Source organism: Amblyomma maculatum, chromosome 1 (genome assembly GCF_055883805.1).
Source record: "Amblyomma maculatum isolate TAMU_Amacu chromosome 1, ASM5588380v1, whole genome shotgun sequence".
NCBI classification, from domain to species: domain Eukaryota; kingdom Metazoa; phylum Arthropoda; class Arachnida; order Ixodida; family Ixodidae; genus Amblyomma; species Amblyomma maculatum.
In genome coordinates this window covers 53951696-54023784 of record NC_139344.1, presented here as the reverse complement: position 1 = coordinate 54023784, position 72089 = coordinate 53951696, and the positions used below count along the sequence as shown (strand labels likewise).

The 72089-nt window shown below is 42.2% G+C and overlaps 2 protein-coding genes and 1 long non-coding RNA gene across 3 annotated transcripts; 2 read left to right on the top strand and 1 right to left on the bottom strand.

Annotated features, from left to right (window-relative positions):
• Window positions 1-15614: 15614 nt before the first annotated feature.
• Window positions 15615-25840, top strand: LOC146202395 (uncharacterized). The gene is made up of 7 exons (XM_084601180.1): window positions 15615-16249; window positions 16779-16949; window positions 22650-22739; window positions 22845-23000; window positions 24546-24611; window positions 25528-25730; window positions 25820-25840. Exons 1-7 carry the CDS (start codon window positions 15985-15987, stop codon window positions 25838-25840), a joined length of 972 nt encoding a protein of 323 aa, XP_084457306.1. The 5' UTR covers window positions 15615-15984.
• A 13912-nt stretch (window positions 25841-39752) lies between these two features.
• Window positions 39753-48038, bottom strand: LOC146202394 (uncharacterized). Its single transcript, XR_014702120.1, has 3 exons — window positions 47875-48038; window positions 39958-40032; window positions 39753-39799 (listed from the first exon to the last, which is right to left on the bottom strand). It is a non-coding gene; the product is annotated as an uncharacterized LOC146202394 (long non-coding RNA).
• Window positions 48039-61599: 13561 nt separating this feature from the next.
• LOC146202393 (uncharacterized) lies at window positions 61600-67741 on the top strand. The gene is made up of 4 exons (XM_084584562.1): window positions 61600-62830; window positions 63203-63460; window positions 64933-65193; window positions 66428-67741. Exons 1-4 carry the CDS (start codon window positions 61615-61617, stop codon window positions 67225-67227), a joined length of 2535 nt encoding a protein of 844 aa, XP_084440688.1. The 5' UTR covers window positions 61600-61614; the 3' UTR covers window positions 67228-67741.
• The last annotated feature ends 4348 nt before the right edge of the window (window positions 67742-72089 follow it).

The window sequence follows — 72089 nt, the reverse complement described above, 5'->3', positions numbered from 1 at the left end:
TGGCTATAGAATTAAAAATGCTGAGGGTAATGTTAAGAGATAGGAAGCATGCAGAGTAGGTCAGAGAAAGAACTCAAGTTACTGACATTTTAGTGAAAATCATAAAGAAACGGGCAAGGGCAGGGCATGTAGTGTGAAGAGAGGATAACAGAATGTTGCCCAGGGTAAACAATTTAATTCTAAGGGAAGGAAAGTGTAGCAGGGGGCGGCAGAAATTTGGTTGGGTAGATGAGGTTAAGAAGTTCACAAGGGTCAAGTGGATGCAGCTAGCACCAGACTGGGTTAATTGGGGGAATATAGGTGAGGCCTTCACCCTGCAGTGGGTGCCTTCTGACTGATGATGATGAAATTTCTTCCACAATCCTTTGGCTCTCTTTCCGTGTCTTCTTTTGCTAGAATGGTGTTGGTGGAAGGCCCTGAAGCAGCAGAGCACTCCGACTTATCCATACTTTGGAGGGGAGCTTCGGCTTCTCAACTGTGGGACTACTCTTGACTTGTCGCTGTTATAGCAACATCATTTCCTGGGAGGCTTAGTGGAATTAGACGAGACGTATTTTGCGTTGACACACTTTCTCAGGGCATTTGCACTCTTCTTTAGTTCATTGCTGTGTTCATGTTTTAGTTTTCTGTACTGTGCCCATGACAGGTTTTTTGAAAGGGCAGCATATCTCCTAAAAGAGTGATAATTAACAAAATTAGTCATGAAACTATGTTGTAGCTCAGCTCAAAATATTTTCCGGCTCGTAGCATGGCAAAACATTACAGCAATCATTCAGAATTGCTCCATGCAGAGGAGAATAAAAAAAAGTGATTTTGCGGCATATAGCAGAGCGGTACGTGCCTGCGGGCATACGAACACACACACATGCTCGCACGCATGCCTACACAACTGCACCGTCAGTCATCAGTGGCTACCAGCTCCTCACACCGGATTCACAGCACACTCGAAGTACTGGCATTCTCGTTCTGTCTTTCCCCTGGGCAGTGCGCGTCTTCGCTCAGTTAAATTGAAAAGGCAGTTAGCAGCGTTACGACGGGTGGATACCAGGATAAAGTTTGTTTTGGTTTGTGGGGTTTAATGTCCCAAAGCGACTCAGGCTATGAAAGACGCCGTAGAGGAGGGCTCCGGAAATTTCGACCACCTGGGGTTCTTTAACATGCACTGACATCGCACAGCACACGGGTGCCTTGCTTTTCACCTCCATCGAAGAGCGCCGTAACCACTGCGCCACCCAGGTGGGGCTGGGATAAAGTAATGTATCCAATGAAGGAAGGAGAGGGATGAGCTTGATTTTCACCAAAATTAAGCCCATCTCTTCTACCTTGCAAGTTTCGCATACACGATGCAATCTGTACATCTTTCTCGTGTTTGTCGCCTGAAAGTCCTAATAAAAAATTTATTTAACACTGGCAACCGCTTAAGCTATGGGGTACAGTTGCTAAGGGTTTACAAAAGAGTTCCGAAGGTTTCCACGGGCGAACACTTTCAAAAGGTAAAAAGGTAGGGCAGTTGAAAAAAAAAATTAGTTAGAAACTGTTAGTCCTAACAGAAATCTGGAATATTGGAAACCTGCAGGTTCAACATAGCCAAAACACTAACATTTACTAAACTTTAAAAGGGTCGGGTGGTTACGGCCAGAATTCACAGCAAAACAATGCATATCAGCCATAGAGATGCCAAATCAGTTTTTAAATGAAAGAAAAAGTGGTTCTAAAGGTTCTAAAGGTTCTAAAGGCTTGTACAAGAGGAAACCTGATTCTTTCTTTTTCGCATCAAAGCAACGGAAAGTGCACCAGCTGTGCAGGAAGTTCAGTGCAAACGTAACGTCTCCTCGCAGTATCTGCAACCGCTCCATAGAATAATGCGCCGTGCGACACCATTGCATATGCTCTCTTTTCTCTCATCACTTTCAAAAATAATGACCATGAAGCTGATGACCTATGGGCAAAGCAAAAGAAAGTGCTTGTAGCTGCCATAAGCAGAAGCTGAGTCTGCACATACTGGCGTGCACCATTCATAATCTCTGTTTCAGTTTCGTGCAGAAAAATTCTCTAGTTTCAATGCTCTAGAGGTTGTAGACAGCCTCCTTGCAGCCTCAGCAACGTATACAGTTACACAAAAAACTCTTCTGTAATAAAAGATCACAGCAGTTACAAGTTAGAGTGTAAAAGAAATAGCAAACAGTGAATTATAAAGCAATTAGAAATACAGTCGACGAGTTCGTATACATAACTCTAGTCATTGCGAGCTGGTAGCTGATTCCATTTGCGAGTCTCTGTGGAAAGAGGTTTCTTAAAGACGCAGTAGGGCAGGAATAGAATAACCCTTTAATTCAAAAGCTGATGTAGCATAGTCTTGTCCATTGCTGAGAACTCGCCACACTAGCTCGAGCTAATTCTGCACGAATAGTACTTATTTCGAAATAGACTCGAATACGAGTGGTCTAGCTTTGCTACCAAACTGAATATGAACAGTGTTGTTAGAGATTGAATCGAACACGAATCAAATAGTGAAAGAACTAAACCAAATGTGAATTGAAATTTATGTCATTATTTGCTACTTATGTGAATATTCCTAAGCAATCAACATTCATGCGAAACAAAGAGCACTGGCCCCGGCGCTACAAGTCATGGAGTTGAAGCTCAGCTCTTGAAAAATTCAGCACTCACCTATGTTAAGGGAGACGCAATGAGAAGTCAGTGTATTAACTGAGGCCCTCATGTCATGCACAAGTGAAAGCTATCGTTTGCTGTTTGCAAATATCAGCTGCCAAGAATGACTAGTTTGCACCATAGCCTCCAATATTGGGAATGGAGCAGTTCATAAAACCTGGCTGAACCCTCTCACATTGTCCAGTCTGAAGGTCATATGTATGAACATTATTAATGCTGTCACCAGAACCAACCACTTCACAGCACTAAACCTTCTCTCCCACTCAACAAAATCGCTGTGGTATGCTGTGAGACACTGGAGTGGACCCTTTATTTGAACATTTGTCAAAACACACTGCAGCGTATACCCGATGCGAACTTCGTACCAAATATTCATAAATATTCAAAAACTTTTCGTCAGGCCCAATGCGTTAGGAATAATTTTAGGCATTCACTATTTGATGCTTCTACTGAATTGGATAGCTGTATATTCGGTTCGCTGTTCAGAAATTTAAAACGTTCACACGTCCTTAGTTCCATACTCGTGATTGTGCCTTTTCAGAAGTTAATAATCTAAGATAGTTAATTGCATGCATAATTAGCCTGTTTTTGGAATTAGTCACACTAGTTGACGACTTCGACTACTATCTTGGCTGCCCTATTTATAGAAAACCTTGAAGATACTGAAATGTCCTGTGCATTTTTCAATAAAATAATACCACAGAAATATCTGCTAGGAATCAGTAATTCCTCACTCAGGCCCCATATTTTAATACATAATATAATACTATGCTCATAGGTCAAGAATTTCCACTCACTTTTGAGTCCACTGTGGATCACTTGGATTGCCACTTTCACCAGATGAAGTATGCAAATCATAGCTTGAAGGGCTACCATTATACTAGGAAGAGCTGGAAAGGGTTACCGAAAGACTGCACAATAACTTTTACCTTCTTACTTTGCAAGTTTAGAAATTTATGATCGAAGCAGACCAAAACCTGAAGCAGTCTCTATTTGATAGCCCTAGGATCCCCAGATCCCTAGTTGAGGAAGCTTATTTCTTTCGTATGGTCGAATCAGGTGGTCGGTCACCCCTGGTATTCGGGTGCCATCCGCAGCAAAAGGTGTTACCAGTACATCCTCACAGCTCTTTCAGTGGAGAGGGATACAGTGAAAGAGAAAGCTATGGCCATACTTTCTTTCTTTCTTTCTTTCTTTCTTTCTTTCTTTCTTTCTTTCTTTCTTTCTTTCTTTCTTTCTTTCTTTCTTTCTTTCCTTCTTTATTTGTTCCTTTCTATTACAGAAAGCCGGAGCGAAAGCTAAAGGCTACAGAGCCTGACAAAGGCTTCTGCTCCGGATGACGTTCAGCGTGCAGTTTGAAAAACGTATACAAAACATACAAAAGAGCACTTCGAACCATAAACACAACGCGCAAGACTTATTCCCCAACATGAGAGGAAGTACCCGCCATTACTTGCGAACAGACCATTTTTTTTTCTTTTATTTTTGCAGGTAGCAGCATCAGGGAATAGGTAACTTTTTCCACATACCACTATCAGGAAAAAGGATACTTTGATTTTGTTACACTGTAAAAAAAAAGCTCATATTACACTGAAGACGTGTGATATGACATAGCCTCCTCCTTTAGTCCTTCAGCCTTGCTGGACTGAGTGTTCTTCGTGGTCCCCAGCCAGGATGCTTGACAGAACTTCTTTAGGTTGGCTTGTGGAGAAATTCTGTCCACAAAAAGGTGCAAGGTTCTCCCTCCTCAACTTGAAGATGGTAAAGAGATACCACTGTATGCCTCTATATTCCTCATTTTCTATTAGTATCCAGGTACATACCTAGAAAGTACAAGACTACTGGAAAGTGAAGGTAGCAAAATTTAGAAATTGATATTACAGCATTGCTCCAGTTAAAAACAAAGCCTACATTGTGTAAGTAAGAAACTGCATTCTGCTGAACATGTTACGCGAGAAACTAAAATATATTGTGGACTCTTTCACATAGTTTATGTCCATAGGTTCCTCCAAGGTTTCAAGACTTGGTCTGCTAACTTATCACAATAGGTTGTAACTGTAAACACAACTCCACAAGGACATGACTTAATGTCAGATGTGTGCGAAAGAACTTCAAAAGATGAGCCAATTGCTGAGCACAGGCACAATTTGGAACTTCAGCAGGACTAGTGAATGTCATATTGGACATCAAAGCTACATATCACCCATAAGGTGTAGTGACGAGGAAGGCCTTGCACTGACTTCAGCCACATGGATATTTGCAGTGCATTGGAGCACCTGATTCAGATGCATTCTTGCATTCTACCTCTAAAATTCAGCCACTGAAATCAAGAACCTATTGCGAGAGCATATGCTGAATGTTGTTTTAAAATTTGTTTTGAATAATTTAGTGCCTGGCTACATGACTGAAATGGGCAGAGGAACAGATAAAATTGGTAATAGCTTCGAGTTTAGCTACAAATTGCTGCAATAGAGGCTGAAACAAGATTCTATTTAAGATGTGGGTATAAAAAAAAATTCATGGAACCGCAAGCACAAACAAATGCCACACTACCTTTCAAGCGATGCCTAGAGAAGGATGAGGATATGCTGGTTTAAGATACAACTGTCCTTCATTAAAGAGGGACAGGTTCAGTTAAACGATGTTAGACTAAAGCACAGGCAAATCAAAACAAGTCAAGGAAGCTTGAGGCCTTTCATTTCAGATGCGCTTGCACGGTATGAGTAGTTGCAGCAAAAAAAGAGTAGCCTCATTTCACACTGATTCAAGAATTCTAGGAAGTTATCTGCATGGTGTCCTAGGCATAGCAAGGGTACTTATAAAAGCTTTATGGAACAGCAGTTTTATGGGAACACTTACACAAGAAAAAAAATGGCATAGATAGTCTAGCAGGCAACGAGCTTTTTACCATAAAATACAATAGTCAGACAGTAGGAAGACTGTTTTCTACTACAGCTCTAGCCAGGTAGGGACAAAAAAAAAAGGCTAGGCATGTGCAAGAATTTGAAAATATTTAAGAATGGAATGTTTTGACTGGTGACAAGTGCAGCTGGACCAGACGCAAAATCAATATGGCCTTTATGCATAGAGAAGTAGCCACTTCCCTGCATATGATATTAGCATCCACGTAAAGTGCTTTATCACATGTGAAAGGATTGAAGCATGTTTTGTTTCGGCAAAGGAATTCATTGGCTGCAGGTATGCCCACGAGGAAGTTAGAAGTACTGTGCCACCCTTACACAGCATGAATTATCTTTTTGCTAAGAGGCAGTACCCCCTGGAAACATCGTGCCCAATTATTACTGTGCAAGTAAAAAGTGAGTCCACTCTACACGTAACTGCCACATCCATCTCTTTATAAGAATGCTGTTACCCATCCATTACAATACACCGTTTACAAGACGACAGTGCAAAGCAAACAGGTTATATGTATCAACTAGCCCAGCATTTATTATGCTGTTAAATTTCATAGTTGAGTACTTTGGAAGCTTTGCTGCTACCGAGGAAAGAAGTGCTCTTGTAGAAGCCTCAAATAAAGTTGTGTTGGTCCCTTCTTTCTTTTTTTGCAGTGTCATTATCACTATATGTCAAGTGAAACCATAATTACAAGGTGCCAACAGGAAGGCCACAAAGTAAGCATGTTGACACAAAATACTATAGGAAGGCGGAACACTGCTGGTCTTATGAGTGCTGCACACTAAAAGAAGTGATAAGTGTGGCACTGTACCGTGTTGAGCCACGGCCGGTCTCGAGGGAGAGCGCGCGCTCTTTCTTACGGCCTTCTCAATCGCCGTGGGAACAATGGGAACGTTTCTCCTTGAGTTACGCTCTCCGCCGCCGCAAGGGGCGCGACCTGCTCACTGTTCGCTCCGCGTCTGCAACCGCGGCGGCGGGTGGCTTTTGCCTGGTTTCGCGCTGTCACTCGCGAATTCGGTGGTGAGTGCAGGATGAAAGAACACAGAAGGTAGATGCTGCAGCGGCATTCGTCAGCGTACTCCACACGTGAACGGAGTCTTTATATAAAAAACACTGTCGCTCAGCAAACATTCGACAAGCGTGTGACATACATTGCGGCATGGTAACCACTTTTGTCCATTTTAATACGAATTTTTACCAAGCCTGTACGTTAATAGGATTAATAAAAAAAACTGAATGAACAGTGATCCCATAGAAGCTTTTTCAAGGCTAACGAAACAGCATCTCGTCTGCAACAGCAAAACCGTCTTTCAGCGCTAGATGCGAAACCATCCATGTAGCACCAAAGATGAAAATAATTTCGTAAAAATGTAAAGTAAATTGCAAAATGCTTGCATGATATAAAGTATTAGTTTAACAGTCAAAGTAAATGTTGTAGGGTTGAGTTATAAATGTTATTTAAATTTATATTGCAGTAATACGGAAAGTTGAGCTAGTTGGTACATGATTGCAAATTACGAGCGCTGCGACGGAGAACAACAACGAGCGCCTGTCCTTGTCTTTACTCTCTCGTTGTTGTTCTCCGTCGCAGCGCTCGTAATTTGCAATTAAATTTATATATTAGTCAATGTGCTGATAGCGCCTGTGCCGCGTGTCATGTGTCTGCGTTATCGGATGCCTGAAACATTGTCTGTCCGTGACGTCACTGGTCACATGAGTGCTTGCTATATAAAGATGCTGTTTGCGTGAAATAAAGGGTTTTTGTTATCGTGCCGAGATCGGGGCCAGTCAGTTCCTTCCTGCCCGCTGCCCGGCCGCGCTCGGCGTCCGGCAAGGAACCAAACGCTACACGGCCGCGCTCGGCGTCCGGCAAGGGACCAAACGCGACAGCCAATGTGTTGTATTATAAACATATTTTAATTTTGCGAATAAACATTGTTTTGCTGAAACGTTTACATGATTTTAAGCTTATTATGAAGACAAAAAATGGTTTGATATTCATGACACCACTTGTGCTGGAAGGGGTAAAAAGAGGCCAATAAATGACCCAGGTGATTGCAGTGACTTACAAATGAGTTCACCTGCTATATCGAAAGTATGCAAGAAACTTCTAAAGCGTTAAAGAAGGACACTCACTGAAGACACATTTCAAGCCCTATATAGCGACCCACTGAGGCTCTCTTCGGGAAAGTAAGGCTAATGTGCGGAAGGGAGCGACATGCTAGATGCGAGGGCCGTAACAGCTAGCGGCACTTGACTACATGGACGTTTCCTCTGAAAGCAAAATCAAGGCACCTTGCGTCGATGCAAAAAAAAAAAATCATTTCTACTGTGCCGCAATCAGTAACGGAAGAACTGAAGGAAGTGATGGCATCTCCTGCCATCCCATTTCCCACTGTCACATATTCCGGTTTAGCTTACGTCGATGGATATATTATTAAGTTCATCAACTTCGGGTGTGACGCTTGCGCTATTCTTGAAACTAGCGAAATAAGCAGCCCCATGTAAGTACACTCTTCTACGAGGACAATATTCCAGTGGACTGAATTATTTGAAACCAAAGCTTGTTGCCCTATTGGACAAGCTTTTTTTTTTTTGAAAAAGCTGCCGTACACTTACTACACACAAATGTTCTCGAATCTGCTTAATTGCTTATGCCCATTTCCTTGATTAAAAGTAGTCGCGAGATGACATATACATCTTCTGTCTTTTAACATTTGTTTTGAACGAAGCTAGAATAGCCCACTCCACTAGACAAGTGAAATTTTAACTATATGAGTAAATCTTTGTTCTTTACTCTGAATTTGAGATGCGCCATGAGTTTTCGTCAGTGCCTCTTTTGATCTAAACGAAAACGGTAACGGGTGACAGAATCTCCACCCAATAGTTCACCATGCACTACCGTCAAGTCGCGCAACACCTGCTTACAACATTGAAAAGTACATTGCATAGCCTGGTAAATTTATTTTTTTACAAAACTTAGGAGAAAAATGTTGAAGCGTACCCGAAACTTCATTCGACCATGCGCGGCCGCACTGACGAAGGTGCGCGCGCGCGTGAGCGGATTGTTGACTGTATATAGTCGTGCCTCGTTAATATGGACACTTTGGTTTCCAACCAAAACTGTCCATAAAGCGAGTCATCCATAATAAGGAATCATGAATAAAAACAAAATGGATTTTATTGAGAAAAAAGAATTGTAATTAACGACTGCTTTTGTACATAACGGTGTGCACTGGACTCAAAATTTCGCAGAACACCGGCAATTTTGAGTGCATTATCCTTGTCATTGTCTTCGAAAAATTGTAGTGCAGTCTGAAGCGACTCGCTTACCATGACATCCGTGATGGTGGGCTTTGTGTTGGTCGAACTTTCGAGCACGAACTCCTCACTGGCCGATGAATCAGCGTCTGATTCTCTACTCACCGCCACTTCCAAAATGGCCTCGTCACTGAGCAAATTAGCCGCTAAGTAGCTGCTTGAGATTCTCCTGAGGCGAAGAAACAGCTGAGCTGTTGATACTAGTCCCTCGCGGCTTAGATTGGCTGAGATGGCTTTTGCCGCTTGTATTCACAGATTTCTTCGCGCCTACGTTCAGCTCTGTTCTTTTGCGTTTAACTCCCGCCATGCCAAAAGCCAGACTCAAGTTGAGGGTTACAGGCTCCTGATGCTTTGCCCTTTTTTGCCTAGTTAACCTTTTTGCCTTTCCGTTCTTCTGATTCTTTCTTTTTTTGCCTTGTAATGTTTCCGTAAGGAAGCAAGGGAGTCAAGTTGGCAAGCTGCTATGAAGAGGGCTATCGAACATCCTATCTTGGCGTCGTTTTTATGTGTTCCTATAAAACAAACACTGTAAGCTTAAGTACAGTTTAGAACGACGGCTAGCCGACTACGAAGAGCTCAGACCTTTTCAAGGCCGCATCGTTGACTCAAAGCGAAGCCGACATGCGGACCGCCTAGTGGGTAAAATGTGGCAGTTCGGCAGCGCAACAGGGACGAAACCCAGGGGCATGAGAGGGAACCGCGTCCAGGACGGGACGCCCGGTCCCGGTTGCGTGTTCGTACGTCGCCTTTCTTTTGTCGCTCTACTTTGTGAGTGTGTCAACTCTCACCGAAAAGCGGTAACGGCTTCATGGAACACACATTGCGCTTTAAGAAAGAAAACCAGTTCCCACCGCCATTGTAGGCACTTGTCTTTTTTCCTGTCATTTATTTCTTACGCTTTTACCGGCCTCTCTTTCATGTTCAGCAGAATTTATTGCAACCACATGTTGCTGTTTTCCCGACTGCGGCGGCACTTCCGCTGCACCCAGAAATCTGGTTCCCCCCTTTCGGGGCCTTTCTTCCGCTGACCCTCGGTTTGCTGTGTACGTTCCTCTCCGCTCTTGCCCCCCCCCCCCCCCCCCCCCCTTCCTACTAATACGGCGACACGCCCGCTTTGGTTCTTTTCAACCCCACAGGACTCGTTCAGACATCCCGCCGTATCGGCTGTCGCGTAGCCTTCACGGGCGGCGCGCCCTTCTTTAACCTGCGTTCGGACTCCTCTGCTTTTTTTCACGCTCTGTCCATATTAACGAGACAAAAATACACAGGCCCAAGTGGGGCGCGTGCATTCTTCCCCTGTCCATTGTCCAGACAGCTAGTTTCCATATTAACGAGGCATAAATACATTGAAAAGGTTTCGTTTCCAGAAAAAAACTGTCCATAATTCGGGCCGTCCATATTAACAGGGGTCATAATAACGGGGCACGACTTATTATTCCTCGTACGCGATAAATGTTCGATGCTGATTATGGCCTTTGTTTAAACCATAAGGGGCGAAATGCCATGGCCTACCAGTTGCAACTGACGCGCACGGAGCTAAGAGCGAGAGCGCGTTTCCCTTGCGCGTGAACGGCTGTAGCGGAGGAGCAGCAGTGTGCACAAGCGTGTTGCGTGGTGCTGCATACTGTACACTAGCTGTGTGTGAGACCCCACTTTTCTTCTCTGTGCAAGTCAGCGTTATATATTTGCGTTATTTATCGTACCGCGCAGCCGCGCATATCACAAATGCTCCTTGCGCTGTGATTTGGAGATTACAAAATTAGGGGACACTTATAAGCACCGCCATTAAGGGTATGACGCGATAGCGTTTCACACAAAAAGATTACGTTTTTCACTTTTCTAATTTTGTATTCTTTACTCCCTTACTTTCTTTTTTTTTTTGTGCACCAATACTTCGCATCAGCAAACATATCAGTTTTTCATACTGAGCAACTTGACACCTTTGAACGCATTTTGTATTTTAAATTATTGCAATTAGTTAATTGAACAATTATACACTGTAGATTTCTTCATTAGCATCAGCAAGCATTGGCTTTTTATTCAGAGCATTTTGACGTTTTTGAACCCCTCATATCTAGTTTCTCATTTTTTTTTCAACTGTTGCACTTCTTTGGTCTATTACACTCTAATCTGTCTTAATTCGTATCATGCATTGCCTTTTCGTTCTGAGCATTTTAAAACCTTTGAACCCCCCCCCCCTTCTAATTTTTCATTTGTTTGATTGATCAATTATTTACCATGATTTTATTAACTTGTCATAGCCTCACATACTCCAAATAATCATCGATCACTAGAACCACAAATTTTCGTGATACAATTTTGTATGCAGCCCTTGATTATATCTGACACTAGGTGCCGACAACTACTAATATGACGCTGACAGCCTTTTGGCCGAGCGAGATGTATAAGGTATCGCTTAAACTTCGTGGGCACCGGCAGTGCTAGTGAAACAGAGCACTAGAAGCAATTTCTGTGTAGTATTTGAGACATTGTAGCTGGACTGCCTTAGTTCTTTATTTAATTAAGGCCTGAAACTTTTAGTGTTTGCTGTTTTCAGTTGCCATATTCCTCATCTGCATTTATAGGGTTGCCCAATGCTGCCAAGCAAGGATTGCAGGCTGTTGTAACAGCTCAGTTTAGATATTTTCCTATTGATTTCATTTTTTTATGGAGTGACCAAAGCACAATGCTTAACATGCATGGAATTATGGTAAATGCAGCAAGTGAGCAGTGCAAAATCAAGTGCAGGCCTGCTTTTACGTGGGTAGATTCTGCTGTATTGTAGAGTTTTCACTGATAAGACAAAAGTTTTACTCTCATTCAGTGCATGCAGTGTTCCCTCGATATTACATATCAAGTGCCTAACCAATGGAGGCACAAGTCATTCCCACCCCTCCATTCTCTTCCCCGTATTCTTGTTCATCTTGCTTACCCTGCACCTGATATCTCCCTCCTCCACTGCAGGCAATTCTATTGTAAAAAAAAATACTTTGTCTACGTGCCTGCTGCATATAGCAATACAAATTTCACGCAGTAACGGTGGGCATATATAGGTCTATGGAGAGAGTGGAGAGTTTGCTGTATGCACGGTGCTGTATGTGAGACTTGTTCAGCTTCTGACGGAGTGTTCCGGTCTGTTTCAGGCTGTCACAGGTCTCGCTCATTGTGGAAGGACAAGCATGACCAAGTGAAGTTTGTGGCATCATGGAGAAGATTTTAAAAGCAAAGCATCGCCGAGAACTTAGATTAGCATCAAAAGCGGTTCTGCAGTGCTTGAATGAGGTTTCAGAAGCGGCTGCTGCTTTGACAGATTCTCCAGAAACTGTTATTCCATCAATTCAAGAGTTTCTTTCAGAGAGTGCCCCAGAACAAATGACTGATGTGGCACTCTGATGTGAGACTCTGATGTGGCATCAACCTTTCGAGATCATTTTGAGGATTCACTACCTGACCTTCATTCTGAGCATCATTCTGAGGGTTCATTACTAGATTTCGCAGAACTCACTGAGCCTATTCAAGGCCTCTTGCAACATTCTACACAGCATGAGAGTTTTCAAAGCCAGTTGGCAGCCTGGGCAGTCAAATACAACATCACAGGAGCAGCTATTGATTCTTTGCTAAAAATTTTGAGGCCTCATTTTCCTAATCTTCCGCGCAGCTATAAAAGTCTGCTGTCCACTCCCCGCAATGTACCGGTTGTCAAAATGGGCGATGGGGAGTATGTGCACTTCGGAATTTTTGAGGGTCTTTCACAAACAATGGATACCTGGCCTCCTTTGAAAGATGTTACAGGCCTTTTCTTTTCTGTGAACATTGATGGTTTACCCTTGTTCAAAAGCAGTCACCAGCAGGTTTGGCCCATTCTTGTCCAACTGCACTATCCTACTAGTCAGCACCTTGATTCTGTGTTTGTAGTGGGTGTATTCTGTGGTTCGTCAAAACCACCCTCTCTCAATGACTTCCTCAACAAATTTGTTGAAGAGTTACAGCTTCTACTTTCAGATGGATTTTGTCACAAGGGTATTCATTATGTTGCTCTCCTGAAAGCAATACTATGTGATGCACCGGCAAAGACCTTTGTAAAAGCTATTAAGTTGTACTCAGGCTATTTTGGATGTGATAGATGTTGCCAAAAAGGAGTCTACATTGGCCGTATGACCTATCAAAGCTTATATAGTGCGCTGCGGTCTGATAAGTCATTTGTAAACCCAGAGCAAAAGGAACATCATACAGGCGTTTCACCCCTCACTGCAATTGGCATTCCAGTGGTCACAGCATTTCCGTTAAACTATATGCACCTCGTTTGCCTTGGTGTGATGAAAAAACTGATTGCTTATTGGGTGAAAGGTCCCCTGAAAGTGCGCATTGCATACAGCTCAGTTATGCATGCATCACAAATCCTGAAACTGCTTGGCAGCCATGTGCCCAAGGACTTTGCTCGAAAGCTACGGCCTCTTCAGATGTTTGAGAGGTGGAAAGCCACAGAATTCAGACACTTTGTCTTGTACTCTGGCCCCGTTGTTTTGAAACAGGTGTTGCCACCAGTTTTGTATCATCACTTTCTGCTACTGCATGTTGGAATAGCGGTCATGTGCTGTCCTTCAATGAAAGGCTTTCTTGACTTTGCTGATGAAATGCTTCACAAGTTTGTTCAGCAGTGCAGAATCATCTATGGACCAGAATCTCTCGTCTATAATGTTCACTGTCTTGTACACTTGTGCCATGATGCTTGTCGACTTGGCTGCCTTGATTCATTTAGCTGCTTTCCATTTGAGAATCATCTAAAGGATTTGAAACGTCTTGTCAGATCAGGTAATAAGCCTTTGCAGCAGTTGTACACCAGAATTGTTGAACAGCAGAACTCTAGAGTTAGCACTCCTTCAAATGCTGATGCTGTAGAGTTTGGGGTTATTTCATCCTCTATCCATTCTTCTGGTCCTGTTCTCTCCTATTGTGACTGGAATCAGTACCGTAAAGCTGCATGGAAAAATACCGTAAAAACCCGCGTATAATACGAACCCGAATATAATACGAGGTGAAATTCTGGAGACCCGAAATGGAAAAAAAAAGTTTTTACCGCATATAATACGAGAGAGAAAAAACAAGACATTTATTATAATCGGACCTCACGCTTCGATCACTTTCATCTTCAGCAGCGCTTTCCTCGGAAATTTCTTTGTCGGACAAATCATCCCACAGGTACTCATCTTCTGTGCCATCGAGGGCGTTTGAGATGCCGCACTTCTTAAACGAACGGCGCACAAGCTCCTCTGGGATGCTTGCCCACGCGTCCACAATCCATTTGCACAGCGTGGCTGGCGATGCTCGCTTCAGCCGCCCGGCCGGCGTCACATGCTGGCTCACCTGACCGCATCCATTCCGCGTAGCATCGCTTGACTGCGTCCTTGAAGGGTTTGTTGACACAAACGTCGAGAGGCTGAAGTTGTGAGGTCATCCCACCCGGAATCACAAGTTCTGTGCGGCAGTCGCTTAGCAGCCTCTTCACCGAGTCGGCCAAATGGCAACGAAACGCGTCCAGCACGAGGATGGATGGAAAGGACAACAGTGCACCGGGCCGTTTGCACCACACTGACTCCACCCAGTCGAGGACAAGATCCTCGTTCATCCAACCTTTTTCATGGCATCTCACGATGACATTCTTCGGCAGCTCCTCACCTTTCGGCATTGTCTTGCGCTTGAAGATGACATAGGGCGGGAGCTTGCGGCCGTCTGCCGTGCACGATAGCATGACTGTAACCGGCGTCTTCTCGTTTCCAGTAGACCGGATACAAACTTGTTTAGAGCCCTTCTCATGGACGGTGAGGGGCGATGGCATGTCCAGGTAAACCGGCGTCTGGTCAGCATTGCCTATTTGCCCCAGCTGAAAGTTTTTGGTCTTTCGCAAAGAAATCACGTGGCGCTGAAAAGCCACCAGCAGCTCTTCGAAGGATTCGGGCAGCTTTTGTGAAATCGAGGTTCGCCGGCGTAGCGAGAATCCAGCACGGCACATATAGCGATGTATCCAGTGCTTGCTTGCTTTGAAGGCGGAGCTCGGAATTCCCTTTTCCCTTGCAAGCTCCCTAGCTTTTGCCTGCATAAGCTCTACGCTCACAGCTAGATGCGATGCTCGCTGTTCTCGTACGAACTCCGTCAGAGCGAGTTCAATTTCCGGGAATGCGCCATTCTTAGGCCCGCGAAAGCTTCTTCGCATTCCCTTGCACGCGAAAAGGGCTTCTTTCTGTCGTCGCCATCCGCGAATGCTTCCCTCGGTGACGCCAAACTGCCTCCCGGCCGCACTGTTGCCGATGTTTTCAGCAACTAAAATCACCTTTCTCTTAAAAGCAGCCGAGTACTGTTTCCGAGACCCTGGCATCTTGCTCGTTCACTTAAAGAAAAAAGCGTGCACTTAAAGAAAAAAGAGCACATGCGCTGATGCTGTGCGCACTCGACGACTCAACAACGAAGAGACGACACCTCGACGTCGTGGCCACTGCAGGGTGCGGCCACGTTAGGGCAACGAAGCCAAGCCGTAGCCGCACATCGATAACAAAGCCAAGCCGTAGCCACGCGGCAACAACGAAACCGAAACTTCTCGCAAAACTTCGACATTTTGGTTGGGATCCGCAAATAATACGAGGCGGAAATTTGGAACGCTGAAAGTTGGAAAAAAAACTCGTATTATACGCGGGTTTTTACGGTAGTTGCATCGGCACAAAGGCTCCTGACAATTGCATATTGCTCACCAAAAACAGAGTGGTTCTAGTTTCGAACTTCCTTGCATCTGGATCCAGCACTGTCATCGTTGGCAAATTGTGCAAAATTGAAGGACAGCTCTACACTCGCTCCTGCAGGTCATCGTTGCTGTCAATATTTGTTCTATCATCTTCTGCTGGTTGCTTTGAGACATTTTCATTTGCAGACATTGTTTGCAAAGGGCAGCTTTTGCCATACAAGAGGAAATATGTTTTCTGCCCTTTGTTCCATCACTTTTAAGCTGGGAGCTGTCAATGGGGTGTATGTCCCGTTGCATTTTTTTAATTAGTGTTTCATTTTTTAATCTGAAGTTTGCCAAGTATGTGCTTTGACATTGAGTTGCTATTTGTTCAAGGAGTTCTGCAGTTGTTGGTTTTGAAATTTTGCAGGTTTCACATTGTGGAATTTGTAGAGGAGGGAAGCTCGTATGTCACTTCTACAAACTGGGTCGAGGAAGCTGGGGCTGGAACAGTTTGTTTCTGGCCGCCAACAACGAAGAAAAATGAAGTTGACCGCATGGTACAGATTGGAGCAGATGTGGAGGATGGCTGGAAGCAGTACCCAGCTAGGATTCTGTCTACCAAAAGTAAGCAGCTTGTCATATAACTTCAGATATTTCATGACAAGAGGGGAACTGTGTAGAAGGATTAAATGTCATCACCTGCATTTATTTTTCAGGGCTGCTTGTTGTCTGACGTTTAACTGCCTTGATGTTTTGTCCATTAAATTAATTTTTTTTTTCAGAACTAAAGTAATATTTGCTGTGAACTGATGTTTCAGCTAGTCACTGTTGGAAAATTTTAATATTAAGCAGCCAATTATATGCTTGATTGTACCTGTTTGTATTCTCGCCTAAAAGTGAAATCATTGCAGTTGAAAACAAAGTGGCATGCAATCCTTTGGAGTTTATGTGGCAAGAGTACTCTGCCCCTGCTCAGTTACTGTTGCAGTTCCTGCTCATAGAAGTAAGTTGGAACTAGTGGTGAGATAGGCAGAGTTTTGAAATGTCAGGTTGTAGGACTTAATTTTTCAAAGTTCCTTGAGCTTACGTGTCGCCTTAAAGGTTTTTGTTGTGTTGTCTTCAACTTTCAAATGACCTTCGTTTTTGAAACCAGGCACCTACATGCGAGCCAAGGAGTGTTTAGTGAACGCATTAGTTACATCTCATCTGGAGTCCGAAGACTCTGATGCTGCAAAAGAGTCAAGGAGGAGGCGAAAAAAAAGGATTTTCACTGATAGTGAGGATGATATGTCAAGCTCAAGTCTACATAGTTCCTTCATGCAGAGTGAGTGTTTGACAGTTTGCTTCTTGTATACTTCAATATGTTTTGCATTTAACCTTAACATAGACACCTATTTCAGCCCTACGTCTTATACATCACAAGCTGCAGAAGTTTGAAATAGTTCCTGTCGCTTACTGGCGGGGATGCAAGGAAAGCAAGGAAAATAGCAGTTGCACCTTGAGGAGCTAAACAGAAAGCGTGATGGAGTATTGATTGCAATGTCTTAGCAGTGAACTTTTTTTGGTGTTATTAATGGCTTGAAACAGGTTAAAAAAACTTGTATTCTTGCTGTTCTGCTAGAAAGTGAATGCTGGCACTTAGGTCTAATGTATGGGATTATCACATTGTGATTACATTGTTTGATGCACAAAGTTAACTGCCATGCTAACTTCAAAGGAGGCAAAAATGTTACACGATTGACAATGAATGCATATGAAATTGGCATATAATGAACTTCCTCTTATTGTATCATCTGACATTTTGTTTTGCATGTGATTGTGTAATTTTTCTAACATTCATATCAATTCAAGTGGTGCAAGTGGTCGAATCCACAGTGGTTTCGTCAGAAATGCTCTAGAAATATTTTGCCGAGAATTCATTCTGGAGATTTTTGGATGGAAACAGCATTCACTGAGTTTAGTTTTTTTTATATTAAATTAGACCCACTCTCTTTTGTAATGCCATTGGTTGTGAATAGTCCATTGTTTAAGGAAAGCTCCCAATTAAGTCGCAGTAGGTTTGTAATAGGGACGTAATCATTGGCATTCATATAATTGCATATAGCTACGAAAGAAAGCTTGTAGCTATGGATGTGCTTGGGACGATGCTATTGAGTAATTACTGCCCTATGAAAAATTACTCCACCTTACAGTGCACCAAAGACCATTCTAGCTCACTTTGAATTGTTGATCAATTCATTCTTGCCCCACCAAATGATAGCTGTCTCAATTTAGATCATTTATCGATGAGGTGGTGGTCCCTGGTTGAAATGCCAGACCAGGATGCATTTTTCTTCAGTTACAAACTTATATACAAATTTAGCGGTGGCGTAGCGGCAGCGGTGGCGTAGCGGTAGAACATCCGTCTCGCGTGCAAGAGGACCGGGGCTCAAATCCCGGTGCCCCGCAATTCTCCACCGGATGAAAAAAAAGAAAAAGAAAAAAAAAATCCGTGTGTCGATGGAATTGCATACACAGGTTTGGGGTGCGACCTGATGCCGGTGAACACCTCCGGCAACGCACTCCCTCACCAGAACAGGAGTTGGCCACCCTGGTGCAGTAATTGGCCACAACCTCCTATGATAAGCTCCATAAAACCCCGGCCCTCAGTCACCAGCGGCTGCGGAACGACTGACCACGGCGGCGGTCAGACCTGTGACGCAGCAGGGGGTGCTAAGAAAGCCTGGCTCTGCTGGACAGGCCGCCATTGGAAACTGACCCTGGCAACGTTTAATGCTAGAACCCTAGCTAGTGAAACTGACCCTGGCAACGTTTAATGCTAGAACCCTAGCTAGTGAAGCTAGTTTAGCAGTGCTGTTAGAGGAACTAGAGGGCATGAAATGGGATGTCATAGGGCTTAGTGAGGTTAGGAGGCCGAATGAGGCATATACTGTCCTGAAGGATGGGCATGTACTGTGTTATCGAGGTTTACCAGAAAGGCGACAACTAGGAGTAGGCTTCCTTGTCAATAAGTATATAGCGGGTAATATAGATGAATTTTATAGTATTAATGAGAGGGTTGTAGGCATCATAATTAGGCTTAATAAGCGGTATAAACTGAAGGTTGTACAGGCCTATGCACCTAAATGTAGCTATGATGACCAGGCAGTTGAAAGCTTCTATGAAGATGTAGAATCAGCAATGCGAAAAGTAAAGACGCAGTATACTGTACTAATGGGTGACTTCAGTGCCAAGGTAGGGAAAAAACAGGCAGGAGACAAGGCAGTAGGTGACTATGGCATTGGTTCTAGGAATAGTTCGGGGGAGTTACTAGTTGAGTTTGCAGAGCGCAATAACTTACGAACCATGAATACCTTCTTCAGCAAACGGAAGAACCGGAAATGGACATGGAAAAGTCCTAACGGAGAGACTAAAAATGAAATCGACTTCATAATGTGTTCAACCCCCGCCATTGTGCAGGATGTAGAGGTAATCGGGAAAGTGCGATGCAGTGACCACAGGATGGTGTCATAGGGCTTAGTGAGGTTAGGAGGCCGAATGAGGCATATACTGTCCTGAAGGATGGGCATGTACTGTGTTATCGAGGTTTACCAGAAAGGCGACAACTAGGAGTAGGCTTCCTTGTCAATAAGTATATAGCGGGTAATATAGATGAATTCTATAGTATTAATGAGAGGGTTGTAGGCATCGTAATTAGGCTTAATAAGCGGTATAAACTGAAGGTTGTACAGGCCTATGCACCTACATGTAGCTATGATGACCAGGCAGTTGAAAGCTTCTATGAAGATGTAGAATCGGCAATGCGAAAAGTAAAGACGCAGTATACTGTACTAATGGGTGACTTCAGTGCCAAGGTAGGGAAAAAACAGGCAGGAGACAAGGCAGTAGGTGACTATGGCATTGGTTCTAGGAATAGTTCGGGGGAGTTACTAGTTGAGTTTGCAGAGCGCAATAACTTACGAACCATGAATACCTTCTTCAGCAAACGGAAGAACCGGAAATGGACATGGAAAAGTCCTAACGGAGAGACTAAAAATGAAATCGACTTCATAATGTGTTCAACCCCCGCCATTGTGCAGGATGTAGAGGTAATCGGGAAAGTGCGATGCAGTGACCACAGGATGGTGTCATAGGGCTTAGTGAGGTTAGGAGGCCGAATGAGGCATATACTGTCCTGAAGGATGGGCATGTACTGTGTTATCGAGGTTTACCAGAAAGGCGACAACTAGGAGTAGCCTTCCTTGTCAATAAGTATATAGTGGGTAATATAGATGAATTCTATAGTATTAATGAGAGGGTTGTAGGCATCGTAATTAGGCTTAATAAGCGGTATAAACTGAAGGTTGTACAGGCCTATGCACCTACATGTAGCTATGATGACCAGGCAGTTGAAAGCTTCTATGAAGATGTAGAATCGGCAATGCGAAAAGTAAAGACGCAGTATACTGTACTAATGGGTGACTTCAGTGCCAAGGTAGGGAAAAAACAGGCAGGAGACAAGGCAGTAGGTGACTATGGCATTGGTTCTAGGAATAGTTCGGGGGAGTTACTAGTTGAGTTTGCAGAGCGCAATAACTTACGAACCATGAATACCTTCTTCAGCAAACGGAAGAACCGGAAATGGACATGGAAAAGTCCTAACGGAGAGACTAAAAATGAAATCGACTTCATAATGTGTTCAACCCCCGCCATTGTGCAGGATGTAGAGGTAATCGGGAAAGTGCGATGCAGTGACCACAGGATGGTGAGGTCCCGAATTAGCCTAAATCTGAAGAAGGAATGCAATAGATTAGTAAGAAAGAAACCCATCAACGAATTAGCGGTGAGGGGGAGGGCAGAAGAGTTCAGGATCTCGCTACAGAATAGGTATTCAGCTCTAACTGAGGATGGCGACATTACCCTAGAGGCAAGGAACAATAATTTCAGAGATATCATTACTGAGTGCGCGGTAGAAGCAGGCGGTAGGATAGTTGGAGAGGATACCGGTAAGCTGTCTAAGGAGACGAAAGATTTGATTAAGAAACGCCAGAGTATGAAAACTTCCAATCCAACAGACCAGATTGAATTGGCCGAGATATCAAAGCTAATCAATAAGCGCAAGGTGGCCGATATAAGGAAGTATAACATGGAGAAAATTGAGCATGCTGTAAAGAACGGGGGAAGCCTTAAAGCGGTTAAGAAGAAATTGGGCATAGGCAAAAACCAGATGTATGCGATAAGGGACAAGGCGGGCAACGTCATCACTAATATGGACAAGATAGTCAAAGTAGCTGAGGAGTTCTACACAGATCTCTACAGTAGCCAAAGTAGTCAGGACCGTAATGAGATTGGCGGTAGGGAAAAACAGTCAGACGTTCCACTAGTGACGAAGGACGAGGTCAAGAAAGCACTAGAAACTATGAAAAGGGGGAAATCAGCTGGAGAGGATCAGATAACTACAGATTTGCTGAAGGACGGGGGGGATATCGTGCTAGAAAAACTGGCCACTCTGTATACGCAGTGCCTGGTGTCATCGACGGTACCGGAACCATGGAAGAATGCAAACATTATCCTCATTCACAAGAAAGGGGACTCTAAGGACCTTAAAAATTACAGACCAATCAGCTTACTGTCTGTTACGTAGAAGGTATTTACTAAGGTAATCGCTAATAGAATCAGGACAACCTCAGACTGCAATCAAGCAAAGGATCAAGCAGGGTTTCGGAAACGGTACTCTACTATCGACCATATCCATACCATCAATCAGGTGATAGAAAAATGCTCGGAATATAACCAGCCCTTATACATAGCATTCATTGATTACGAAAAAGCATTTGACTCAGTTGAAACCTCAGCGATGATGCAGGCATTGCGAAATCAGGGGGTAGACGAGCCGTACGTGAAAGCTCTGGAAGATATATATAGTGGCTGCACAGCAACCATAGTTCTGCATAAAGAAAGTAACAAAATTCCCATAAAGAAAGGTGTTAGGCAAGGAGACACAATCTCCCCAGTACTATTCACAGCTTGTTTAGAGGAAGTATTCAGAGACTTGGAATGGGAGCAGTTAGGGATAAGGGTAGATGGAGAATACCTCAGTAATCTGCGATTTGCTGATGACATTGCCTTGCTAAGCAACTCGGGGGATGAACTGCAAATAATGATTGATGACCTAGACAGAAAAAGTAGAAAGGTAGGCTTGAGAATCAATATGCAGAAGACTAAGGTAATGTTCAACAGCCTCGGGAAAGAACAGCAGTTTACGTTAGGTAGCGAAATACTGGAAGTAGTAGGCGAATATGTGTACTTAGGACAGGTAGTAACCGCAGATCCGGACCATGAAAAGGAAATAACAAGAAGAATAAGATTGGGATGGAGCGCATTTGGCAAGCACTCGCAGATTATGACTAGCAGCTTACCGGTATCGCTCAAGAGGAAAGTATACAACAGTTGCATCTTGCCTGTACTCACCTATGGGGCTGAAACGTGGAGGCTAACCAAGAGAGTTCTACTTAAGTTGAGGACAACCCAGAGGGCTATGGAACGAAAAATGGTAGGGGTAACATTAAGAGATAGAAAGCGTGCAGAGTGGGTCAGAGAAATAACTCAAGTTAACGACATTCTAGTGGAAATTAAGAAGAAGAAATGGACATGGGCAGGACATGTAGTGCGAAGAGAGGATAACCGATGGTCGCTGAGGGTAACAAACTGGATTCCAAGGGAAGGAAAGCGTAGCAGGGGGCGGCAGAAAGTTAGGTGGGCGGATGAGATTAAGAAGTTCGCAGGGGTCAAGTGGATGCAGCTAGCGCAGAACCGGGTTAAGGGGAGAAATATGGGAGAGGCCTTCGCCCTGCAGTGGGTATAATCGGGATGATGATAAAAAAAAAAAAAACTTATATTGCATATAGCTGCACTTGGTGTGAATGACAGTGGGTAATTACTCTCCTATCATTGACTATGAATGTTCAGTATGGATTATGTTCATGCAATTATTTCATTGTAACACACATGTAGCTCAGCTGTGTACATTTTATGAATTTTGCAGGTGAAAGCCCATTCATACTAGTTGAAAGCGATAAAGATGAACCTCGGTACAATAATGGGAAAGAGCAGATGCGGCAGCACCACAAACCTGGTAAATAAATGGCTTGCTTCAATGTGCAGCTTCACCCAGAGCAAGCGGTGTTAATCAGTATTTGAAAAGTTGCCTTACTTAAGGAGACATTTTTGTGTGTTACAGGTGCGCAAAAGCAAACTGTGCAACAAGCCTCACAACCATCTGGCTCAGCCCCAAGGGATGCAGAGGAAAGGCTAAATACCTCCCACACTCGAAAGCATGACTCGTGCGCTAGATTTTATTCACATCAATTCAGCAAAACCTCCACGAATGAACAAGGTATTCACTCCTCCGGTAGTGCCCATTTCGCCCTTCAGTCTTTGTTCATAGTAAACCTTTCATGGACAAAACACATAGATGCGGTTGTAGCTAATTCACTGCGCAAACTTTTTTTCTTGAGGCGCTCACTGAAGTCATCTCCGCCCAGTGTCCGCCTATTAGCTTACAACTCCCTCATCCGTCCACTGTTAGAATATGCCGTAATTATATGGGACCCTTTCACCTTAACTAACATTCATAAACTTGAGCGCATACAGCATAAGGTCGTTAGGTTTGTATTTAATTCATATGGCCGTGCGTCTGTCAGCGAGCTTGTAAAGCGTAGTGGACTACCTTCTGTGACTGAGCGCAATCGTATCTGCCGATTAAAGTTTCTTTTCCAGCTCGTAAAAGGTCATTATAATATTAACACTTCCAATTATATTACTTACTCTTCAGGTTATAATACGAGACAAAGGCATGCACTAACAATAACCCCTGTGAACGCGCGAAATAACTGTTTTAAATATTCTTTCTTTCCGAGGACAATTACGGAATGGAATAAACTTAATAGCGAGACTGTAACTCAAAGTTCTTTACTAATGTTTGAAAAGTGCCTGCAAATTTTATGAATTTGAGTGCGTTTATATGCTTGTATTTCTTTTTGTTTTTTCCCACCCTGCTATGATCTGTACCAGATCGCAGTACCTATAAATAAATAAATAAATAAATAAATAAATAAATAAATAAATAAATAAATAAATAAATAAAATGCACTGTTACTGCTGTTTAATTCGAAAATAGTTTCATTTGCATTGATACTGATGCAGGGTTTTAAATGTAGAGTACCTTACAACAGTGTTAGAGTAGCCCAAAGCAGTAGATTGGTTTGTGTTGAGCGCATTTGTCATAATATGAAGCTGTGACACGAGGTGTGCTCTAATGTAGACGTGCGTTTACTCATTTTCGTATATTGTAAAATGGCCTGAATGGTTTTTTTTCAGATATAATAATTTACTAAAACATTTCTACATGTGTTTAAAGGCTGAAAACATGCAGCCCTCCTTAATGTGGCAGGTATAAAATTCTTTGTTATTTTTCGAGCTAAAACACTGCAAGAACCGATGAGAACTTATAAAAGCTTTATATTTTATAGAAGAACTAGTTTTTCTGTTGTCACATATTTCTTCTGCCTTCATATGTGCAGTACTTTTTCTTCGCGGTGAATACAGTAAATGATAATTCAAGTTTAGGAACTAGGTCTAGCTCCAGCAGAGCAATCTGAAGTGACTGGTACATGATATGTATATAAACCTGACTGTGCTATGCTCCAGTCGTTTTTGGATGGTCTGCTAATGCCAAGAAACATATTGGGTTGCTTGACTTGTAAAAAATCTTTTTCTTTCTTTTAGCAGCACTGTGGAGTTCTGATATGTATATTTTTAGGCTTCCTCAATTAGAGCCTATTAGAAATGTTCATAATGTGCTGAATGCTGAGAAAGACACTACCTCATCTAATAATTGTAGGAAGTGCTGCTTACGTGCTTTTATTTTTATTTTTTACAGAATCAGTAGAGCCTCCTCCAGCGGATGTGCGCAAATCTATTAAAGAGTTATCTGAACGTCTTGTCGGTAAGAATGCATTCTGGATTCATGGTTCATTACTAAACTTTGAATTTGCAGGGCTTTTGTTCGCACAGGAATCATGAGCACTGTATTTTATGTGCCTTTTTTCTCTTTAGTGTTTTTAGAGATTTGCAATTCAATATAGCTGAGGGGAGTCATAACAGATCAGTTAGCAGCTGTGAGTGTACATGAAAGCTCGTCAACTTTTTAACATCACTCCTTGAGTCAAGTTCTCTTACTTCTGGACATTGTTTGCATTTGTGTGAGGCATCAGCCACTAAAAATCCTATAATCTTGCATGTTTCTCCTGAATTGCTGCTTACCATTCAACGGTTGATCCTTGCATGCATGAATTATTTATAAAAAAAAAGGGATAAGGCTACAATTGTGTTGGATATTTTTTTTTTTACGGACAAGTAAAAATTGCAAAAAACATTAATACACCAATTTCAGGTTAGTTGCTAAGACATACTATGTATACTTTGATTTCATGGTGTTCCAAGTTGGATGTACACATGTAGCTGCAGTTATATGCAAATGTAGCTGCATTGTCTGAACTGGTTAATTATGGTTCCTCCGTAACGTGGGTACACATGGAGCGAGTTAGTGAAATGATTATGCTTTGCTTGCTTGTTATATCAAAAGATATGCCACAGCTATTACTATTGTGAGAGATTGGGGTGGCATAGTCGCTTAGGGCATCAGGATCTTTTACCAAAAGAATAATTACTGAAGTTTTGAGCACAGAAGAATGACTGAATCAGGGTCTCATTATACTGGAGCAGAAAGAAGCACTAGGGTAAATTTTTTTCTTGTTCTCAGTCATATGTAAATATAATAGCACACACCAGGCATTTTTCGAACTTTTGCTGGTGGTTGGTGCACCCTGTAGAATTAATGTACATTGCTGTTTTTATTTCAGCCTTTGAGAAGAAGGTTTTCCAAAACCAGATAATCATCTTGTGTGAGCTCAAGAGTATGCGGGCAGCAATGCAGTCATCTGGATCAGGAGGGGCAGCGATGATCAGGCTGCCAGAGGACTGTCCAGTGCTTCCAGCATCCTGTGCGGAGGACGTGCTCGCACTAGATGAATACCTTTCATCATCAGAAAACTCGGACAGACTGGTAAGTTTTATTTTTCAAGCCATAAAGCCTAAATGCCGCTTGCCATACACTGTGGTGATGTGGCTAAACATACCATTTCGAAACTGCAGCATGCATCACTGGCCTTTTAGTTTTATTTCGGAATGGAATCACGCTGTTCTACTTGCTACTTATATTTTTCTCTTGCGCCCGCATGCTGCCTCCACTTTTCAATTCGGCTGAAACATTTAGTTATGAGGACGCATCACTGGACAGGTCACAGTCTGTATGGTGTAGTATCTTGCAACCACAATGAGGCCATTTGTAACAAAGCACCACTGCTACTACTCTGCACTGCAAGAAGGCTGCAGGTAGCACCTTCAATTTTGGAGCAATTCTTGGGTGTTCCCTACAGTCTGTGCACTGTACAACAAAGCACTTGGCGAGTCCATGAAATACGGTTGTTTTAGCTTACCCTTCATCTCAAATCAATGTTCAGGTCAGATGTTCAATAAATAAAATTGCTTAAGCAAATGGTTTTCAGAGTTTTACACAATTTGAACTTTTGGAAAATTCAAACAAATTTCTGAATGCCTAAATAAATATTTTACTGCATTCAGAGTGTGGCTCCCCCTTCTTTTGTTAATTTGATTTCATGATTGTTTCTAAGATGCTACATTCTCCTTTTTCCTAATACAGTGCTTACTTGCGTGGCACATTTATGCTTTCAAAATGTTTCGTTTTTCACCATGGTGAGTTGCCATTGAACATCTCGCATTGGGGCAAGGCCTATGTAAACCTTGTTTAAAGGCCCTAGTGAGGCCTTGTACACAATGCCAACAATTTGGAGTTGTGCTATATGATGGAGATCAGTCCAAAAAGAAAACCTGCATAGCTTTTTGTGCTGCAGTTTCTTCTCTTGAGACATCTGCTGTGTTATTATTCCCTGAATACTGTAGCTTCTCCCCCCCCCCCCCCACCCACAGTTTTCAAATGTCCACCCCTCATTTTCTGGTGATAACCTTGACAGTACCAAAGGGATTCTTTGCCAGGGTCATAATCACGTAATTCGATATTTTTGAGCAATGCATCCGCCATTCAAGACTAAACATTTTTTCGTATATTCCAGGTCAGCTACTCGAAATATGGTGGCACGGATTTAGCTGACACCGTTCGCAGGCTGCTCCGCCAGCTGCTCTCCAAAGGTGCAGCAATCCAGTTCAGCTGGAGAGGAACAGGAGGAAGCAAGAATGCATTTGCCAACCTCAAGAATTTGAACGACATGATACTGGGTAGGTGCTGTGTTCTTTACCCTGAGCAAGTCATTCATATTGTCTTGATGTGCCTTAAAGGTCTTAATATGCAAGGCCTGCTGCCATACTACCTCATTGGAAGCAGTGAAAATTAAATGATACTGATGCACGTTTGTGTAATATGAAACAGCCATAGAAGGAAGTCATGTGGTTTTTCTTAATTGTTTCATTAAAAGGCTATAGAAAAAGTAATTCTAATAATGACATATTCCTTGTGCTGCTGGTACAAGAGAATAAGATAGAACAAAGTTTTATTTTTGTTAAAGTTTCTTGCTCAAGTATTTTTGTGGCTCTCTGCTTGTTTTTCATTCTTGCTAAAAGAAATGTGTACTCTTGAATTTTTATGTTATTATATTAAGTATTTCTGTTTGTTGTGCAGGCTGTGCAAGTGCTAACCATGCCAAAGAAGCGTCTCAGCGAGAAGTCAGTGCCGTAGTTAAGCGATGGCTGATAGGGGCCAACGACAGAGAAGGAGGCCGCACTGAAAGGAGGGTCAACACCTCAATGCGAAAGGAATCTAGTGCCCTGACGTGAACATGGAACCATCAACACTGAATTGCAAAGGCAAAAGACGCAACTCTTTTTTTTTTTATCATGTCAAAGGCCAAAAGCGCAGAATTTTTTTTTGGTCTTGTCACAAAAGCCAAAAGTGCAGCTTTTTTTTTTGGTCTTGTTACAAATGCCAAAGGTGCAGCTTTCTTTTTGATCATGTTACGAAGGCCAAATGCGCAGCTTTCTTTCTTTTTGATCATATTACAAAGGCCAAAAGTGTAGCTTTCTTTTACTTGGTCATGTTACAAGGCCAAAGGCACAGCTTCCTCTCTTTTTTGGTCATGTTGCAAAGGCGAAAGGTGCAGCTTTCTTTTTTATCATGTCACAAAGGCCAAATGCACACCTTTATTTTTTTATCATACATAAGTTTTTATTTGCTGATGTTTTCATGCAACTTGCATGTCACATGCAGTAATCTTTTTAAAGTATTGAATGTCAAGTTTACGACGGTGCTCATTCTTTGATTTAGTTCATATTATACTTGTGTTTTACTGTGTTATTTTGTAGAGTTGAAAAAGTGGTGGGCAAGGTGCATTATCCAGTTTATTCATTTGTTTAGACATTTGTATAATGCACATTATTTTAACTGGAAACTAATGTGCTTTCTTATTTCTCTAGTTCTGTGATAAGATCTCACAAATTTTTATATCTGCAAATATATGTTTATTACTACTGTACCTGAACAATTTTATCTTTGCTTATGGTGGGCAAAGTGCAATGTCCAGTTTATTCATTAGTTTAGCCATTTGTATAATGCACATTATTTTAACTGGAAACTAATGTGCTTTCTTATTTCTCCACTTTTGTGGTAACATCTCACAAATTTTTATATCTGCTAATATATGTTTATTAATACTGTACCTGAACAATTTTATCTGTGCTTATTTCCCACCGAGAAAACGGCGGGTTAAGATCCAATAAATTGAACAGAGTTCTGTCGACCTTTGTTTAAGGTTATTGTCATGATAATGCCATAGTCTTTCATATGTAGTGCATTACTATTTTATGCTTTGTTTTATAGCTATAGACATCCTTTTAGTTGCATTTTTTTCAATGATACAGAAGACATTCCTGTCCTGTGAGAGATGAAAAACTCACATAACCGTAATCATATTTTTTTCTGTTATTTCATCTCTTGAAACAGGCTATAGCTTACACGTTCTAGTGAAACAAGACGATGCATCACTAGTTATATTGCAGTTTTTTCTTGTGTCACATATATGACGTAGACACTCCTTAAACATCAGTAAAACATTTTGCAGGGCGTGGTGCATTGATTCTAATATTTTAAGTGCAACAACAACGGCACACAGGAAGAGAGACACAGGACAAGTGCTACCTGCAACAATTTATTGAGGCACTCCTTGGATCATGATGCGTAAAAAAGAGTGCAAGTTTATAGATATGTTTTAGCTACTGTTTATCACCCATGTCCCTTCCTGTGCCTTCTTTGAGATCACACACATGCTCATCACCTTTTGTTCCCTTTTTTTTTTCCCCCACCCTCTAATGACGATATAAGCAGCTGTTCGTCTGCTTCAATAAATTGTTTCAAGTAGCGCTTGTCCTATGCCCCTCTTTCTGTGTGTGCCGTCTTTGCACTTGCAACATTAGAAACACTTCTTAGACGTCACAGCCATATAGTTTGGCTGCCAAAACTGGAAGAGTAAGAGAAGAAATTCGAATGTAGATTTTTCAGTGCCGTTAAGGGAATGCCATGAACTGATCCATGCATGCTAATGTCTAAAGCATCGTTTCAAAAAAAAAACAAGCAAATTAACACAGAAAAAAATCTGATGTCTATAGTCTCAAAGTGCAAAATTTTGCAACAGTATACCTGAAGAATGAGGCAGTTTTTTTAGCCTGTTATTTTACTGCTTTCATCTAGCAGTAAGAAAAATATTCTAAGATGAACAAAGCCTACATCTTTTATGTAGCTTCTCATTTACATTTTACTTGCGGGTGTTTTACTACACAGCCACGATATGGCAAGGGCAGTTCTCCCAAAAGGGAATGCATGCACAACTTTCATTTTTTGATTTTTTGCTGCTATTCTCTGTACGAGGAAACTCTCCTGACAATCTTACAGGGTGAGATGTATATTTCTGGGCTTGTGAATAATAAACATTGGTATGGAACCCTCAGTTGTATGGCCTCAAACTATTGCAAGCAGGTTGCAGTCGACCAGGTTGGCCAGTACCAATCCCCAATGCTAGGCTAACCTGGGCATGCACCCATAATCCGAATGGAAAAGTTGACCATACGTCCGTGGCCGGCATGTCGGCCAGTCTCCGGCCAGTGTCAATTCCCGACGTAGGACAAACCTTGGCCTGCCAACCAGTAAGGTCGGCCATTTCCCGGTCAGTGCCAATCCCCGACATCGTGCCAACCTCGGCATGCCAACTAAGAACCGACCGGTAAGGTCGGCCACCTAAGTCGGCCTTATGTCAGCGGCCGACACGTCGGCCAGTCTAAGGCCAGTGTCAATCCCCACGCTCGGGCCGACCTTGGCAGCGAACGGCGGCCCGACCAAAATATGGTCGGCCAAAGTAGGTTGGCAGAACGTCGGAACGAGCTTTTTTGTCTGCTTGGGTGCCACCCCTAGCTTGAGGTAGGGGATGGTGTACACTAATCTGCTTATCACAAAAGCCTGAACAATTCGGCACAAATCTTTCTCTTTGACCCTGCGTCTTTTGTTGGCTATTCGCCTTATCAACCTGGTTGTCATGTTAATTGTTGACTTGAGTTGATTTATTCTGTGTTCTTTCCATTTTCTTGTATTATCAGTCCTAAGACCCTGATTTTGTCCACTCTGGTTATCGGTGTGCCATTTAATTCCACCAAAATGTCTTCAGCGTTGATATTGCGTTTTTTTGTTCCTCGGATTACCAGAAGTTCCGATTTGCTTGAGCATTTCAGCCCTGCCCATTCCGCATATTCTTCAACAATGTCGATTGCTTGTTCATTTTCTTCTATTTCCCCATCGTTGCCTGTGCATGTCCATAACGTGACATCATCAGCATATAGCGTATGTTTCACCCCTTTCACAGTTTTCAGTAATGGTGGGAGGTTCTTTATCGCTAGGTTGAAGAAGAAAGGGGAAAGAACTGAGCCCTGAGGGGTGCCCTTGTCTCCTAGCTTAATTGTTTCAGACCGTCTCCATGGCTTATTTCTGCTGTTCTTTCAGTTAGAAAATCCCTAACGTAATCGTAAATCCTCTTGCCAGGGGCAATTTCTTCCAGATTATTTAATATGACTTCATGTTTGACATTATCAAAGGCTTTCTGTAGATGAAGGCCAAGTACAGTTTTTGTGCCCCCTTTATTGGGCACGTCAATTATGTCTGCTTTGAGTTGAATCATTACATCCTGCGTGGACAGCTTACTCCTGAAACCTAGCATTGTTTCGGAAACAAATTGAAAGCATGGGACTGGCTGCGGTTGGCTTCGGCCGGCTGTCGCAGCTTTTCGCGCCAGCCAGCCAACCTCCCAGTGGCGATCAGAAGAGCGCTTAACGATCAGTAGTGAAAACTATTCTAAATATTAGTTATAATAACAACGAATATAGCAATTTTTATTGACTTGGTAATTATCAAATTTAGTTTTGTTTTGATGATTTCTGACTACTCACGCGCGTCTGCTGCGCAAAAACCTGACGGCAGCTGAAGCCAACCGCAGTCAGTCGCGCCTCGCTTGTTCCGTTGTTTCTGCTGTTTCGTTGAAAGATTTTTTGAAAACGGTGTGTGCATGTTGCCCGTTTGGTGTTACTGTGAACGCAGGATCATTTGTTTTGCTTGTGTGTTCGTTAAGGCTATTTGACATGATGCGACGCGCACGAAAAATTTCGGTCCAGTCGCAGTGTCGTTGCGGCGCAAATCGCAACAGCCCTTTCACATGCTTGCGGCACCAGCAATTTCTGTCGGTGCGGCACGAGCGGCTGCACCATCATATTTTACCAACAATAAAGGTAGAACACGCGTAAGATTAAATGTAGTATTTAATTTATGTTGTTTTATCAAAATATAAAACACTTTATGCAAAATAGAGATTTTTAACTTTTTAGTTTTGTACGCAGCTACGTACAACACTGACATCAGGCTGAATTCCATAGGCTGGCGGTCGTCTCGTTCGCAACGATCGTTGCGACGGGAGCGGCGTGCGACTAACATATTGGAAGTCTGTCACAGCCGCTCTGCGACGGGAGCGGCGTGCCCTTCTGTCGCTGTGCGGCTGAAATCGCATACTGCTGCGGCGAGAATCGCATCATGTGAAACAGCCTTTATTCTGAATGCTGAAATGTGAGCGAGTTCAGTTATGTACTCAAGATACAGTGAACCAGCTTGTCTGTTTCATAGCACCAGAGTGAAGAACCTTGACCTGTGCTGGCGGACAGTATAAAACAGCCCTGCATATGCGTCCGTGGCAGGATGCGTGGATTAAAAAGTAAATCTTTGAACATTATTTATGTCTAGCATGGGCGAAGTGCGATTGACGGCGTTCGGCCATGCCATAGTTTTTTTCGCGCTGTATCCAACGCACATGCATCGCACCAAGCGCGGGTTCATATTAAATATTGGTAATTTGATGCATTCGTCAGACGCGGTGCCGCCTGTTTCAACCGTCCGTAAATATCTAGTGCACGTCTTCAAATTTCTCAAAAGGGACGTTTTGAAGAAGTCTGGTAATAAACTTCTAGTGTCATTGTCTATGAGACGTCCAAGCAAGAAGAAAACGTTTGCAGCCATTTGTAGCTGTTTCGAGATTTATTCTAGACGTTTCGTGTTTCCTGAGACCAGAATCGCGGCCGTCACGGCGACAGGTGATCCTCCGAGAACATGGTGAAGGCCGTCTGGACGCCTGCGTGAGACTGAAGTGCAAAATAAAAATAATTAAAAAATGGCGCTGCTTTATCCCTATTTAATCCTCGTTGTAACGAGCGAATTGAAGCATCTATCGCGGTGGCTTAATGTTTAACCCTCGAATGTTGAGTTGGAGTATACCTGGGTTCGAACCCGACCGCGGTGGCTGTTTTTCGATGAAGGCGAATCGCAAATGCAGTCATGTACTCTGCGATGTTAGTGCACGTTAATGATCTCCAATGTGGTCTAAATTATTCCGTACCCGCCAAAACGCCACCTCTTGTTCTTTGAATTCCACCTTTCTACTTCCAGGAGTGCGCGGAGGGGTGCGACAGTTACTGCACATTTCCCTTCCCAGTTTTCATCTATACATGCATAGTGTTCTCCCGAGCTGTGTGCATAGTTCAAGGCGTGGTTTTATATTGACCTTGCTTATTTATTTCTTTTAAATAACTCATAGGTTCCTTGCGCATAGGAGTATTGCGTGAGTGAGGAATACAAATAAGTAACAAAATATAAGAGCAAACAAAAAATACAACAAATGAAACATTACACAATGGTTACCAGAAAGCATTGAACACAGAACACTAAACGGAAAGAAACAATTATACAAAGTTTAAAATAAGGCTACATAGGACAAAACACAAGTATCAGTTGAAGCTAACAATGGGGTAATAATGTGGGATTTATACAATGTCAAAAAGTTATTGTTTCTAAAAGCGCACAGACCAAATATTAAACAATTGTGTCAGTTATTTCTCTGAACGCTGCAGTATCACTGATATTAGTAACGTCGCCAGGAAAGTTATTCCAGAGGCTTATGGCACGTGGAAAGGCAGACAAATTAAATGCTTTGGTACAAACAAAATGCGTGGCTTGGTGGCTTAAGGGGTTTAACTTTCCAAAACTACTTGTTCCTTTAGTTATTACAAGCAAAAATATTCTCGTGAGCTACACATTCCATGATTTTCGTTCGTATTAACTAAAAGGTATTATTGTACCACACACTATCCCTACTGAAAATATTGAACGAGCTTTCTGCGAGAGATTCTATACGTGGTTATCGACCCTTACAATGCGAGTTCTTATGTGACTCGTTCAAGTGAGGAGGTACGTGACTCGCACGTGTGAGAACCTACAGGATGCGTACATGCGAGTACTTATGTGACTCGTACATGTGAGGACTTACGTGACTTGTATGTGTGAGGAAATACGTTACTATATGAGGACCTATGCGACTCATTCAATGCGAGCACTTATGTGACTCTAATGCAGCGATTGTCCATGACTCGCAGTGTACGAGACACTTCACGATTGCAAATGCTCAAAATTGTACCATTATTTTAGCTCGAGTCCATGCACTGGTCTTATATTGTGTTCCTATGACCTCATTCCATATTTAGATACACCTCCAAATAAAATGGAGCCTACTAATATAGAAAAACTCACACCAAAATGGTCTAATAGCTCATATGCGCATGCATACAATAAGGACGTGTAAGCAGAACAATCTGCTCTTGCACTGACATTTATGTTATCAGTGGTACAGGTTAAACAGCACAGTTTTTCTGCACACAAGCTCTGCCTCACTTTTGGGGTGCATGTGTGTTGTGGCACAACATGAGATGTGCAGGAACTGTGTTCATAGGGTGTTTTGAAACATGCTTGTAACCAGACATACATTTGGTCATCTTGACTGTCTTTATTGCCTCAATCATGCCATGTCCCGCAGCAAGGATGCTACGTGCCGGTTGAAATATTTCAGCCGTTCCTTTTCCGTCTGGCTGGGGTGTGGATTTCGGCGCACATACTCACTATAGGCATCTGAAAAAACAGTCAAGACAAGGAAATTACTTTTTCAATTTGTTTTCTGCATGTTATGGAAGAGAACAAACTAAATGAGCTCCAACATATATTAACTGCATTTAGGAAACCATTCGTAGTACACAAAATTGATACACAAATTAGATGAGTTAAGGATATAGGCTGCTTTGCACTATCAAGACACCAAAACTGAAATACCCCACCACATTTTGATGCTTTTACTCACTGACAAGGACATAAAGTAATGATGGACTGCAAGCTTGTGCAGAATAAGAGATTGTGATTGGGTATAGCCAAGTATTACAATGCTTCTTACTTCAGTTTTTGCCAGTATATGATACTGGCAGGAGATATAGTTATTACTTTAGTTTTTGCCAGTATATGACACTGGCAGCAGATATAGTACAGTAAATCATGGGGAAGGAGTGCAAGCCTTTCTAGCCTAATCACCTGCATGCCATTTGTAGCAAACTGTATTTTTGTACTCAGCTGTCACGTTTAATTAAAACTCCCTAGTTGCTCATGAACGTTTTCCTGAAAGGAATTAAGGAATGGAAACAACCAAGAGTAAACTTTCTGGCATTCAAAATGATGGAAAGTCTAAACAGATGTATTAAAGCTGCAAGTTTGCTTTCCCGTGTAGTGAAAATTTCTGCACTATTGGACACAGCCTCACTATGAGACAAAATTAGGTGCAGTAGTGATGTTCTCGACTCCCAAGCATAATACTGCATGCCTTCAGGACAAAGGATGGATGACAGATGAACATGGTGACAGACTGGTTAGAGTACGTTTGGGAGAAGCAACCAGGTGCAAATTTTGCAACGCATTCTCTACTCGTCCTGGACAGCAGGGGACTCCTGACAGAGAGCACGCGACAAAATCTTTGCTCATCTAACCCGAACTTGGCCATCATACCTCGAGGTATGACCGGCATGCTTCAGCCATTGAACATCTGTATAAACTGCCCTTTTAAGGGCAAATTTTGCCAAGTATACAGTGAGTGGATGGCAACAGCCGCCTGCCAGAAGGCTCGAACTGGTCGGCTGAAAAAGGCATCCCTTGTAGCCGTATGTCACTGGATACTCGAAGTGTGGGCTGCGGTTTCTTTTAAGACCAGGGAAAAAATTTCAAGGGGACAGGCATATCCAACAAGCTGGATGGTATGGAGGATGGCTTCATCTGGAACAAGGACAAGCCTGAGGTCCTAACAAGTTTGGTGGAGGAGGATGATGACGAGGAATAATGTTTTGGACACCGATGAGCCCAAAATATCGATGAGATTGGCAAAGAAGGATGAGGAATATTTTGGCAAAAATAAAGGCAGGTACCACTGGGAATATTCAATTTGCCGTCTTTTTTTTTCATGTAATGGCTGCACCCTCAATTTTCATCCCATATCTTGGAAAAGCATGCGGCTAATACACCCATCTATACAGTATCTCATCACGCTGACTGTACATTCCATATTGCCTAGCCTCTTGCTGGAATTACAGATTTTTCAGGTTTCTTTAGTGTTGAATACTGGAATGTCCTCTCGATCGAAGTTGAGGCCATCAAACTCCCACCTGCCTTCATATATGCTGTAGGTCATTACATGAAAAAGCAGGTTTTTATTTTTCTTTAAGAATATGTTGGGTCATGTAATACATACAGACAGTTGTATTTAAGGTGAATGAAGTGCAAGATAAAGTGCAGCAATGAAAATTATGCCACAGGGCAGCTTTCTCCGCAAATGTTGATCACATGTTGGCTCAGTTCAGAAGATTCCAGAGCTATTCATGCATATATTTCATAAAGTAATTTTGTCTGCCTATTACAGTCACAAGGTGGAAATTGTTTCCATTAGTTACCATCAAATTCAACACCAGCAATGCTTCCTGCTTATCACCAACCATGCATGATGAACATCACCAAATTATCCTCTTTAGTTTGTCCAACATTCCATCGGGCATTAAGAAATACATGCCATTGCAAAATCATCTGCCCAAACTTCAACCCTCATATGGACCATACAATGCTTAAGTTTCATTCAGTAATAGTGAGCCAATGTGCAAGATACAGAATAATAAGTGTACTCACTTCGCACTGCATACAATTTCAGTGGAGTCAGTGCTGGCTTTGCTACGGCATTGTCTTTTGACTTGGCTTGGCATGGTCGGCCAGTCACACTACGGTTCTTTAGGACATCAGGTTCCCACAGGCACCTCATTAACTGGCGTGTGAACATGCTATCCGTTCTTGATGTCAGGGCCCACCGCCACTTCTCCTCTGTAATAAAACAGTTGGCCCCCAAGTGGACCTACAAAAAAGGGAGGAAACCATTAGAGCACACTAATTTTACCCACACACAGAATACCTCAAACATGCCGTGGATACAGGAAATAGCTTTTGCAATTTCACTCTGAAAAAAGTCATGACACTAAATTTAAGTTTTCTTTGCAATGATTCACCATCAGGATCCATGCATAGACCATTACATGATACTGCAAACTGCTAACAAATTTATGAAATTTTTTCCTCACCTGTTTAAGCTTAATTTTTAACAGCCAAATGAGGCTATGGCATTCAAGCACATTATAGATCAGACCCTTAGTTCCTTGCAACTCAGCAAAAAGAAATGCAGTTTAGGCCTTTTTCATAGAATTATATGTTAGCAGGCACATCTTCTCTTTTAATGCTGTTGTAGCCATGTACATCAATAGTATTGACAGTATGATGGAGAAATGGGTATTTTATCTTAATTGTACATGTACAATGTAAGGGACCATTTGGGAGAAAACAGATAGTGTGGTTCTAATGCAGTCTCGAGCTGTTCAGTCCAAACAGAGCAGAATTAAGGCTCATTAGGGAAACCATTACGGCACACTAAGTTATGAAAGTAGCAGATCCATTGTCCTTATTTGAGGGGCTCCACTTTAGATGCACACACCAAGTGAAGCTGTATTCCTGACAGTTTAATGCATGCACCTTCTAAGGCAAGCAGCTGCTGCCATCACTGTGATGCCACCATTACCCATTTGCATGTACCTACTCCTGCACCCATTTACTTTTCCTTTCTTCTTTACTCCACTCAAATAAGTCAGTGCATTGTTTTTTGCAACAACCAGTGCTGCATCATTGTTATGCACACAGCTAAGCAAGCAAGCATTGCAGGAGACAGGACAAGGCTAGGTGGTAGATGTGGTCAGTAATGCTGTGGAGATCAAATGGATGCAGACAGCATAGGGCCAGGTTAATTGGAAGAAAATGGGAGATATTTGCATTGCAGTGGGTGCAGCTGGGCTGACAGTATTTAAGCCCCCTTCTTTGTACTCGCAATGCCACAAACGTTCACTGGAAAGCTGGCTTCTTGAGTCTCTTGAGCCCCATGGCAAAGGTAACTTTAGATACTTAGAATAAAAATAATTGGCACTAGAAGCTTCGAATATGCTGCGAGGTGCATTACGAGTCATAATTTGATGCCTGCCATGAAATTTCACAGATATTTTGTTTTCAATCTGCTGAATTTAAGATTTTCTACCATAAGAGGTTGGGGCCTTAAATATTGTCATGCTAACCATGCAGAAAATTGCAGTATAATAATTGCCCCTCTTTCCTTATGATTCCATCACTTCGTGATGACTTGGTGTTATACTTAACTGAAATGGCAAAGCAGTGGTTGCATCACAAGTGTGCCATGCCTCACTTCACCTATAGTGCCTTTTTATTTTTATTTCAGATATCAAAATTTTCTTTCAGGCATTTTTTTAGGTGATTGCTTAGCAGTTGGAACAGAAAATGAGAAAAAGTTTTGATTGTAAATAATTCGGCATTTATAGACAAATATCATGCAGTAATCCAGGTAATGAACATCTTATGCATCACTGCAAAGAAAAAAAAAAGCGGAATTAATGTTCTGGTTTTTCATCTACACTCCTTAAAACAGATTGAAAAAAAAAATGAGCCACTTTTTTTTCTGATCTATGAGATGCTATTCCATCTTGGAATGACAGTTGAAAAAATGCATGAGAGGATTTAGATGCACTTTTAAATTTATTACCACAAGAGATTGCTAAATAACTGCATCAAAATAACAGCCCAATGCCTCATTTTTCCCATTATCTGAACTTTTGCTTATTGTGAATAACAGAAAGTGAAACAATCTGGCCAATGCCCATAACTGACCTACAGCACTGAAGTATTGGTTTTTCAGTGAAGCATGAACCATAACCCAAGTAACATAGCTTCACTGGCCATTTTAGATATCAGATTCCTTGTGACATCAAAAGAAAAACCTCTGAGAACACTGTAGAGCCTGCACTAGAGAAATATGAAAGTCCAAGCATTGCTGCTGCTCTTGTGACACTAGATGTACTGGCATTCGTGGACTTCACTTGCACTCGCCCATATGGCATACGTTTATGATGTATTTACATATGCTAAATAAGGTAGCGGCACAGATTGAAGTGCATGAAGACAACGATGTGCACTGCACCGTGCAGGGGTGTGCTGGAGTTGAAACTTGAGGAAGGCATTGATGTGCACTGTACAGCATGAGAGTGTGTTGCAGTTTTAAAGAAGGCATGATCGTCTGCGGTGGTAATATAGTGATCACAGTCCTGGACCAAGAAAGCTGATCTGTTTGTTCTAGTGTGGGTTCGAAACCCATTAGGGGCAGTGTTTTTTATTAAATGGACCTTGAAAAGCTATTTATCAAAATTGTAAAATGCACACAAACAATATGCACCCCATCCATCCTCTCCACAACGCAAAAGATTTTAAGCTAACTTCATTGGCACCGAATGTATGGGCCATTGAAAATGATGCTCTCTCCTTAACTTATGCCGGTAAGGAAGAAAAAAAGGAAGTAAACGCATCACGACACCCCACCACACCCCGCCAAATACACGTAACTTGGGAGCATCTAATGAGTGGGTATGCCTAGCAGCCCCGATGACATCAGTAGGGATGTTTGCACGTGGGGATGTGTTGCTTAAATTGGTTGCGAGCAGTTGTCAGGAGCATGTTAACAAATTTTCAACTTATTGGCTCTATCCAAAGCTTTCAAATCTGACTCAAATACTCATAAAGACTACCTCTATGTATTTCTTGCATTAGAATTTACTGCAAGTAGTATATCAGGGACCCTTTATTTATCCATCAGGACACAATCTAATGTCAGGCTCTGCCAACACATGCTGCCAGCAAACTCCAGTGATGCCACTCATAAAAAAATAAAGGCTTTTGCATTACAAATGATACACAAATACAGCAATGCAGTACAGCCCTCTTGGGCTCCTCATGCATGTCGAAGGTTCATGAGCATGATCTCTTGCAAGAAAAAAGTACTCTCAACATGCTTTATCTGCTTAAGCATGCAAACCCTGCAGGAAAAACCAACCCATTGATTTTAATTTCGAGAATTACGGGTATAAGTTGGAAAAGGAACATGTAGCAATAGAAAAAAGCTGCTACATATGGTATCACCTATGTATCAGCAAAGATCTTACCTTTCCATCATGTGCAACAAATGGTGAGACGGCTGAGGTAGAGCTGCAAGCAGTGGTTGCAGGCTGAGAATCCTGGAATAAATCCAAAATATGATGCCAGTATTAGATTATTAATATATGAATCAGCACCTCCATAACAAAGTTTTGACAGAAGTGCTGAAGTCCAGATGTTAATAATCAAAATACAGAAAGCTGGACTTGAAATAATTTACTCTGAATAAACAGCCTACCTTTTCGCCATGCGCAGCAAGTGGTGGAACTGGTGAGGTCCTGCTGCCGCCAGTTATGGCTGTGGGTCGAGATTCCTAATAAATATTGAAAATACTGGCATCAATAACAAGAAAATAATACATTAAAAATTCAACACTTTTAAAAGAAAATTTATGTGCTTAAGCTTTCATACCTTATTGTAACAGATGTTGGTAAAATGAAAGATAGAAGATGTCTACACAGTATGAAAGAGGCATTCGATAAGGGCTGCAGGGGAGCCTCAGTTTGCAAGTAGAGGTAACGTTTGTACAAGGTGACTTTTCTTCATCTGGACAGCAAAATCATCACTGGCGGGGTTTAAATCTGCTTTTGCTTTCAATGAAGAAAAACCAGGGATGGGGGAGAGGGAAGCAGGAAAGCAGTGAAAAGAATTTTTTCATAGGTATGAATATCTATGAGCCTAGAACCAGTGATCCTGTGGCCTGAAAATAAAATAAAATAAAAGTAGCAGCAGCAGGAAAAGCTACCAAGGGGGGGGGGGGTTATGAGTTGGTACCTAAAGCAGGTTCGATGCTGACATGGGTTCCTTGAAAGGCAACAGGCATTTTAAAGGTCCCTGATAAGCAATACAGCTACAGGGGAATAGATATCAAGGGCTTTCCAGAAGGAGGCGAGTAGGATAATTGAAAAAAAAAAAAAGGAACAGAGTATCAACAAAACACCTTAACTGAAATACCTGCCAAACACTACAATATCTGAAGAAAAGGACTCAAGAGGAAACCAAAGTAACAAGTAATAAGAAGGAAACATGTTAAGAATATGTGCAGTTATGCTACAGTGTGTTGGAACTTGGAGGGCGGGGGGGAGTGTAGACGTGCTGTGAATGGATTGTACAATTAATACTTCCTTTGATTGTTTTACAAGCTAGTTATGGTGCAGAGGGGATATTTATTTCTGTTGGTTCCAATGTTCTAAATATATAGATTAGATAAGTAAAAGCTAGTTAATTCGAACTTCATGGGTCTAGTTATGCATAAAAATTCAATTATCCGATGTTCAAATTATTGAATGGGCTCAAAAAAAAAAAACGACAGCCATTTGCATTACGGTAAGTTTACCATACACACTCGCGTAACGACCCCAAGCATGCTGAACGCACCTTCCAATTTCGCCACTCAGAATTTAAAAAAAATGAAGCGTTAGTCGATAGCGCATCCCTCCATTTTGGCACGGTAGTCCTGTCGCTGCTGTAAAGCCCTTGCATCCTTAAGCTGCTGCAGCCCGCAGCGTATTTCTAGGCAGAGCGCCAAAATACTGTGCAGTGATAACATTGATGTTTACCTCTTGGCGTTAGCTCAAAAAAGGGAAGGGGGGGTGCAAATTTGGCAGGGCGCCAGCGCTTGTCTGGTTGTGCAAGCCTCGTTTCCAATATGTTCCCTTTATCATGCCGCGTTCGAGGCAGGCACCATCTACGGCCACACACTCATTTTGCGGCTGACCGCGTGCTTTGTTGACTGATGGATGTAAGAACAGACGTGTCGCAAAAAAAAAAAAAAAGAATTTCTCTTTGCTTCTCTTTGAACTCTTGGCTTGTTTCCTTCATGTCCCCATTCAAGAAACACATGTCAGCATCAGGCATATTTTAGATGCTGACCCCTCATCTACCTTGTAGCATTGTAGCTTTTCCTGCTGCTGCCACCTTTTATTTTCTTTTTCAGGTCATGAGATCACTGATTCCAGTCTCAACAGATATTCATACTTACGGGAACATTCGCTCCTCGCCCTGTTTTTTAAAATTCTCCTGCCTCCCTAGCTTTTCGTCTTCGGAAGTAAAAGCGCATTTGAACCATGCCAGTGATGACTGTGCTGACTAGATGAAGACGAACCTTTGGATCGGCTTCCGAACTGAAGGTCCCCTTCAACCCTTGCTCAATGCTCTTTCATACTGTAATGGATGTATGCAAACTTTGTGTTCCAAACAAAACAAGCCAAACAGGCCAACATTCAGAACATTTGCTCCTTGCTCTGTTTTTTGTTTTTAAAATTCTCCTGCCTCTTTGGCTTTTCTTGTTAGGAAGCAAAAGCACATTCGAACCCTGCCAGTGATACTTGTGTGCGGGCTAGTTGGTTAGATGACTCTGAAGACCTCTGGCGCTGCATAGTTACATACAAACACAACACACACACAAGAGATTACAATAAGACATTCAGCCCGATGATGTGCTCACTACCAACTGGCTGTTATTTGTGATGCGAAGAAGAAAGCATCACAAAAAGACGTAAGGTTACAATAAGAAGAAAACAAAAGATTCATGAAAAATAGGAAGAAAAATTCTGAAGGAAAATAAAACGAAAATAGCGGCAAATTGCACCTATCTTCTTGTCACAATTGTCCGAACGAAGCAGTATCACTTCCGTCCTGTTGAGCGCCACAGACTGAGCATTCCCGCATTCCTTTTCTTCCCCCAAAGTCATCTTGATTGCTTCGATAATCTGTCTTTTCAAAATGTCTTTTGCGAGAGCCAGAAACTTAGTTTCGGTGAACCTTGCTACACAATTGTTACCCTTCGAGTCCTGTTGAGCGCCTACAACGAGTGCAATGGGTGAGCAGGTTTCCCGGAGCCTGCAATGCGGGGCCCACGAATTTCTGTGTTCTCATAGCCTCTTATTGAGGCATCGGCCTCTCTGTCCCACATGTCAGGGGAATCCGGTACACAACACCTTTGTGGCAGTTAACAAGGTGTCCTCTGTGCAGCACGCCACATCCTTCCTTGGTCTCACTCGTTGCGTTCTCCTTCCTGCATATACTCTTTAACTTGTTCGGTGCAGACAAGGTGACCCTAATTTCAAATCGGCTCATGATCTTAAGACAATGCGAGATGCCATGTACATAGGGCAGGACAACAACCTGTCTCCTCTTATCCCTGTCCATACACTCTCTTGTTCCAGGTCGCATATTTTTCAAACAGCTTTCAGCCGCAGGTAGCAAGATGCTCCTCATGATATCCACTTCTTTTCAACTTCTCAATCTGTAGGTCTACACTCTTACCTATCAAGTGCGGACAGGATTTGATCAATGCCTGCTGTAAACACGAGACAGCTAGCTCCCTCTTGATCAACTTTGTATGACCAGAGTCGTAAAGAAGAAGGCCTTTTTCCCCTCGTGTCCTATAAAACCAACACGTATGGTCTTCGCGGAACACAAGTCGTATATCCAAGTACTGGATATGTGCATTCTCTGGTAGCTCAAATGTCAACTCAAGCCCTATATGTGCATTAGGGAATAGTGCCACAGTGCTCTCAACTTTGCTCTCTGTGCATTCTCCATATGGCAAACAAACCAAAAAATCATCTACATATCGGAATGCCTTGGTAACTCCAGCTTCCTTCATATGTATAAAAAGTGTCCTATCACACTTGGCAAGGAATAGGTTACTCAATATAGGAGCAATTGAAGATCCTATGCAAATTCCATCTATTTGCTCCAGAAAAATGCCTTCAAATTCAACATACAAGGATCGGAAGTGTAGCTTAGCAGACCTAAAAAACAGTCACTGCTCATTCCATTTTCATTTTGGAACTTCACTACACCGTAGACATCAGCTGCTTCTTTGACAGCGAGGATGGCCATACGCTGGGGAATGTTGTAAAACAGATTTTTTGCGTCAACAGAGAAACACCTGATAGGTGCAGTCTGTTGAAGAAATTCAATCAGCTCATCTGAATTCCTCACCAACAGGGGGTCTTCCACATGGCAGCATCGTGCAGCTTCATTTCTTCAGAGGTACATCAATTGCCTCCCAGGTGAGTAATTCAGATGAGCTGACTGAATTTCTTCAACAGGCTGCACCTATCAGGTGTTTCTTTGTTGACGCGAAAGATCTGTTTTACAACATTCCACAGCGTATGGCCATCCTTGTTGTCGAAGAAGCAATTGATGTCTACGGCGCAGTGAAGTTCCAAAATGAAAGTGGAATGACCACTGACTGTTTTTTAGGTCTGTTGAAGCCATACCTCCGATCCTTGTATGTTGAATTTGAAGGAATTGTTCTAGAGCAAGAAGATGAAATTTGCATAAGATCTTCTATTGCTCCTATATTAAGAGACCTATTCCTTGCCAAGGATGATAGGACACTTTTTAATCATGAAGGAAGCTGGAGTTGCCAAGGCATTCCTATATGTAGATGATTTTTTGGTTTGCCTGCCGTATGGTGAATACACGGAGAGCAAAGTTGAGAGCACTGGGGCACTATTTCCTAATGCACATATGAGGCTTGAGTTGACGTTTGAGCTACCAGAGAATGCACAGATCCAGTACTTGGATATACGACTTGTGCTCCACGAAGACCATACGTGTTGGTTTTATAGGACACGAGGGGAAAAAGACCTTCTTCCTTACGACTCTGGTCATACAAAGTTGATCAAGAGGGGGCTAGCTGTCTCGTGTTTATAGCAGGCATTGATCAAACCTGTCCGTACCTGATAGGTAAGAGTGTAGACCTACAGATTGAGAAGTTGAAAAGAAGTGGATATCATGAGGAGCATCTTGCTACCTGCGGCTGAAAGCTGTTTGAAGAATATGCGACCCCAAACAAGAGAGTGGAAAGAGAGGGATAAGAGAAGACAGGTGGTTGTCTTGCCCTATGTACATGGCATCTTGCATTGAATTAAGAAGATCACGAGCCGATTTGAAATTAGGGTCTAGCTGTCTACACTAAACAAGTTAAAGAGTATGTGCAGGAGGAAGAACGGAACGAGTGAGACCAAGGAAGGATGTGGCGTGCTGCATAGGGAACGCTTTGTCAACTGCCGCAGAGGTGTTGTGTACAGGATTCCCCTGACATGTGGGAAGGCCTATGTGGCACAGACAGGCCGATGCCTCAATGAGAGGCTATGAGAACACAGAAATTTGTGTGCCGCATTGTAGGCTCCGGGAAACCTGGCGACCCATTGCTCTCATTGTAAAACGGAAGACTCTCAAAAGGGCTCGAAGGGTAACTATTGTGTAGCAAGGTTCACCAAAACTAATGTGCTGGCTCGCACAAAAGACACTTTGAAAAGACAGATTATCGAAGCATTGGAGATGATTTTGGGTGAAGAAGGGGAATGTGTGAGTGTTCAGTCTGTGGCGCTCAACAGGAAGGGACACTGCTTCGTTCAGACAATTGTGACAAGAAGATAGGTGCAATTTGCCGCCATTTTCGTTTTATTTTTTCCTCCAGAATTTTCTTCACATTTTTTCTGAATCTTCTGTTTTCTTCTTCTTACTGTACCGTTATGTCTTTTTGTGATGCTTTCTTCTTCTTCATATCACAAATAACAGCCAGTTGGAAGTGAGCGCATCATCGGTCTGAACATCTTATTGTAATCTCTTGTGTGTGTGTGAGTTGTGTTTGTGTGTAACTATGCGGCCCAGAGGTCTCCAGAGCGCCAGTGATGACTGTGCTGACTAGATAAAGACAAGTTTGCTTGTCGAACCTTTGGATCGGCTTGCGAACTGAAGGTCCCCTTCAACCCTGTCTCATTGCTGTTTCATACTGATGTATGCAATATTTGTATTCCAAACCAAGCAAGTCAAGCAGCAATTCTATGAGACAAGATTGACCATCTCCACTGCAATGCCACCATATCGGTTTAGAGTGGTCAACTCCCTGTTCTCTCTATAGAAATTTAAGCTCTCTGTGAGAGACCAAAATTTCATCCACCAAGTGAAGGGTGGGTTGACCAAATGCCATTTTCAATGGATATCATCCCAGAAGCTTTGAGCATGAGGCAGGAGCAAACATTTTTCCTATTGAGAAAGCTTGTGAGTACCAGGCTGTGTGGTGGATCAAACCAAGCACCTAGCTCCATAATGTGAAGTGGCTGGGTGCTCTATCACAAGGTCACTGCTATTGCAAATACAAGCTACAGACAAAAAAAGATTGTGGGGAACAACATAGATGCACTGCTTGTAAGCTGTGCATTCCAGCTAGAAAACTCATAGTTTCTAAAGGAAGTAGTTTTAAAGATTTTTGAAATATAAAGGTGAAGATGAAAAATTTCTTTCAGAAATGAACTGCTAGTCATAGTGGATATTCATGTTTAATAATCTTATATAGATGCTTGTCAGCTAAGATACCAATTGACTCATTAATGCAAGCGCAAATTAATTATTGAAATGAAGAAAACTTTTTGGAGTTAATCCTGTATCCCATCTGTTGCTTTAAACTGCAAGTTATTGTCATGACGGTCCTCATTGACTGCATCTAGTTAAAAGTAGTTAACTATTCCTCTGAATACATTTGTTCTCGTTTACCTAACACAACATCTCAGGTAACTATTTACATGTTCCTGAAGAGATCTCCTTTCCATTTTAAACCTTAAGTTTTAGCACCTGCTGAGAATGCGTGAAACATATCCAGTGCAGTGGCAACAGGTTCTAAATACATTTTGGCAGTTCATTACTAACTGTTTCATATGTTTTATACTGATATTCGCTGTATACGATAAGCAAAGATCTCAGCATTTCATCTTTTGCCAATGTAGAAGCAGTGAAGACAAAGTAACGAAGGGAAGAAAATAAATAGAACCTTTGTTAATAATACAAAATAAATTTGAAAGAAAGAAAAAGTCATTACAGAAAACATAAATACAAAATTGCTAAGGTCCTAATAGGATATTTTTTGGAAACTATTGTCAAACACAAACTTTGCAAAAAAGACGCAACAAGGAAAAGAGAGGAGTCACAATCAAACAAAAAAGTGTTGCTGAAAAAAATAGCATTCACTGAAATGATTCTGAGCTTGCCTGAATATATGCACACACACAAGGACACCACTAAACTGCAAACAAGTTTCAGAGAGAGTAAAGTTTCCTACAACCATATTAATGGATTGTCTCATGGTGATAGGAAAAACATGCACCTGACTGACACAGTAGCATGGCCAAAGTGCTGACTCTTGTAGAAGCATGAAATACCTTTTCAATTTATCTTGTCATTTGGCTTATTCATGTCTCAAAACAAGAAGTGTGCATTGACAAGCAGAGGTTGACATTTACATACATGAAAATTTGAAGCCAAGATGGATGAAGGAGGTATGTAGCGTTTTAAATATCCAGAATGGTGCTACAGACTTGTTTATGCAAATTCAATAACTAGTCATAGGAGCATTAATCATGTCTGCCTACCTTGCAAAATTACATGTTATGGTTATTCAACTTCTCTTTCAGTTATAATTCAAGCCTTCTTACTTGATTCTATGCCAAGAGCTTACTTTTGCCTTCTATTTAAAATTCACATATATTTAAACTTGCACGCAAGCCATGAACAATCTGAATGACATCTTTTTTCCTTTGACTGTTTCTAGTATTTCTACCTTCCAGAATAGTACCTTTTTCTTAAAAGCCTCCTTGCACTCCTTAACAAATATGCAGCCAAAGAAACATGACTCAGCGTCTCCTCGTCGGTGAAGCTGATTCAGTACTTGTTTTGACTTCTAAAGAGCATGTTAAGAAAAAGGTACTTCACAAGGTTGTCGAGGATCTAAAGAAACCAAGAAAATAGTTAACAGCTATGTTTATGGTTTACCCCCAAGTAGAAAATTAGGTCTTGAATACAGAACGAAATTAGTTTTTATGAAAGGGGATAAACCTGGTCAGGCATGAGCCACAGTTCACAGAGAACTACACCAAAAAAGTGGTTTAGTCAATGCAGACGAGGCACATATCAAGTTCCTCCTATTAGTTATTGAATTTGCATTAGATAAACATCATGGACAAACATACAGCTTAGGCAAAATGTCACTATAATAAAAGAACAGCTGCTTCTCCCACACCACCTTCACATTGTCAAGCCTGTACTACATATGAATATCTCTTTACCAAAGCACAAATGTTTTGGCATAAAGGCAGATTCCAAAAGCACTTCCAAACCTTCAAATTTCAAAGCCTCTTACTTGAGGCTCTGAGAGTAGAGCTCTGTGTGCTTCCGAGTGATGGTCTTGGGGCCGCTGGACGCAGCTCGACCATGCCTCCAGCTGGCTCAGACTTCTTGCAGCTGTGGGCTTCTCCCTTGAAGGCAGTGGTTGATTATTTACTTGTCCAGCTGCTGCACCTTCATCATCTCGGGCACCTCCCGGACTTGGCGGCACAAAGTCCTGAATAGACTAATATTCACAAGCGAGAAGAATGTTATGTTTTATAACAGCTGCAATAATGCATGCCTTATTCCTCGTGGATAACTAGCATAAAAGCAAGCAGTTAGTGAGAAAGGCAGCTTTAAAATGCACTGCATGTTTCTAGCATGCAGACATGCAAATGAAGAAAATTGTCTGCATCCATGCATGCATAAACTACTGCTCACATACAAGTCACAACAATGCAAGGAAAGGATACAGTGCTTGACATAGTATTTGTCTAGTGTACTCGAGGAGTGTTCCTGCCCATATATATTGTTTGAGGATCCATTGCAAATTTGAGCATATGCTATGCAACCCACTTTTGTTAGTAGAAAACAAAAAAACTGTAAACATGGTGTTCTATATTTCAGTTACAAATCAACGCCTCACTCAGGTGGAACTGCATTATTGGAGCAATCAAGGGAAGTACACCATGCAGCATACAATCCTTCTCACATTGGTCCAGAGTACTTAAGTGGTTTGCTCCAAGGCTGATTGGCAGCTTAAGCCATGGCCTCAAGCCATGTTTTTGAAGTGTGAAATTCACTGCAAAGCACATGCATGTTAAAGCATTGCTTTAGTCTGCATGCCCTCTTGAGATTTGAAATATTTCGTCCAGTGCACTCTTCACATGCTGTAGACTGGTGCACAAATGTTGCTGCAGAGCAGTATAATTGCTATAACTGCTCAACATACATCAACTAAAGCATGCTGGTCCAATCACTATTACGTAACCTTGTTTTAACCAAAGGCTTCAATTATCATTTCTCTTTTCATAACACTTCTCTCGAAAAAATCCTTTCTTTCCCTGAACATAATGTGCAATTTGTATCAGAAGCTAAAAGTTTTTTTTTTTTTTCTTGTTGGTATAGACAACCTAAAGAACTATGGCTATGTCCACCAAATAAATGTAGTTTAATTTTCCCCTCAAATTCTGTTGCACTTTCAAGCAATGAATATTGGCTATGACATCACTGATATGTTAAACCAATGTTGTGGTAATATGATGCATGCACAAATTGCAATAAAATTGCTGCTTTTTCACTTGAAATAACTGGAAGTTCCTGAAAACCTGCCCTGGGGGTTAAAATGACAAGGGTACAAGCATATAATGCATAGCAATTTTTATATGCCTCACATGACCTCAATGAAAGGAGCCAACAATCTGCAAGCCCAAGGTAAACGTACAGGATATGTTTTACTTTCTTTATACTTTTTAAGTCAATATTGACCGGAATTAGTCCTGTAATGATTTTAGGGAGAAAGATAACTGAATACAAAGTGGAACGAATAACAATATGCCGATGTGATTTCTGGACGTATCTATGATGTCATAGTAAATGGTTGACATTTAAATTTTAACCGGCATATAAACAAAATTGAAAATTATTTCCTAGGCTCAGACAAACTCCACATGCCAATGATATGTTCACTGACGTGCATTATTCTAGAGAACAGAACAGAAATTTGAAGTCCTTACAGCCTGCTCATTTTCAGCTGTGCTGCTTAAATGAAGAAATGTGGATCAATATAAAAGCTGCTAGATAATCATATCTGCTTTCATACTTAAAAATAATAAAGCAACTTCATAACGTCAGACTCAAAGCACATTTCACACCATAAGCTTCAGAATTGCAATATCCTTATTTTAAGAAGACCCAACTTTCATGAAGAACCCCTTTCCATACCTCCAAGGTCTGCTGTGCATCTGAGAGCTCCCTACGTCCATTTAGTGCCTCGCTGAAGGCTGCCTCCAGTTTTTCTGTGGAAAGTATATGTACATCACTGTATCTTTACAGTTACTACAGGCAACACATTTGAACACGTGCTGTGGAATGTGCACTCAAGTTATTATTGCACATTAGCTTGAACCAAAACGATATTCAACTGTTGCCACAGCTACAGATAAACCATGTTCTAATTTTTGCAAAGATAGGAAATTACTGAAACATGTTTTTACATTTTATCAGCAAAATTAATCACATTTTATGCAAGTGACAGCACACTTGTTTTCCTCACATTAAATTCCCAAAGGGCAATTACAACACTCACTCAATCTATTGTCCAGGAGGTCCTGCAACTTGTGGTTATGCTGTACTTCTTCAAGGCGGCTGCGTTCATTGGCCTGTAACTTCCCCTTCAGTGCTGCATTTTTTTTTTCTGCTATGCGCACCCACTTAGCTGGCACTAACTCCTCGTCATCATCATCACTGTCGCTTGATTCAGAGATTGGAGTGTTCCATTTTTTGGCTGCAATGTCTTTCAGAGCCTTTTTTTTTGCCACAGCAATTTTTCTTTTTTTTTCCTTGTTTGACATCTTCATCTGATTGCAAAAAGAAGATAGAAAGCGAAGAAATTACCACAAGAACATATCTAGTAAAAACACAAGGAATAATTTGCACTCTTTACAAGCAATAATTGAAAACAAGCTCACTTTGGGAGTGTCTTTGGGCGTCTTATGGCTTCCACTGACATCAAAGATGTTGTCAGGGATGGCAATGTTTCGCTTTTGCATTCGTTTTATAAGGTCGCCTTTTGTGACTGCAAAATGAAAAGAACATGTTATATTACCTGGACACATTTGGGTTGAGCTCCATGGACATTATTTTTATGCTATACCTTAAAACAGTACTTTCAAATTTTGAAGTTGAATAAAAAAAAATTAAGAAGGTTTTTGTCTGCCCAGTTCACCTACGCATTATATTGGGTGTCCCAGCTAACTTGAACCAAATGTTACAAAATAATATATCTGAGGTAGGTCAGTGAAATCAGTTGCATACAACTGCCAGCCTCCTTGTGCACTACAGGCAATTTCTTGTTTCGCAATTACTTAATTGGCTAATTATGTTAATTTTTTTAATTTATTAAATATCGACTTTAAACCAATAATGTGAATGGGAAAGTTAGAGAGCGCCTTCAGAAACCCCCATTCCAGTAATTGCGATATCGAAAGCATCACGTATACTACTATCTTTTTTTCCGGGCTCAGAAGAAAGCCCGCGAAATACAAATAAAACCACTTAACTAGCCCATTCGCGCGCCACGATTGTGGTGCTCTCAGTCGTGGTTTGAGTGAACAAAATTAGCTGCGCCCGTGTCTCTTCGGCCTCGTTAAAGCGGCAGGCCGATATGTCTGCGATGGCTTCTTCGCCCGCGTCACAGCCGGCCCACGTGACGGTGTAAGTAGCAGCGAGCAAACGTCGCGGCAAGCGGATGAGTGATAAGGTATCATCCACTGAATCTGTGCGTAAACGCTTGGGTAAAGAGGCTTGATGACATCATGTAAATCGACTGATTCGCGCTCGCACCTTATTTGCTAGTACTTAATCGATCCGCCTGTCGTGACGTAGGCTGCTGGGATGCGCAGGCCTTGCCAAGTATCTCGGTGGCGACGGGCGAGCTCGAGCTTGCTCCAACCATCGCCAACATTTCAGCCTGCCGCTGCAACGTGACCATATCGGGTCACGGCCGCAGCTGATTTCGTTCGCTCAAACTACGACTGAGAGCACCACAATCGCGGCGCTCAAATGCGCTAGTCACGTGGTATTATTTGCATTTCGCGGGCTTTCTTTTGAGCCTGGGAAAAATGATAACCGTGAGACTTTCTTTATCGGAATTAATGGAATGGGGGTTTCTTAAGGTGCTCTACAACTTTCCAATTCACATTTTTGGTCTAAGGTGAATATTTAGTAAGTTAGAAAAATTAACGCAATTAGCTAATTAAGTAATTGCAAAACAAAAAATTGCCTGTGGTGCACAAGGAGGCTGGCAGTTGTATGCAATTGGTTACACTGAACTAGATCAAATATATTATTCTGTACCCCTTGGTTCAAGGGGCACCCGGTATGAATTAATAAAAGTCTATTCGGAATTTTCAAGGAAGATTCTACTCCGTGCGCGTCACTAAATTTTAATCCAAAAGCGACATGAAGATATTAAGCGGTAACCGCATGAGGCGACATCCCCTAGCGATCCGTCGCGCGACGCCGCAGCCAACGCCTGTCGTTGTCGCTGGTGCATACCGCACGTAGGGTGGCTAGAACGACGGGCAGCGACGGAGAGGCGCGTTTTCAGCGTTGCTCTGTTACTGCCGCCTTGTCATTCGGTCAACGGGAGCGTAATCACGCTATATCCCATTTATAACACTAAACAGCATGAAGTACGATAAAACACTGATTAAATTTCTTGTAACGCATCGCATTTTAAATGGTAACAGCGCAGCGGTGCGCTACTGCCAAACTACTACACTGCGATGCCGACTTACATTGCAAGCAGTGACTTTCTCCAGCTCCTTTCGAAAATTAACAATATCTAGCTACCCCGCCGGGGTGGCGCAGTGGTTACGGCGCTCGACTACTGTTCCCAAGGACGCGGGATCGAATCCCGGCCTCGGCGGCAGCTTTCCGATGGAGGCGAAAAGCAAGGCCCGTGTGCTGTGCGCTGTCAGTGCACGTTAAAGAAACCCAGGTGGTCGAAATTTCCGGAGTCCTCCACTACGGCGTCTCTCATAGCCTGAGTTGCTTTGGGACGTTAAACCCCACAAACCAGCCTTTTTTTTCTACCCTTCCAAGCTTTTACTAAATTGTCTCGATGCACTCATATATACACGGATCAGACGAAGTGAGCGTGTGCAGGCGCCAGGTTCTTCGCCCAAACTGGACTAGGAAAACAAACGTCACACGCAAAAAAAAAAAAAAGAAAAAGAGAGAGAAAAATCCAGAACGGAATTTGAGCACCTAAAAGCCCACTACGATTGGCTGCCTCGCGAGCTGCGTCCGGGTGACACGCGAAATTTTCTAAAAACCCAGAAACTGAGCGACAGCGACGAGCGGCAATGCTTTGGCGGTCCTCAGCCCGTCGCGCGCCTTATGCAGTTAGCGCTTTACGCATTTTCCACACAACCGACTGGCGCTCACGCTGTCGGCAACGCTTCCTTTCTGCTCAAGAGACTGCCATGAACATATATAACGCGCAATGCCAATGACGGCTTGCATGACTACTGCGCCAAGGCACACGCTCTGACAAGTACGCTGCAACGTAACAGAAATATTTTTTTTTTACGCTGACTAGAATCGGAACCCACGTCAGCATATGTGCACAAACACAGGGATAGGGAAGCCGATATGCGGCAAGCGCCCTACGGGTCACTGGAGGAGTTTCAAAACTCCAGAAAGTGAGAAATGGAATACTTACGGCCCAAAACAACGACGTCACCAGAGTAGTACCCTTCTTCTGTAACACAGCCGGCAGCGTCTTTCGAGCACCAGTAGACTTCTTTGCTTCGCTGAACGTCATGCACGTCAGTTGGTTTGCAGTCTTTGATGAGCACAACAGGAACTATGGCTTTGGCGCCGTCGTGATAGACAACGTATGCGTATGTGGGACTTGCCATTTTAAAAAGAACCTACAGGCACTACAGAAACAATCGCACAGTCTTGAGGGAATTAAATATATGTACTGAACTGATTAGATGGCTCTACGGCTGAAACAAAGAAACTCGGAAAGCAGGAGCGCGCACTGTCCCAAGAGCGATTGAAGGAACTGTCGAAGCGGCGGGAGTGGAGGCTCCAAACGGGACCGTGAGTGAGGGGGAGAAGGAGAAAAGGAAGAGCGGAAGGAAGAACGAGGAGCGGAACTGCTTTGGTGGCCCACGCCGCCAAGCAAGGAGCGTAATGGCCCGCGGCAGAAAGAGGGGAGTGGGGAGTGAGTAAGCTCAGCGGGCCTTGTTCTCCCACCCACTGCGCTTTCGAAAAAAGTTGCTACACTTGTCGCGGTCCTTCGCGGGCTTCTTTCTCTCTTTCTCTCCTTATTTATTTTTTTTTTCGTCACTCGCAGAAGCGTACATGAAAGCGCGCGCGCGCGCTTCGTTAAAGCGTACAGACGTCGAAATCGGTTCTTTCTAGACCGAAAACAATATAAACGCATAAGTAATTTCGGCATATAGCATTTACGTGAAAACAACTGACGCACAGCAACAACCCGATATCGGTAAAAGCGTCTGCTACACTGCGCCTAACTTTTTTATTTTAGCTGCCGCTTTTAATATTGGAGCTGCTCGCCTGCAGGATGCTCTCTTGAGCAGCTTTTGTGCGAAGATGAACACTCGTTTTTGTTGAGGAGCTGCAATGCGTTTCACTCTTCGCGAAATTAGAGCAGGAGAATTCAGCCTGATTTTCGAAATATTAATTGCGCGTGAAGATGATAAAAATGCGCATTTTACAGTTTTGTATACCCTACAGTTTGATGAGTCATCACTGACGAAATCGGATAGTTCCTATAATTAGACTTCCCAACTTGGCAGCTACGGTTTATCTTTTCACATTCATCCATTTCAAACTAAAGTTTTCACCGCAGCCTGCACAATTGAAGAACTTCCAATTTGTTACTGGATCTTTTTTTTTTTTTTTAATGGCGACGACGAACAACCCAGAGCTAGTGAGCTTATCGGGTCCTTTTTTAGATATGTTTGCTACCAACTGATTCGCTCAGTTAATTGTTACCTTCATGTCGATTGCTATCTTAATATAAAATTTCACTCGGGCATTGCGCGCTTCAGCACGAAAGGTAATTAAATTGGTTGAAAAATTAACAGCCTACGTTCTCTAATGTCTGTTGTAGCTTAATTATTATGAACACTTAATTTCACGAAAGTTATGTTCTGGTTGAAAATGGTATCTCTTCGCTACAACGGTGCAAATCTATCGGGTGTATAGGTATATATAGTACGATCCATTGTTCATCATTGCGTTAAAGCTTATATTATTGGCATTTTAGGAAAACGTAGCGCAAAAAAGACAAGGACAAAAAAAAAGAAGGAAACAAACACTTGTCTTCTTTGCGCTACGTTTTCCTAAAATGCGAATGCACCAACTCGCCCAATTTAGCATTCTTGTGCAGTTATATTATTGGCTCTTGCATTTGTAAAACGTCTAATTTGGGAAAGGACATTGCCCCTTTTCAAGCGCTGCATGTGGTACTGCCTTTGAAAACGTACACAAATGTTGAGGTGGAAAGCTGTCATAAGTGCCGCGACGCCTTTTGTTGTGCGGCGCCTGGTCCCGCGGCATCCATTAGCCACACCGGAAGATGGTGTGCGGTGTGGGTGGCCACGGGTGGCCACGGGTTCTGCACGCGAGGCAGAGAATGCGCCCTGCACGTAGAACCGTTGAAATCGCTTCACCGCTGAGAAAAACGACATCCGGCAGTGTACACTGCAGCAGTGTACCTTGCTTGCCTGCTTGCTTTACGAATGTTGTTACTTTTGTTCACCATAGAATCCCTGACCCCTACACTCGAGGTCACTGAACTGAACATCGAAAAAAAAAAAAAAAAAAGACGCCACTTAAAGAGGCGCCCTTGGTGTGCCAGAGATCACCTAAGTCGACGGCAGCCGGAAGGCGCCCGCGACCAGGCTTTCACAGTGCCGTCAGCGGTCTTCTTTCATCCTGCTTTCTCGCTTAAATGAAAAGGGGAAGAAAGAGTGACAGGGCCATTTGTAGAAGCGAACGCCGCTTGCAGATAAGGAAAACAAATAGAAGAGTCGAAAAGCGGTTCAGCTAGAAGTCAAGCTTCCATTTGAGGCAAGGTTCTGCTGCGGGACCGGGAAGCAATATGCTTCCTTTATCCTTCCCTACGAGGCGTCAAGACCCGATGCATGTGAAACGCGCGTTCCAAAAGCGCCTTGGGTGGCTGCTAACGGTCCAGGCTGTGCAATGCAATTCACATTAATTCCACGCAGAGCCACCACAGCTAATTTTCTTTTAAGCGCGCAGCTCCTAAAATGTAAGTTGGACGCTGATCCGCGTAGGGTGCCTTGTTGGGTCCCACTCTCCGTTTGGCTGCATTGAACGCAATGCAGTGCGGACGGTTTTGATGTTTAAACTGCCGCTGTTGCGGCGAATTCCGAAAAGTTTGTGCACTACCAGGACAGGATGATGCCAGAGAATATTGCCGAACTGTACCGAAGCTAGTTACGTAAAAGTATATAATGATTCGTAGCCCATCTTACGATAATCTAGGTCCCGTGTGAGAGTCGTTCGAGCAGAAATCAGCAAATACCATAGGGATTCTTCACCTATGCACTCGAAATTACGAATACTTTTCCGTCACTCAGGATGACTTATTGCTATTTTAAGCTGCAGCAAAGAAACCCTTCCGTCTATTTCCAAGGAAAGGCGGAAAATAGGGGAAAGATGAGTCGTAATTAGAGCACTTCACTGACCGTAATTATAGGCCGGGACCGGCCTTTTGCGTTACCCGTCATAGCCCAATGAGGCTTCTCCGATACATTGCCGGGCCCGGTCTGAGCTAGAGAAAGCTCTGACCAACCAGGTCCGGCCCGGCCCGAGTGGGAAGGCCGGGCCGAGGCCCGAAAAAAAATATATAATGAGCAGATGTTCTTGTTACAGATGTTCTAATGCAGATGTCCTTGTTACTTCAAATTTCCATGAAAAGAGGCTCTCGATCGACTTTGAAGCAGTATCATGAAACTCTAATTCTTGTATGGTTCTGGTTGCGTTGGTTGTATTGTTTCCATATCCGAAGAAAGCACTAGTGGCTTGGATTCCACAGATACGAATTTCCCGAAAGTATAATGATTATCAAATAAGATAATTCTACTTCTAATATTGCTGGATACAAATTTTTAAAGAATATGTGAAAAACCTTGTGTCAGACACCTGTTCGACGCATTCGGTATGTGTGTGTGTGCTTGGTGAAAGGGGGTGGGAAGAGGCTTTGCTGGAAGTTCTTGTCTTTATTGATTAATATACTGAAAATGAAGAAATTAAAAGGGTAGAAAATGCAGGCTGAATCCCAGTGCGTCCAACATTCCAATCACAGCCTCAGTTGGGGTCCGGCAAAAAAAACTAATTGCATACATTGTATTCATCGCTTATACGCGCGGATAGTATCTTTGCCGCATAAGTCCCCTGTTATTCTGATACGAACTTGAATTATTCTGTGATTCAGCAACATGTATCAAAAAGCATAACTTCGGTAATTGCAGTTTAATGCGCTCTCCTATTGTCAAAATATGAAATATAAAGCAGCTCAGTCTCACACGATGAATGTGAACCCCAATTAATTGTAATAAAATTTGTTTAGACATTTCCACTGATGAACACTAAGCAGCAGTATTTAACTATGTTAACTGTAGAGGTTTCGTGCTTTCAACGTTCTTATGGCTCAGTTGCATGTTTTTCAAAGGGTCCAAAGCACATGTATACTCGAATGGAGATCTGTGTCTGTGACGGTGTCGCGCTCAGGAAATCTAATAGCCTCTCAGATGTTCTACGGCGGTCGATGGACCAAAGCACAATTTCTTAAATTCACCTGCAGGTATGCACTCATACGCGTACTGTCATGCCCATCTCTTGCAGAGCTGAACGCAAAAGTAGGATGTATACAGCTGTAAATTTTAGGTCTCTCTTGAAGATGGAGTGGGGTGTCCAGTTTGAACTATATTTTATGAACAGTTTCATTTAAGAAATAGAGGTAAGAAATGTTTTGCCACAAAATATTTGCCGCTAGGGCCTTGCTCTCCTGCCCCATCTTATAGTGTCCCCTGCGTGTCTGTGATATAACTTCATCGCTTCAGAATGTGAGATGATTGCAAAGGAAGAAGCCAAATGAGCTTCAGGAAACCGGAATTGCATGTAATTGAGTTTCCTCTTCAGATAGTGATGAGAGGAAATACCGATGGAATCGGGGTTTGTGACGCCTTGGTGGCTCTAACTCCCAGGCATACACGTTCATCGAGGGCTTAAGTGACGTGTTAACTGTTTATTTACGGCAATAAATAAAGCAAGAAACAAGCAAAGAGAAAAGTATTTGCACCATCTGAGTATTACATGAGACGAACTTAATTCTGGTTTAAACTAGGGCTTATTCTTAAAACCTTTGTTTCCTCCCTTAGCGGAGCCAGCAACCAATATGACGACTGTCTACGCTTCTCACCAATTATTGTTTAGGAAAATGCAAAATACTCCTTCGACCAGCTATTCAAAGCTTAAGGAAAGGATATAAAGTAACCAACAACCGGGGAAAAGATAACCAATACTTCTTTGCGATTACCTCAAACAATCGAAAATTTGGAAAAGGAGAGGCTCCGGACATCTGCTTTTTATCCCATATCTGTCTTAACACCCGTCTTCTTTCCGCACACGTGCGTACTAGACAAAGTATGCAGTGGGAACGATCATTTCAAGATGTTCCACTCACCAGTTGCTTGAAACACACACACACACACAAAAAAAAAAAAAAAAGAAACAGTTACAGGGAGAAAGCTAGCGCTTTGGGGCGCCTAGCTCTTTCACTGTCTGCAGCCCAGACAACCCACTGGCGTCGCACACACGTCGCCCACCGCAGATCGGTTTCTTCAAAGTGGACGGCAAACACTGCTCTTTCGAACAATGCCACCACGTCTGTAGGGAACTGCGCGCAAAGGAGGCATCGGCGGCAGGAAAGGGGAAAAGGAGGAAAATGGATCCTTTGAAGGCGGCACCGAAGACGACAATACATTCGCCGCCGACCCTCCGTTGGGTGGCCCTTGACGATAAGTGCTTCCACAAGCTCGGTGATGGCCGCGAACCCACAGGTGTAAAAATCTCAAAACAGACATCTCGTGTCATGCATTCTATACAGAAGACCAAATGACGACGAAAAGCTCAGCGAACTTCACATACATCTGCTTTTTTATTTGCATGTATTCGATCGCTTACTTTTCACATTGTTTTAATTTTCTCTTTACATCCCCAACAGGTTATAAGCATTGCCGCGTATTGAAAAAGCTTACCGTCTGATGTGCTGAATTGATACTATATATTCGATCACCATGGTGCTGCCGTACCTGTTAGCCACGTAGAATACAAGTGGGCATTCGATTAAACTATAGCCGCCGGTCCGAAGCCGGCCCAAGCCATCCCTTAGACGCTGAGCCCGATCGGGCCCGTGGCTTAAAGCTCGTGCCCGGCCCAGGCCCGCCAATAAAGTGTCTTACACGCCCCGGCCCGGCGGGCCGTGCCCGCGGGCCCGGGCTTTCTGGTAAGCCTGAGCGGTGCAGTGCTCAAGTCGTAAACATCACAACAGAGTCAGTAAGAATCGCCAGGAATGATTCAGTTTATGCCGGCATGTCCTACATTTTTTTTTTCTTTTTGTGCTGATGGCAGTGGGGATGTGATTTCAGACTTGATAGTCGCGAAAAAAGACACACACAATGGTACGGGATCGACGCAACTATCATGTCTGAAATATTGCATCATCTAACCCAACAACACATCCAACTGAAGGGATGGGATTTATTGCCTGACGGACGAATCTGATGAAATATATATTTTGTTGGAAGCTAGGAACGCGCGCCCTTTGTATTGTCTAACGTTAGCACGTACTTACATGTTTGCAAATGCCCTGAAGGAGGGGCTTCGGGCAGCACATCCTTCGCTGCTTTAACTGACTTACACTTTTGTTAGGGTAAATTTCTGCGAATCAGTTTTCACATTTAATCGCTTCGATGCTGATCTTTGCTGTTCAGATCTAATGTAAATGTATTCTTTATTTGTCGTAGTGAATGTGTATATTTCCTCAAACGCCCGCTAAATACACCTGCCCAGGACTTTCTGGATTGGTGATAGTATTATAGCTGTATAATGGCTTGCCTTAAGCCAGCTAAGACTCTCAAAACGTACAATAATACAGCGGAATGTTCAGCTGGTTGGTCTGCAAGCACGTTGAAAAACGCAGCTGTGTGTGCGTCTTTATGTGATCCCACCTTCCCAGTCAGCCCCCCGCATTCTTGGGCTGACTGGGCTTATTTTTGAGGTTTTTATTTAGGTGAATAAATATTTTAAAATAATGTGCGACTGCATTTTTTGGGCGAATGAATGTGGCAATCTTCTGTGTTTCAAAGATTATATCTCGGCATTTTTTCTTTAACGCGATTTTTTTTTTATGCCAGTATAATTGTGCACCATGTGCACAATTATACTGCACAAATATACCATGTGCACCTTAAAATAATTAAGGTGCACATGGTACATTTTGAAGTTATGCCTATAGAAGAAATTTCTTTCGCCAGTAAAATGAGTTTTATTGCATCTACCTTGTATTGAGCCAGAAGTGATGGGCATCGCGTGGTCTGCGTTTCTGTAGCAGCTTCGGAACTTCTCAATCATCACAGCACATGCTTTCCGCGACGCCCATCCGCGATTTCATTTCTGTGGCGTACATTGAGCTGATAACCTACTTTACCGGTTGACAGCTCTGCTTTCCATAGTTGATTGTCAACTTTCACCGAACGTTAACTCGCATTAATAGTCAGGTAGATATATATGCCTTGCAAGCCAAGAATACTGAACTTTCGTGGCTAAAACCAATTATGAAAAGTGAATTCGGGCTAATTTTATCGTCGATATATAGTTTAACGGAAACGTCAGCACATAAAATCAATGAGAGCTAATAGTTATTGGTCATAGCGAACGTTGGTTTCGTCAGGTTTCACAGTCAATCCGTCGCAATTGCAATATTTTTACCTTGTTTTTTTCCCCCTTAATATTTAGTAAAAATATATTCTTTAGATAAAATTGATACCTGAGCAACACTACAATAATACAAAGCAGCAATGCGGTACCGCGTCGTATTGTCAACCTACCTCTGTAGAAAACTGTATTTATTATTTCTACGAGAAAGTAGTTAAAAGAAACGAAATCGCAAAATATAACTGCGCAAATGTTATTATTTGCAACTAATTTTTCCTGCTACTGTGCTACTTAAGGTAGCAAGGTATTTCCCTTGCGGGAAATACCTTGCGTAAAGTCTAGACGTTCGTTGAACGAGTGTAGCATTATACCCAGTGAAGTTCGGCGACCTTTATGCTACATCATGCTACATCACCTTTATGCTACAATTGGTCGGCGCTCGATGCTTTCACGCCATGAATATACCTGACCAGACGGGTTTCTGCCAAGCCCTGGATTTCACCATAAATTGTAAGAAAATAAAGTATCCGTCAGCTCCAGGGCAGCCAGCACACTGAGCACAGCAGATAGCGATAGTTCGCCGATTTAATTCCAGACGCATTGACCCCATTGAGCATAAAACGGGTCTCGAACTAGCAGGTCAAATTACTGCCACGAGGAAAATACAAGCCGTCTTTTTCATGTTCAGTCGCGTTACAGCAGTTATCACCGCAGAGAGCCCACGCCGCAATACTGCTCGCTGCACGCAACTGTCGAGTGGGACCCATCACTCCCCCGCGGGGGGAAAACGGTGGAAAGGGTGTCCTCACCTTGAAAGAGGAGGCCACCCTCGCAGCAAGCAAACGAAAAAAAAAAAAGGGGGGGGGGGGGGGGGGGGGTGGAGAAAAGTAGACGCGCGCGGTGCATCTACAGCCACCGCTGCCTCAAACTAGTCACGCGACTTCCCCGCATCCTGCGTCGCAGTTTCGCTTTTGCGTTCGCAGCGTCCGGCTGAGCGTCAGTCTATTGTACGCGCCTCTGTGTTGGTAAACTCTTAAAACATGCCATGGAGGATTCGCCCTCAAGTAAGCGACGAAAACTGTATTTGTCTCCGCTCGAGCGATTCCATATCCCCTGGTCAACACGTCAATACAGACGCAGTCAAAGGGATGCCAACGGCAGCCAGAACAACGAAGATCCTGTGGCTGCTGGCTCTGCACATTTGTCTCCAGAAAACTCGCCTCCTAGAAGCATCGCCGAAGACATAGAGTGCGACGAAATAAGCGACAATGAAGGTGAGGCACTTCCACATCTAAGCGCCAACGAATACGCAAACTTCGCCGCTGACTGCAGTGATGTTATGTTAGAGCACCATCAAACGCTGAGCGCAGCTATCGAAGAATATGGGTCAGATATACTCCCAGGCTCAACAACAACAAAAGCGGCTGCTATAGTTATGATAGTAGCATTTGTAGTCGCCTATGGGCTGCCATGGGATACAGTTGATGGCCTACTCAAGCTTATAAATGCGTTGTTTGGTTTTCGTGGCGACCTTCTTCCCCGGAGCAAGTACTTGCTGCGGAAACTGTGGACTCCGAATACCAGCAACTTTGTTAAGCACCACTTCTACTGCGACTTCTGTGGCTGGACTTTAGTGGACAAGAACGTAGCGGATGAATTGAACTGCAGAGTATGCAAGAAAACACTACGATTGTCAGAATTGAAAGAAAACGGCTCTTTTTTCTCCATATTAAATATCAAGTCGCAGATTCAGCAAGCTATCAGCACAAAGGAAGAAGAACTGCACAAAGAAATGGAAAAAATTGAATTGGGATTGGAAGAAAATGAAATTTGTGATATGACTAGCGGCAACATTTACAGGACCCTGAGGAGCAATGATAGCATTTTAAGAAACGATCTAACTATTACATTTAACACGGATGGCAGCCCAATTTATAAGTCCTCGAAAACCTCAGTGTGGCCCATCCAGTTTGTGATAAATGAGTTGCCTCCAAAGACTCGGCAACAGAGTCCAGTGTTAGCTGGATTGTGGTTTGGCCGCAAGCACCCAGACATGCATTCATTCATTGACAAATTTGTTGAAGAAGTGAAGGACGTGGGCATCATTAAATGGAAATTTGGTGATGCCATCATTAACTCAAGAGTCCATGTGATCTGCTGTACAGTGGATGCCCCGGCTCGTGCTGCAGTGAACAATCAAACGCAGTTTAATGGAAAGTTTGGCTGCCCATGGTGCCTCACCTGCGGTGAACCACTTCAAGGTATGGTTTAATTCAAATCTCATGCATTGAATATCCTATGTCCCTTAATGTCATGCACATAATTTATATATTACAGTAATGAAAGTCTGAAGTTGTTGCTTGGTAGAAACCGTAACCTAAAAATGCATTGTAACACTGGAATCTGGTAGCATGAGCCTGAGTGCCAGAATAAAGGGCTACAGTCACAAAACTAGCACATCAGCAAGTATCATTGAGTGAATGTAAAAACGAATTTTGTAACAACTGGCTGTGTATAAATAATATTGTCCTAGTTACTTCTAATGCAATGGCATAATACTTTCTTTTTGTTGCTTTGTTGGTAAAATTTTGTTTTTCCATATATGTAATCCAAGTATATATCATCTATTCTAGGTGCCCGGCGTTATCTAGCAACAAATATCACAATTGCAAGAACATCAGCCGGTGTTCTTCGTGACATGAAGATGGCTCTTGACTATGAAACAACTGTGAATGGCTTCAAGGCACCGTCTGCCCTTGTGAATCTGGACAACTTTGACCTTGTCAACTGCCAGGCAGTAGAATACATGCACTGTGTTCTTCTTGGTGTCTCACGGCAGATTACAGAGTTTTGGCTTGACTCTAGCAACTGCCAAGAAGCATTTTACATCGGTACGCATTCATTTGCTATTTTTTTTGCTTATTATGCATGACATACATGCCTGAGTAAGGGATGAAAGAAAGTTATTGTGAACAGAGCTCACCAAGTGTATTTTGTTAACCTAATTGGTTAAGTCTTATATTTGTGTAATTTATCATAGGGAGGAACAATAAATTGAAAGGAGGTCTGCTGACAGAAAAAAGGGCTGGTCTCACTAATATGTAATTCTTATTTAGTGGTGGTTTTGCATAACACCAGCATCACTAAATAAGTAAAATTGGAATAGAAACATTAAAAAAATGCATATACATTAAAAGGAAGGCACTTCTGCAAGGCAGTGAGATGAATTTTCTCAGAGGAAAGAAAATATGTCATTATCTGGTCCCTCTCACTTCTGATAGTTGTTTGCCTTCTAGTGCTGCTGCAATCCTGTCAGTAAAGAATGTTGAAACCTAGAAAGGAAGCTAGCATCTCAGCTATACATTGCTATGTCAAGACCACTTTTTCTGCATAGTAGTGGACTGTGGCAAATAATTCCTTTCTTGTCATTACTGTTACTGCTGAGTGTAAAAATTTACAAAAAAGAAATAGAACAAGCGCACCACATGTCAGCAAACACTTTTGCATTTTAGTACAAACTTCTAAATCAATTGGGGTCAAAATCAATAATTTCACTCCTGCTGATTTTTCTGTGCATAAAATTATGTAATATTTACCACTTCACTCGTAATCATGACCGTGTCTTCATTGCTGCATATTTCTTTACAGTGAATGTTGTAGCAGCAAAGAATTAGAAATTAGGGACGTGAGTTTTCTTTGTTCGTGCCTTGTAATTCTTCATCCTGTGTCTCACAGAGCTATAAATCAACCATACACAATGAACAAAAATGTATTTGACGAAGTCAGGAAATCAGCAAACGATATGCATACAGCAAACTACTTCTGAAAAATAAGCATTGGGTTGTTTAGGTGGAAGCAGCAGTGATTTTTGCTAAAAGTGAGGATTGTGATGTCTTGTGTAATAATCATTATTGCAGTAGTACCAGTAAGATAACTGCAATATTTTTTCACTCATGTTTGTGATATCTTGCTGCATTTGTCCCATGGCAGATAACACAAGCAATGGAAACATAATAGCAGGAGGATCAGTATGCAGCTGACAACAAAGAATAAGCTATAGGATTGCACATGAGCATTACACTGGAGTTATTGTATACTTCTGCAAAGCAGTTTCAATTATTTTCCTATCAATTATGGTATCATAGTGAGGTCCACCTGTATAGAGGGCAGTATATCTACATGATCTCAATGTTATCGTGTATTCACCCTTGTACCGTAACTGAGGTACTCTAACATGTTATTTACATGTTACAAAGATTATTTATTGAAGATTAAGGGATCCATTGAACATAGCACTGCAAATGGAAAAAATAGGTGGGAGTAAATATAGCTAATAATTGATCAATTTCTGGCATACATGCAGGAACCCCATCCACTGTTGCTAAGCTGGACAAGCGGCTGCTCAGCATCCGTCCACCACATTCATTCACACGGCAGCCTAGGTCTCTTTGTGAGAGGCCCTTCTGGAAGGCAAGTGAATGGAGGAGCTGGCTGGTTTTCTATTCTCTTCCAACGCTTCTTGGAATTCTACAGCCACGCTACTGGCGGCATGCTGCACTCCTGGTTGAGGCTGTCTTTCTCCTACTTCAGACAGAAATTTCACCAGCACATCTTCAAAAAGCAGGTAACATGCGAGCTTTTACTTTTGATGGTCATATGAAAATGTTTCTTAGAATGATAATGAGCAAAGGAAAGTGGCTTTAAATTAATACATATAGCATAAATGAAAATGTAAACAGATATTGACAGAGACTGTATATAATTTAATAATTTTGCTGTTGCATAATGTAACACCTTGATATATATAGCTTGCAACCATCAATGTTTTGGTCTGACTTGTAGAAACATTTAAGTTATCAAGTTCAAAAGTTTTTGCCAGCATATCTACAGTCCTAGGCATGTGCATTGCTCTGCATTAGGGGGAGTGAAGTTTCACTGCAGCACCCCACCCCCCTCCTCTCCTTTCAAGGCCCTTACAGCCAAATGAATGGTTATAAAACATTTATATAGATATTCTGCATTTAAGAAACAAAACAAGCATCGCCATGGATACAGGTTTCAAAATTACTTGACAACGCGCTTCTCACAATGGCTTCCTAACTTTCCAGGAGAAAATGTGGCTTAATTGAATGAAACAGCATGAGTCCTTGGTTGCCTGTATAGCAAAAAACATCTGCATGGGCATAACCCTGCATTTATAAACGATGACACAGGTCTGACAGAGTGAAGGTATGGGGGCAAACTTAGCGCCCCCCCTTAGAGGAAAACTCTGCCCCCTTCTGAGCACGCCTATGTCTACAGCTCATTTTAAAATGAGGCTTACATACCTCATTTACTACAGAAGGGAAGATTTTGTAAACAATGGAACACAACATTGAAATTTACAAGAGCAGTAAATTATGTAAACCTACAAATTTTTTTGTTGTGGATGAATAATAATAGATGCCTTCAAGACTGATAGTATTTTAATGGCATGACATTTTTTCATGATAAGTGTTGCATGTTCATGTGCTATTGTTCCTTTGTTGTCTGAAAGTATTGTTGGTCCTGCTCAGCTATGGGTGATGTTAATTTATTGTACAATATATGAGGTGTCAAAATAATAAGCATCATGTAAAAGTACAGACCAGAATATCTTCTCACTTCATTTAAGCGTTTATGCCTTGTGGCAAACTTTTAGAATAAAAAAAAGTTATGCTTGCCTCTGGATCTCTCTAACAGTAAGCATTCTTCTTAATCTTAGGCCAATGAATCACTCATGTTAAGGTTATCTATATAGTTTCTTTTGTACCAGTTATGATTTAACCTGCTTTTGTTTTTGCTCAGTATTATATCAGTTCTTTGCATTTTTTCTTCAGAAAACCTTCTGCAGCTGTTTGTCTGCAAGGCAGAACAGCTTTATGGTGCACGCTTTATGACTTTCAATGTGCATCAATTGCTTCACCTTGCTGAAAGCACAAAAAATCTAGGACCACTGTGGGCCAACTCAGCATTTCCATTCGAGTCAGGAAATGGCAAACTCACTAAAATGGTGAAAGGTGCAAAGGGAGCTCCAATGCAAATCCTGGAGAGGGTGTTTGTGGAGCAAGAGCTTCGGAACACACTCCAGGCAGCATCCTTACCAAATAATGTTGTGGCTTTTTGCAATCGACTGTTAGGTTATGAAGATACTAAAAAAGCAGTTCGTGTTGCGAATGTATGTGTCTTTGGTGCTCCAGCTAATCCGCACCTTACAGCAGAAGAAGAAAAAGCTCTTAACAATCTTTTTAATGGGGAGGATAAAATCATTAAGGAATATTTAAGGATGAGCTTTCAGGGCACAATTATTCACAGCCAGCAGTACAAGAAAGCAAAAAAAAGTGACAGTACTGCAATAATGACCTTCGAAAACATCTTTTTTCTTGTCAAAAACATTTTGCGAGCAGTAGAGCCCAATTCTGATGACACTGGCAGAGTGATTCTACTCTGTCAGAAACTGGTTCTGGATGAGGCTATTGATGGCCTTCCAGGTCACATTAGAATTTGTTTTCGATCTCCAGTAGCTACTTGTGTTGTGCTTGAGCCACCTGAAATTTCAATGCCTTGCCTTCTTATTGATTTCAAGGATGAAGGGGCGAGTTATGTGTGTAGCTTGCCAAACATAATAGAGCGTGACTAAATGTCAGCTTGAAAGGATTGATATTTATTTTTCGTGTGGTAATCATCATTCAAGTTGGATCCAATGCAAATATACATGACTTTTCTTTAAATGAAATCTATTTAGCTTTTATATATGCACCTAGTGTAGCCATGAACTATCCCATAAAATATTCTGGTTCTGTCTCCCACTAACTCTCCGAGCATATGGCTATTTTTGTTTTCTTGGAATGTTTTTTACTTCTGTAACAAATTACTCATAATGTATTTCCTGCACTGCAAGTTGTGCTTAAATGTACACATTTCTGAATTCAGTCAGTGCAGCATAAATGTGTCTTTACTTTCTAAGTTCCTATATGTCACTGAATACCATTCATATCATCTTTGTTTCCATGACCTACTGTGCTCTGCTCTTCAATTTCAAACCTTTCATTTCCCTCCAGGATATGCCCTTAAAGGAAGCACTAGCAGGAATGCAACTGCTTGAATTTTCTTTTCGAGGGATATTGGTAATTTTTTGTTCATAACTTGACCATACCTTAAGGGGAGACACTGGTCTTAAAACAAATATTTTTATTATTAGAGATATCACAATGGGGGGAGGGGGGGGAATTCAGTGTGTATATGTATTTCTTCCTGCTGTTTTCAAAAATATAATTTGTTTTACTATATCTCAATTAGTTCTCATACTATGGAAACATAATTGATGCCCAATTAGGTCATTTCTTATGGGTGATTAAGACACTTTTCCTCAATATTATTTGGCTCTGATTAAAATGTAGCTGTAGCCAAAGACCTGCCATGTGGAGCTATGCTATTTATATTATCCCTGAGGTGCGCTACCATATAAAAATGTCCAATTATGCCGATGCCCAATAATTTTAATATAATTAGCTGACATTACTCTCCCCCAAATTTGATATGTTCAACCTAGCAACATAAAAGTAGCATAGCTCCACAGTTCAGTTATTCTTGAATGCAACGGTGTAAGATGTATTAAAATTGTACCACAAGAACGTAATGAAAAGTTCTATAAGGCTAGTCATGTTGGCAAAAAATATGAAGTTGAGAAAATCGTATTTGAAGTTCTGACTCTGACTGCAGACAATTTAGGGAGGAATCTTCAAGTGCAGATTTTATTTCAGTGTTCCCTATCTGTCCCCCTGCAAAACAAAACAAAAAGTGTCTTATTCCATCCAACGAAACATTTCCTAAAAATTTTGATGTGTACATGACGAAATTGTAAAAAAAAAAAAAAAATCATGAAGTTATGGGTTTCCTTTTTTTGTTTTCTAAGCCGACGAGAGCGCGGGGCTAGGATGTCCAGCTCCAAGGACAATATCTTGAGCCCTGCAAACGGTTTCTTGAGAGAACTAGCGGTCTCGTGCCAAGGGGGCCTGTGGCAAACAGTTGGTGGCCCTGAAAAGCTCCGTTGTGACGCTCGTGCGATTGACCGCTCGCACCTTCGCGATCTCGCCGCAGGTTCCGCGCTTCGTGTACGCAATAAAGTTGTTAACGCTTTCATGTCCGCAATCGCGAACTCTGTACTGGCATCGCATTCCGCGCCGAGGCCGCGGTGAAACTCGCGTTGGGTCGCCGACTTTCCCGACAAAACGAACTGTGCGCCGACCGCTCAACACAGTGCGTCGGCTCCGTCGTAGAGTAGTACGCGGGATCTGGGATGCAGTTCGCACTGTGATTTGAACCCGCGGTGTCGTAACGCAAGTCCCGAGAGCACTCATTTCAGCACGCTTGCGACCGGCGCCTTCTGGCTATTGTTCCACACCTGTTTCGATCGCAAGGGGAAAAAAAAAGAAAAAACGATCGGCACCAAAACGGTGCTTCGAGAAACGCGAGCGCAAACGCAGACGCACGCGAAGAAGCAGCCACGGCGGCAAACACAAAACAGAAAAAAAAAAAAAAAATGTCGCGCTGGTCACGCCAGCCAATAGGAGACGCGAAACGGCGCGCTTGAAAAGCGCGCCGCGTGACAGCCAATCAGAAACCATAAACGGCCTTCGGAAAACCGGCGCTCGCAGCCGTACTATAGCCATACCGCTTGAGCGATGCTACTTTGAGATAGCGCAAATTGCGCACAAAGAAAACAGCTTCAAACCAAGCCCAAGATGGCGGCGATCGGCCGGCTGGAACGCCTGCAGCGCGCGCGGGATTTTCGAACAAATTTTCTCTTCTCGAGGGGCATTTCGCTGCTGCCGTGATGTTTTGAAAACCGATTTTATCGCATTTCCTGACCAACTTCAGCGTTAATAATTTGAGTGCAGGTGCTCGAAAGGTTAAACCTTCAGAAAATGGGTGTTTCTCATAATCAATTCTTTGACCATTATCGGCCGTTCTAAGACCCGTGTCTCCCCTTAAGGTGTAGTCAAAGGAGCCAATAGTCTGTGAGTCTAAGGTAAACGCAGCGGATATTTTTTATTACTCTTGTAGTTGATATTCACCAGAATAAGCCCTGTAATTATTTAGGGAGAAAAATAATTAAATACAAAGTGGAAAAACAGTGCACGTTTTTTCTCTTTTTGCACATTGTTATTCCTTTCACTTTCTGGAAGAGTATAAAAAAGTATCCCTTGCATTTATCTTGGACTCGCAGACTGTTGGCTGCTTTCATTGTATCATAACAAAGCCGCTCACTTCTTCAATTTTCTGCTTGAGGTGTAGTGTAACTCATTCAGTGTCCTTTCTTATTGTTCTGACAGACCCATGACTACAATGTATTTAATTTAGATGAAATCAGGCTTTTACTAGTACTTGCAATGATTCACCAGTATTTTGAGCTGTTATTTTCCTTTTCTGTTGAACAATACCTCAGTTTTCCTTCATATTGATAGTCTTGTTCACCATTGTGTTTTGTGTATAAAGGCTCATGAGCACGTTTCACAGTTCCTCATTTGAGTTGCTTTTCTCGGCCATATATTGTTATCCAACTACTATCTATTCTGAAGATGAAATGGCCAGCCCTGTGGGAAATGCATGAGCAATGGTTGCACATGGTAGAAGATTTATAAATACAATTTTTAGCTTATAATGGAAAGAAAGAGAAGGAATACCGGGTTATATTTAGAGTATCAAGGATAATATAAAGGTATTATTAAGTGAAAATGGTTTGGTTTATGGGGTTTACAGTCCTAAAGTGACTCAGGCTATAAGAGACACCATATAATGGATGGCTTCAGAAATTTCTACCACCTGGGGTCCTTTTCACTGACAATACACAGCACAGAGGCACCTTGCTTTTCACCTTCAGCGAAAAGCAGCTGCCACTGCCGGGATTTTATTCCACATCCCTGGGCACAGTAGTCAATTGCCTTAACACCTTCACCACCATGGCTAAGTGTTACCAGCAGTGACAGGAAGTAGTACATATGTGTAGTAAACTTTTAATTTTAATTATACTTACTGGTAAGTGCAGGTTGTTCAAATGAAAAGGAGAATGTTTCTTGTATTCGTGTTGTCATTACACTATATTATACTTTTAGCTGACTGGGGCTTCTGAAGAAAGCAGTTTTATTCAAATGGTTGTTGAAATTATTGGTGGTTTGTGTTGAGACAGAATTGCAAACCTATTTTCAAAAAGGCCAGGTATAACACCTTTAAGTATGTGTTATGACTGTGACTTGAACTCTCTAATGGTCTTTGAGAAGTGTTAGAGGATAGTGCCAACAATGTAAAGAGCATACCAGCCGTCTTTCTTTGTTAATGTCAGTTGACATTAATGAAAGAAGCTTGGAAAACTGGCATATGTTTGTTTACTTTTTTGGCATGTTTTGGTTATGAGGTTTTATTTATTTATTTGTTATACCCTCAGGGCCCAGGAAGGCCCGTTACAGAGGGGAGTGGTATACAAGACAAAATTTGAGGAATGAGAGAAAAACATAAACAGTATATAAGGTTACAAATTGAAAAATAATAAACAGTGCAAAATTATCAATTGGGAACACTGTAATGTGCAGTAAGAGCATTTTTAAACAATTTTGTATCAGTTAAATATATGAGCACCACAGGAAGGTAGTTCGGATAATAAGTTGAATGCATGAAGAATGAATTGTAAAAAGCAGTTGTACGACATGTTGAGGATCTGATTTTATGGTGATGGTCCACATTAAGTGATGTGTAAGAGGGGCGCTGAATGAAATGACCATGAAGTGCACTGCAATAATGTATTTTATGTAGCATAGCCAGAGCATCTGATGTCTCAGTGAGAGAGCAAGGAGGTGTGAGGCGTTTTTCATGCTAGTGCTGGGGGTGTGGTGGTAATTACTGAGTATTTAATGAGCAGATTGATTCTGATTGGCTCAACAGAGATTATTAGAAAATCAAGGCCAAGATTCCATACAGAGGCTGCATATTCAAGTTTGGGGTGGATAAATGTTTTGTAAGTTGAAGTTTAAGGAACGAAGGGCTGTTTGGAAATTGCTTTTCAAACGGCCTAACGAATGATTAGCATTGTTAGTAATATTGTTGATGTGCAGTTCTCAGGAGTGGTTAGAACAGGTAAATTAGATACCTAAATTTTTATAGGCTGTTACCTGATCCAGCAAGGAATTCTGTAGGTGATTCAAATTCAATAGTTTTGATTTCTTCAGATTAGTCAATAAGGTGGTTTTGGCTTCTGCATTGTTGCAGCACATTCTAATCAGGGAAGCGAGTTCTCTGCATTTAAGCACATTTAAACTGTTTCATTGCTGTGAACTTGTTACTTATCACTTGTGAGTGTTGCAATACAATTAGCATGTATCAACCTTGGCTGCTGAGATAACTGTTTTTGTTTTTAGACCTTTGAGAATAATTTTGTTGATTAGCACTCATTCATGCATATGGTACTGCAAGGCCACAAGGCATTGTATTCAAAGGGTTACAAGCTTG

Bases quoted from the DNA above. Each gene is read 5' to 3' on its own strand.
- LOC146202395 (XM_084601180.1), top strand. From the start codon at position 15,985: ATGTGCTTTGACATTGAGTTGCTATTTGTTCAAGGAGTTCTGCAGTTG. The intron at 22,740-22,844 runs GTAAATAAATGG...TGTGTGTTACAG, and splicing joins GCGGCAGCACCACAAACCTG to GTGCGCAAAAGCAAACTGTG. The intron at 24,612-25,527 runs GTAAGAATGCAT...TTTTTATTTCAG, and splicing joins GTTATCTGAACGTCTTGTCG to CCTTTGAGAAGAAGGTTTTC.
- LOC146202393 (XM_084584562.1), top strand. From the start codon at position 61,615: ATGGAGGATTCGCCCTCAAGTAAGCGACGAAAACTGTATTTGTCTCCG. The intron at 63,461-64,932 runs GTACGCATTCAT...GCATACATGCAG, and splicing joins CCAAGAAGCATTTTACATCG to GAACCCCATCCACTGTTGCT. The intron at 65,194-66,427 runs GTAACATGCGAG...TTTTTTCTTCAG, and splicing joins AGCACATCTTCAAAAAGCAG to AAAACCTTCTGCAGCTGTTT.